The sequence below is a fragment of the Bubalus bubalis genome, chromosome 13 (genome assembly GCF_019923935.1).
Source record: "Bubalus bubalis isolate 160015118507 breed Murrah chromosome 13, NDDB_SH_1, whole genome shotgun sequence".
Lineage (NCBI taxonomy): Eukaryota > Metazoa > Chordata > Mammalia > Artiodactyla > Bovidae > Bubalus > Bubalus bubalis.
In genome coordinates, this window is record NC_059169.1 from 58,190,815 (window position 1) to 58,262,903 (window position 72,089).

Below are 72,089 nucleotides of genomic sequence, written 5' to 3' on the forward strand. Positions count from 1 at the left end.
CAATGCACAGGTTTGAGCCCTGGTTTGGGATACATACTTCGAGGCGTGGCCAAATAAATAACTAAAATAATATTTAAAAAATAAATATTCTTTAAAGTGATCTTATAATAAAAATATCTATCCTTCATGATTTGGCCACCTGATGCCAAAGGCTGACTCATTGGAAAATACCCTAATGCTGAGAAAGATTGAAGGGAAAAGAGAAGAGGGTAACAGAGGATGAGATGATTAGATAGCATCACCCACTCAATAGACACGAGTTTGAGCAAACTCCGGGAGATAGTGATGGACTGGGACACCTGATGTGCTGCAGTCCATGGGGTTGCAAAGAGTCAGACACGACAGAGTGACTGAACAACAACAACAAATTTGATTTAATTTTATCTGGCATTCCCTCTGCATGTGTATTTAAATATTAATTACACTCCATTGAAGGAGGAAAGGTAATAAACTCTTTAACACAAACACACTGAACAAATGAAAACCTACACTGCTCTGGTCTGTTTAGTTCTTGACAGCACCTACAGCATCACAGAAAGCGATGCTTCTTGGCTCAGCTCAAGTGTTGAGGTCACCTAAGGATCTTCAGATAAATACAGAGGTTTAGGTCTTGCCCACAGAGATTCTGAGGCTCTGTGGTATGGCCTAATTTGAGGTTTTTCCAAGCTTCCCAAGGAATTCTAACGTGAAAACCACTGACTTTAAAAAAAGGACACAGGAATGAACCCCACTGAGAATTTATTAAAATAAAGCATCTTGGAGAGTATTTCTGTGAAGTACAGCCAATCTTGCTCAAATCAGGAGAAAAATAGTATTCTGGTAGTTGAAGAAAGAAAAATACCCTAGAAATTTAAAAGTCTATTAGAAATAACCATGATCCTCCTTCCTTAGCATTTGCCTGGCATTTTATGTATATCACCTCTAACCTTCCTTAAGTGTTCTAAAAGTTAAACTGTGTGGTACCCATTTTATTTTTTTGGCTCCACCATGCAGCTTGTGGGAACTTAGTTCCCTGACCAGGGAATCCCTGCTCACCTCCTTCCGGGAAGTCAGGCCCATCACTTTTTGCTTTACATACTTTAAATTTAATTTCTGTTGTTCGGATGTTTTTATGAAGAGCATGGGTTCTATTTGTGATGTATAGTCTACAAAAGTTAATACTGAAGCAACCTTCACCAGCAGCTGGGACTCAAGTCCAGTTGAGGGTTCCCTCTAACTTTGTCCTCTTCACTGTCAGCTAGGAGTCCCAGTCCTGCCTTGGAGGCTTTTGGAGGGGATTCACACAAAATGAATAGTGTGTGTACTATACCTACATTATATTACCTATAATCATCATAAAAATCTATGCATTGCTTTGCCGTACAGCAGAAACTAACACAACATTGTAAGTCAGTTAGACTCCAATTAAAAAAATTAATCGACAAAAATCTATGCAGTTCTTTGCACTGAAAATATCTTTAAATTTCTTCCTTGTTTAAAAACCTGGCAGGCCATACACAGTAACTCCCATTTTTTGTGGATGGGGAATCAAGGTCCGACTCATTCATTATTCAACAGATGTCCACACAGCTTTTTCGAAGATTCTGAATTCTGAATCTCCTGTCCTAGCACCAGCCTTCCTCAGACTCACACCCTGGGGAGGTTGGTGATTTCCCATCAAGTAACGCCGGACAAAGATTAGATCATTTTAAAAGCTTGTTTTCTCCTTTAACCATGAGGGGGGAGGAAAAAAAAAAATCAAAATTCGTTAAAACAAAACAGCAACCATCTGTGTCCAGAGATGTCCGTGGAGAAAGTGAAGATAAACAAGCTGCTCTCCTGGGTCTCCTCGCAGCAGTTTGCCTCAGCTCACTCTTTAAAAGCTGCAGGGTGCCAGGCCCTGGGCTTTATCAGACCCTCACAGCTACCCCTGAGGTTCTACCAGGACTCATAATGGGGGACCAAGAGCCCGTGGTGTGGTTTCCAAATGTCAGGGCGGGCCTGGTCACCAATAGGTCCATGTTCTTGTTTTTAGCATAAGACAGAACAAATAAACTCTGTAGACTGCTTCATCCTCAGTGGTATCAATGAGGGGGAAACAGCAGATCACAGAGACGCACTTTAAACAAACAGGATGTTTGTGAGCCAGACGAAATTATATGAACAGGACCAAGGGAGAAGAACCCACTTTGGAGCACTTGTTGAAACCCTCCATTCAGTTCTCAGATAAGAACTCCAGGATTTAACTGGTGCCTCTGACATGGTGTAAAATACAGAGCACCTACTTCCTGGAGGAAGTTGACTATAAGTTGAAGGGAAAGGAAAGATTGATTTTCTCTCCACAGGAAGCAGGGAGATCCTCGTGGTCTCAGCAGCCTTTTCATTTGGACACGTAGCCATGAGACCAGGGTTCAGGCTGAGTTAATGAGCAGCAGCCACTAGGGAGAAAGTTCCAAGCAGGATGCAGAAGTGGGAGGAGAGGCGGGCTGGAGCGCACGTAAGGGCCGACCCGTCCTGCTGGGCTCTGACGACAAATGGGATGCGGGGCGTGAGCTGGGAAGTGGCACTGGTACAGAAGAGAGAACACACACGTGCTCTCTCTCTCTCTCTCTCTCTCTCTCTCATACACACACACACACACGCAGGGTGGGAACCGAAAACAAAACCCTGGGAAGTGTGATGAAAAAGAACTAAGTCCCAACAGGAGCCTGATTAGAGAATGCTGAGATGCTGGCAAGCCAGACACATCCTTGGAGATCACCGAGGATGGCCCCGAAATGAAGGGCCCAGTCAGCCTTCTGGTAAAGAGAGAAATAACTGGTGAAGGCAAAGGGTGTGTAAAGACAGGAAAACGGCACATCAGAGAAATGGCTCCAGGCCTCAGGGCCAGCGCCCTGGATTAGAGAGAATGAAGCCAGGGTTAGAATCAGGGGAAATGAGAGGGCGGCAGCTCCTATGGACCAGGCAGCACCCCAAAGGCATCCTTCAGCTATACCATCTCAATTTTCTCCATTGACTTGAGGTAGTTTCTAGAAAATTCTACCCTATGGAGAAGGAATTCCGAGGTTGCGAAAAATTAAGTACTGTAATGGGATCAGCCTACACAGTCAGGAAAGGAGGCAGAGATGGGACCTCACCTCACTGTGACCCGACGCCAAAGCCCCTTGTTCCATACCCTCCACCATGCTGTCAGTCAAGGTGGGGACAGACCATGGAACACCTTAAAAAAAAAAAGAAACAGCCTGAGAAAGTTGAGAGCAATAGGAAGACTGACCCTCTTGAGGGCCCTGACGTCTTAAGATGCGTGTCCTACGTGACACAGTGCCTGAGCAGGATCGTTTAATATTTGGGCATATTGTCTTTCTGGGTGTGGTGTGGTGTTGTTACAGGCTGCACACCCAGACAACATTGCTGCTTAACCTGGAAACTCCGGGCACCAGCATTTTAACTGCAAGAGTCAGAAGGGGTCCACCCTGTGCAGGTATCTTGCTGTAATAGTAGCTGGCACAGTCTGTGACCCACGACTTCATGAAGATAACAAAAGTACAGAGAAAGCTTGAAGCCACATTAGGAAATGAGACCGATCCAGGTACTTCCAACTAATTTACAATTTTAGGCAGCAAACTGTATGTGATACAGAAAGGAGTTTTGGCATAAACTCCCAAATTCTTCCCCTTAAAGGGTAAGAAAAACCCTTAGCCAGGGGCAGCTCACAGAAAATTCTGGTCCCGCCTGAAGTCCTCTGCATCTTGGGTTTTTAAATTCTGGTGATTCTCCTAAGCATATTCCACATTGGCCTTAGGTCTCTGAATGGGATTTGCTCAAATTTCAATTATACAGTAAACATTCAGTCATAATATTCCTAAGGAGGTATGTTCTCTGCTGTGGGCACGCCTAAATAACTGCTACTCTTTTACAGCTGCTTTGCAGACAGCTTCTCTACCAGAAAATCTGCAAACTCATTGTTCTGGCCAGTGGCATAGGAATTCTGCCCAGTTGGTGTCAGAAGAGATTATGTCCAGCTTGTTTCAATGTGAAGGGTGACCTTTTTACTCAGGACCCTCCTCTGATCAAGCACAGGGATGCTGGGATACTTTGTGTGTAGTCCATCACAAATCTCTAGGTGCTGCGGTTCAGGAGGTTTCCTAATTAACTGTTTCATCCTCAGTGCTGTGGGGGCTGCACTACAATATGCTGCGAAAGGCAAATTGGTCTTAAAAGAAAACCATCCAGGTTTTGATAATAGGGGAACTAACTTAATTTGATTTCAATGTGGCCACTCAGGTTTGATCCCTGGGCTGGGAAGATTCCCTGGAGGAGGAAATGGCAACCCACTCCAGTATTCTTGGCTGGAAAATCCCATGGACAGAGGAACCTGACAGGCTACAGTCCATGGGGTCACAAAACAGTAGGACATGACTTAGTGACAAAAAAAAACACAGCTTTTCATGTGCTAGGGTCTATGCTAGGAGCTTCACATGCATGCTTTCATTTAATCCTCAGATTATCTTTTCGAGGTGGGTGCTCTATGCCCATCTAACAGATGAGGAAACTGAGACTAAGAAATTTGCTGGTTTGTATGAGGTCAAGGTCACACAGCCATTGGGAGATTTATCTAGGATCTTTCTGTTTTTTTGGTGGTGGTAAAAACACATAACATAAAACTTACCATCCAAACTCTTTGTAAGGTAGTCTAGTAGCATTAACTCTATTCACAGATTGTGCAAAAAAATCTCTGTAATTTTTTCATCTCGCAAAACTGAAACTCTAGATCAGTTCTGGTAACCCACTTCAGTATTCTTGCCCCATTTCCCTTCCTTGCAGCCCCTGGAAACCACAAATCTACTTTCTATGAGTTTGACTGACTCTTTTGCAACCCCGTAGCTGTAAAGAGTAGCCCTCTTTCTGTTTTGTGAAGATACCACAAGAAGTTGGCAGCCTAAAACCTGGAAAAGGGTCCTCAACTATGCTGGCACCCTGATCTCAGACTTGAGAAATATACTTGTTTATAAGTCACTCAGTCTATGGTCATTCGCTCAGTCATGTCCAACTTTTTGTGACCCCACAGACTGTAGTCCACCAGGCTCCACTAGTATCCTCTGTTCATGGGATTCCCCAGGTAAGAATACTGGAGTGGGTTGCCATCTTCCCAACTCAGGGATCAAGCCCACACCTCCTATGTTAGCAGCTGAGTTCTTTACCACTGAGCCACCCAGAAAGCCCTTGACTACTCTGGATACCTCTTATGAGTGGAATCACACCCAGTATTTTTCTTTTTGTGACTGGATACTTTCACTGGAATAATGTCCTCAAGATCCATCCATGTTGTAGCATGTGTCAAAATTTCCTTCCTTCTTAAGGCTTCATGATATGCCATTGTGTGTAGAGACCACATTTTCTTTACAGAGCTAGGATTTTAATCTGAGTTTGGGAGACTCCAAATCCCATGCCTCTTTCTTGTGCATAAGCCACGTTCCTTTGTCAGTGCTTTAAAGAGAATTATAACTTTCACATTATACAAATGTGAGAAAAGTGAGCTAGTGGTGTCCTGGCTCTGTTCTCAGCATTGCAAGCTCAGAGACAGTGGCGGAAGGGCTGACAGACCCCTCGGAAGTGACTTACGTACTTCTTGGGGAAGCACCCCATCCTTCTCATCACACAGGGCCCAGCTCTCTACTCCTCCCATCACCCCACACTGCCCACAACTGCCTCCCACCACCCTCCAAACTCAGCACATGCCCTGGCCTCTGGTCTCCTGTAAGTCACGTACCAAGGTCTCCAGGACATCTTCAACAGAATATAAATAGCCCTGAGGCCTCAGAGTCCCCACCCTTCCTCACGCAGCCTGCCCTGTTGCCCAGCTTCTCCATCCTCGTCCTTGTGGGCTGTGCCAGTGTCCTCCTGCTTCTGCAAGCCTCTGGCTTTGGTCATTTCTGCCGCCTCTCTGGTATTCATCACTCGCCAAGGACAGCAGCTTCCTCCTCTGCAGCCTGAACCTTTCCCTTCCCCAGAAGTCCATCCAGACCCCTCCTCCAGGCCCTGATGGCTCTGCACCTGCACCCTGGGTCTTTATATCCGCCCCCAGAACACTCCCACCCTCCCCTCCTCTCCCCCACCCCACCTTCAAGACTGGTCTTGAACCACCTATCACTGGTCTTCTCCACTATCATCTAATCAAGTCAAACTCAACATGGGCCTGCTCAGATCTTCCCCTCAGCTGCCTGTCCACCATCTTCAACCGACCCTCCCTGGTCAGCTTTGTTCGGTTCATGAGCATTTTCGGGCTCTGCCCCCACCCCTACCCCAATCCATTCACCTCACCTTCACCTCCAGCCTGTGGGCAGGCACTTAAGCCACCGTGGTCCTGGGCCGCCTCTCTCATCCAAGCATCAACCCTGCCTTCTTCTCCCTCCCTCTCCTAGGTTGCAATTTGTGACCCAGATTCACTCCACCCCATTATCTTATCATTTCTGACCTTTCTCAGGTCTTGATATAATTAACCTGTGTCTTTATAAATATTTTAATAAACTATATATGGATTTCTCTTTCTTTCTACCTAAGTTCCCTTGAGCATGAACTAGTCCGGCTCTTCAGACTCCCAAGTGGCTCCGTTGCCCTCACAGCATGTATTATACCATAAATAAATTATGCCATAAATAAATCAGGGCCGAGGACAGGCAAGGTAACATCACACTGCTTTTCCAGCTAGGATGAGTCCAGTGGAGTCAGGGATGGGAAGGACGAGACTCAGAGGCAGTGGAGCCAGGGTCCAGAGGCTGATGAGTGCCTGAGAAGGGGGTGGAATCTTCTAGCAAAACGAGCTCTGATGGTGATCCCTGAGAAGTTTCGGGGGTGTCTCTGTTCAGGTTTGGTGCCGAAGCGCGAGGGAGGGCTCCTCAGGCACTCAGCTAGAGCAGGATGCTGAGGGAGACTACCCTCCCAGCTACACCCACCCCCCAGGCTGGATGCACAGAGACCCCAAGGAAAGGGAAGCCATAGGAAGGACACCACAGTCTGGTGGGAGCCTCACTGCTGTCTAGGACCGAGGGCCACACTCTGGACCAGGGGGCGAGTGCCTGCTCATCGGAGGCCAAAGACACCACGGAACAGATGCAATCTGCTCTCGCTCCCCACCCTGTCACAGACATAAAATTAGCTGGAGCCAGCCTTCACCATCAGGAGGAAACAGGGTTGAATTGCTGAGCAGGTTTGCTGGCAGGCTGTGGAACCCTCTCTGTACAATGATGTGCCCATAAACAGCCTGTAGAAATAGGCGGCTTTTCCATTAGGCCCTCTGGGAGGGCAGGGGCTTTGGAGGTGACATAGTGGGGCCTGTCCCTTCAGTGACATTGACCCAGACCCGGGCAGGAGCAGGAATGTGGCCAGTAGGAGGGGGCCCAGCTCAGGCACCCACTCCCCTGCCCTCTCCCCCGCCAGGCATTCCATCACTGGTCACTGGTGCCCAGCACTGCTCTCCCATGAAAGCAGGAGACACCACACTGAGGGTTAGAAGAACAGGCAAACTGCGCTAATATGACAGCACTGGCTTGAATGATAGGACTTACTAATTCCCCACATCATGCCAACATCAGGATATGCAGAGCCGAAAGAAACTATTTAACACAAAAATCTAGGTGGGGCAGAGGGGCTGAGGGGGTGGGTGGGTCCTTGCCAGACCCCGCGTCGGGGTGACTCAGGGTCAGAGATCGGGCACCAGGAGCTCGCATCCTGCTAGGTGCACAAGTGGGGCACCTAGCCGGGCATCCACGGAGCTAAAGGGTTAAACTTCAGGCAGTCCTCATTCAAACAACATTTGTTTTACCTTTCACAGGACAGGTGTTTCCCTCCCCAAATCATACCCATTCCCATAATCACCTAGCACTTCTTCACAGTTACGGAAAAGTGAATGCAACTTGTTCTTACCTTTTTGTGAATACAGTCCTCTCCCCAGTCCCCCTCAGCTTCTGAGCTAAGAGTTGAAGATGCTGGTGTCAAACGACGGAATCACATATCATCATTCTGCAGTGACTGAAGATTCATTGTCCACATGTGATGCTATGTTTCCCCCACAGAATCAAATGAGAAATGTATTCAAAATCATATTATTAATATGAGTAATCTCATAAGCTCATTATGAGTACATTTATTCCAAGTGATAAGTGGATACCTCTTTATATGGTGTCTAGACAAGCATGCCTGATGTTTCAGAAGCACTTGTTGAATGAAAAGTGTCTCAGTGATTGTAGCTAAATGTCTCCTTCAATGTCATTGGCTGGAATAAGCTGAAAATTATTTTGTTAATCATACCTGTCGTTTATAATCCAAGCTATTGTTGTTTTTACACTATAAGACAAACAATATCAAGTCTGTGAACCTAGTTTAACCCGTCAAATTGTTTCTGGCTAGCTTTTAGCGGTGGGGGTGGGGGTTGCAGAGGAAACAGGCAGGTGATAGAGACGCCTGGGGCTTTGGCTTTGGGGAGACCTTCTGCCTGGGCTTATGTCCAAGTTGTCATTCAGTCGCTCAGTCATATCTCAGTCCATGACTCTTCGACCCCATGGACTGCAGCACACCAGATTTGCCTGTCCTGCACCATCTCCTGAAGTTGGCTCAGACTCATGTCCATCGAGTCAGTGATGCCATCCAACCATCTCATCCTCGGTCTCCCCCTTCTCCTCCTGCCCTCAATCTTTCCCAGCATCAAGGTCTTTTCCACTGAGTCAGCTCTTCGAGTGAGGTGGCCAAAGGATTGGAGCTTCAGCTTCAGCATCAGTCCTTCCAGTGAATATTCAGGGTTAATGTAAGTATGTCCAAGTAAAGAGCCATAAGTAAAATCTTGAGTTGTCCAGCCCAGGGAGCAAGGAAAGGGCCTGAGGTCGGTGGTGCTATAGACTGAGGCAGGCAGCTGAGGACGGGCAGCCAAGTTGGAGGCCTGTAGTCCTTCCTGCTCACAAACCCCCAGGTCATGATACACAGGTGAGGGTAGCCGGCACCACTTCCTCGCGTGGAATGCAAGGACAGCTAAGTTCTCTGGTGATTTTGTTCAAGGGAGAGTCAAAGGTGACAGAGCTAATAATGACCATGTGACTAAGGATCATAGGAGGAAGGCATGATGGACCCTGACAGAGACTGACCACTTGTGACCCAACCCCCACCTCCATATGTTGAAACCTAATCCCCAAGGTGATGGTATAAGGAGCTGGGGCCTTTGGGAGGTGATTAGGTCTTGAGGGTATGGCAACCCACTTCAATTTTTTTGCCTGGAGAATCCCCATGGATAGAGGAGCCTCGTGGGCTATGATCCATAGGATTGCAAAAAGTAGGACACAACTGAAGTGATTTAGCATGCACACATGTGGGTCATGAGGAGCGACCCCTCCTAAACAAGATTCATGCCCTTATAAAAGAGACCCTGGAGAGCCCTCTTGCCTTCCACCATGTGAGGACACAGCAAGAAGGTGCCAGCTATGAACCAGGAAGTGGACTCTCACTAGACACTGAATCAGATGGAGCCTTGATCTTGGACTTCTCGGCCTCTAGCACTGGAAGAAAGAAATGTCTATTGTTTATAAGCCATCCAGCCAATGGTAGTTGTAATAGCAGCCTGAATGGGTAAGACAACCCCTTTCACAGGTAAAAAGGTCTTTGTGTGTGGTGGGTAAAGATGGAAGTGGCAGCTGAACCCTTCAGTACATACCCTTGCTCTGTTTTATTTATAATAAATAAATAAATGAGCACTGGATACTCACTGTGCACCGGGCACTCTTCTAAATGCTTGGCTCAGGCTAACATGTTTATTCGTGATGACCCTGAACCTGGTCACTCGCCCTCGGAGGTGAAGCTGGGCTGTGGATGCTTCACGGCCGGGCCAGCCTGTGCCCAGGCCCTGCGTGGCACTGTGCTGAGGGTCAGCAGTGCCGGGTTGCAGCGTGCTCCTCGCCCTCTGGCTCTAATCACCTCTGGAACCACCTGACTATCTGTTTACTCCTTCAGCACCATGTCCTCCAAGATGGCCAAGACTAGCTGTGTGACACTCCCCACTGACTCCAGGACCAAACACGATACCTGGCACATTGTAGGCCTTAGAAAACGAATGGCTGGCTTCAAGGATCTGTTCTATTCATCCGTCATATACGTGGAACTGAGCTGAAAACGGGAACAGTCTTAGAATTCATCTTGTTTGGTTGAAATGAATACATTCCAAGTATATGAGACATTTTCAAAGTCTAAAAACTCTGGTTTTGCAAAATAGCAATATGAGATATCATCTATTAAAAATGTACTCTTTTCTAGGTAGTTATGTTAAGTATGTGGCATGCACTTTCTCATTTAATTCTTATCACAACTCCATAAAGTAGATACTATGTTTATTTTTCTTTTTGTTGGCATTTCAAATGTACTAGAATTGGGTTCACTGTAACTGGGTTAATCCGTTCAGGACACATTGTCGTTCCAGGCTTGGCGCTCTTCTGCTCATCTTTTATTCATTTATTCATATTTTAAATAACAAAATAAACTTGCCAATGAACTTACCACCCAACCCAAGAACCAAAATATGAACTGTAACTTGTGTCCCTCTCGGTGCTCCTCCCAATCCATTCTCTTGCCCGCCCCACACACAACCCCACTATCCCGATTTTTGCATTTCCTTGTTTTTTTCCATTGTACGCCCAAATGCTTGATTGCTCAGCTTTCGTTAGATTTGGACTTGATGGCAAAGGGTGGCAGGCTTTTGTTCACCAAGCATCACATTCCTTAGGTTCATCCATGCTTTCACAAGTGGCTGAGCTTCATTCATTTTCCTGGCTGTGTGATTTTTTTCCATACGTACTTCCGTTGATTAGCATTTCTGATGCCTTTCCTTTCTTTATTGTTATGAAGGGGTGTTTCTCTCGGGTATGATGTCGATTTTACAGAGGAAGAAATGGAGGCACAGAGAAGTTAAAGAACTCACCAAAGACCTTCCAGCCAGTAAGTGGCTGAACCAGAATCTGAACCTAGATCTTTAGCTCTAAAGCATGTTCTACAGCTTCTATCGGCCTTCCCACGAGAAAGATAACAGGAGGTAAAGGGTACATTTTCCTTCCTCATTTTACCCCACCCTCACTTTGTCTATAGGAGAAGAAAAACTTGTACGTTGACTTAATTAGCCTTTCAAATAAAATCACTTACCCTCTTGAATCCAGCAGTTATCCACTCCTCCCCATTTCAAAAAAAATTGTTGGGTACAGTATTTATCTCAGAGATGACATGTCCAAATAGTTTGGCTTTACACCTTACAATCCCTTTAGCTCTTGGTTTGGGGCCTAAATTCCCTTTACGACAGAATCAATTGCACATGCCTGTATGTATTGTGTGTGTGTGTTTTTTTTTTTTTTCCCATCAGAAGTTTTAAAGAAGAAAATGGTGGGAAAATAAAGTAAAATGTTCACTTCTACAGTCTGCTGTTATGTATCTAGAGGCACCTCTTCAGGTTAAAAATAGGTTTTACATGGCAGACAGCTCAGTAAAATAAAAGTTGATCATATAAACTACAGACCACAATTTTAAAACACAAATGATTTTGCTTACCGGAGAAGAAACTTTCCAAAGAGAATGCTTAGTTATTTGGAATTTAGAAAAAAAAAAAAAAGGAATGAATACAATATGTTTGCATTTATCCAGTTTGCTCTTTGAAAAAAATAGACGCTGCTGTACTTCGGGCACTGAACAAGGCAAACCTTGACTTGGTGGAGATGTTACCTGTGGACCAGACTGAGGTCTGGTTTCTAAAAGGTCATGCTCTGGCTTCAGAAACCTCACTGGCCCCTGTGCCATCACCCTTGCATTCCTTACGACACACTGTGCTGTGGACAACCCATTTCCTTAACAGCTATTTCTCATGTCTGTTTGCAACCTAGGGCATGGGAATTTGAGGCAATTTGAGGGAATAAGAACACAGATGTTCTTACTATTGCTTAAAAATATGAAACAAAAAATGTTTACACTCATATAACAACTGGACATAAAGTTTAGAAAACAGAAGGAAGAAAAACCTAACATACTCTCACCATCCTCAGTCAAACTCCTGCCATTGTTGTTTTTCCCTTTCTTCCTGGCCTGTGTGTGCACACATCGTCTATAGGGAAAAACAGGGATGTGTCTACAATTCCCTGTGCTGCAGATCTTGAGACAAAGTAGTCATGCAAAGGTGGTTTATTTGAGGAGTACAGACAATACCACTGGGAGCATGGGGAATCCATACAGTGAAGGAGAGAAGCCAAGAAAGAGCACCCTTATCAAGCAATAGAAGCTTAATCCCCAAGGAAATTTGGGAACACAATGCTAAACATGCAGCTCAAAGGGGTACTGGAGGTAGGGTACTTGTACATCGACTACCCATGGCCACTGCTTAAGGACTGGTGTGGGGTGGAAAAGAGGAGGTAATCTCAACTGTGTGTATGTCCATAATTGGGGGTGCTTGGGGAAGAGCTCCCCAATTCAGAGATGTTCAGCCTGGTGGCTGGAAATTGGTTAGAATAACTGAAAACCCTTAAGAGACATGGGTGGACCCAGAGTGTCTCCTCTATGGCTTTGTTCATTTGACATTCATTATGACACTTACCTAGACCTCCTTGTTGCTACAGTCTTATACCCTTATGAGATTAGTTTCCACATAACATTTCATAATGGAATCATAGTCTACTCCTCTGATAGAGGATATTTACATTGCTTCAAAATGGAACAGGGGAGGGACTTCCCTGGGGGTCTCTGGCAGTCCAGTAGTTAAGATGCTGAGTTTCCAGTGTAGAGGGCATGAGTTCCATCCTTGGTCAGGGAACTAAGATCCCATGTGCAGTGCAGCAAAAAAAAAAAAAAAAAAAAAAAGGAAGAAAGAAAAGAAAAACGGAACAAGTGAGTTGGCAACAAGTAGCTAACTTATTTCTGTCCAAGCTCTCAAAGCTGAAGCTGTGTACCAGGGGAAATATGTGTTCTTAAAGAAACTGAAATTTCTCTGGTCAAACAAGCCAAGTAGAATACCTCAGATGAAGACAGCTGAGAGAATCACGACCAAGTAGCCCAGTGGCACATGCTCTAAATCGGATGTACTGTTATTTAGTGACTCTTTAATTTTTGGTGTTCTTATGATAGCTGTACTTTGTTCTTTAAGTTGTCTAAGGTCTATAAATTTCGTATATGAACACAATGTACGGGGGCCGTGATAGTTGGGAAACACAAGCTATTAAATCATCTGGTACCAGCAAGCAACACTAAAACGAGAGACCTAAATTTGGCTGTGGTTGGCCCCCAAGTAGATGCACCATCTTGGGGCAGCCACGCGTATCTCAGTGTCTCAGTGGCAAATACTGTCCGAAGCTTCTCCTATAGTCATTACCACCCTCCCCCTTCTTTACCAGCACTACTCTGATTTTCTGTAGATACCAGGTGGAGAGGCCCTGTTCTTGGGGTAAGCAGTCCTGACACAACCCCAGGGGAAAGTCCTGATTGGCTGGAGCCACCTCTAGTAATTCATTTCTCCTCAGCCACATTCTCACTTCCCCAGCTTCCTCTGAAGTTAGAAAAGTGATGGTCATTCAGTCATGTCTGACATTTTGCGACCCCATGGATCCTCTGTTCATGGGACCTCCTAGGCAAGAATACTGGAGAGGGTTGCCATTCCCTTCTCCAGGGGATCTTCCCAACCCAGGGATTGAACCCATGTCTCCTGCATTGTAGGCAGATTCTCTACCATCTGAGTCATGGGGGAAATTAGGAAAAGGCCAAGTTAAAAAAAAAAAATTAAATCACACATGACGTAACATTTTCCATATGCCCCTCTTTAAGTACTTCATGTATATTTCAACATTTAATTCTCACAACCACCCTGGGGCTAAGCATACTATTACCATCCCATTTACCAAGGAGGAAACTGTGCCCCAGAGAAGCCAAGTGAATTTCCCAGGATCACATGACTGGTAAGTCTTGGAGCAAAGACTTACTCTGGCTCATTTCCAAGATCAGTGCCCCTTTGTCATATGAGGAATATCCAGGTTTGTCTTCAGGTAACCAGGAGTCCATCCAGATATCTACCTAATTAGCAAAGGCTGTCCTGTGGAGACACTGGCTTCCTGCACCACCTTCCTCACCACTGAGAAGTCCCACAGGAGTCTCACCTCCCAGCTTTGAAGGATCAAAATTCGTAGTTTCTCGTAGAGGCCTCACAACTGATTATGAAGATCAAAGTCATATTATTGAAAGGGAGGAATGCTTAATCCTCTTTCCCCCACTCTATTAAGGTTAGGTTGTGTGGGTTAGACTGCTGGCAGAACTGCCTTCTCTCTAGTTCTTCCCTCTGTCTCACAGGAAATTACAAGTGTATGTGTGCACTCACATGCACACATACAGAGACACACACACACACACTGGGCACCCTTATCAGTGGTGCTTCAGGACACTCTTCTTCTCCATGCTCTTTCCTCAACTTCGTACTTGGAGAAACTTCCTCAAACCTCATCTCAACCTGCTCTCAGATCTTGAGGTCACCGACTTGTACTTTTTCTTCAGGTTTTCGGTTGACTCTCACTTGTTGGTCCATGACGGACCACAATCCTTCATGTGAGAAGGATGGGGTCTTTTTAAAGAGTCCTTATTTTCTGTCTTAGCAGCTGGCTGACACCACTCCCAAGTCCACAGGGTCTTTAGGTCCCAGTTACCTTGACCCCGACCTCCAGAGGAGCAACTTTGGTTGGAGCATCAAAGACTCAGGCAGTAACTTTAACTATCGGTTGTCAACAACATGAGGCTTTCCAGCAAGCACCGGTCATTCTTCATCCTAGGTCCGGGTCATCAAACCATGGTCCTGGAGGATAAGACTTGAGGTTATATTTAAAGAACCATCCTTGATTCCCTTTGATAAGAGTGGCCAGAACACTGGTTATAGGAAAACATTGTCTTGGAGTTCAAATTGCAGAAGGCTGTATTACAGAAACTGTAACCCTTCAGCTTAATCTGCCCAGGACACAGCCAAGAGCATTCAGAGAATAAGTTCAGGAAGAAGCCCTAAGAGTCATCACGAATTCACGAAGAACAAATCAGGCCAGGCTGACCTTGCGTTCACTCTTGAGAGGACTGGTAAATGAGGAAAGCAAGTCTTTAGCCTCACCCCCAATACTATCAGTGGAAGGAGGGTGGTAGAGGTATAAATTGACCCCCAGGGGTTAGACATATACTCAGTCTATATTAACCTGTTCTCTGCCTCTTGAAATATAAAAGAGAAAACTTTAAACTGGGCAATTGTTACATCTGAATACTTGGAGGGCTGTTTGTGTAGAAAAGGATTAGATTTCCAAGGGCAGAACCAGGAGCAGTGTGTGCAAACTGCAGGGAGGCAGTCCTGTGCACCGCACGGGGGAAAAACCAGCACACGCTTAGAGCAGAGCTTCTTAAACTGAGTCATGCATAGACCCTAATACAGAAAAGAACATTCTTCAAATCCCCAGGGTTTACAAGTATTTTTTTATAATGTCTCTCTTCTTTTTTATTGAAGTGTAGTTGATTTACAATGTTAGTTTCAGATGTACAACATAGTACATCTGTTGTACATCTGAGAAAGGATAGGCTGATATTTGATAAAAAAAATTTGATATTTTTATAGATTATACTCCATTTAGTTATTACAAAAGAAGGGGCTGTGCTTGTGGGTTAGATCACTGGCAGAACTAAAACAATTCTCTGTGCTGTACAATGTATTCTTGTTGTTTATCTACTTTATATGTAGTAGTTTGTATCTCTTAATCTCATACCCTTATCTTGCCCTTTCCTCCCCTCTCTTTCCCCATTAGTAACCACTAGTTCACTCTCTGTATTTGTGAGTCTATTTCTGTTTGGGTATATACATTTACTTTTTAGTTTCCACATATAAGCCATAACATAGAGTACTTGCCTTTCCCTGACTTATTTCACTAAACATTATACTCTCTAGCTCCATTCACATTGTTGCAAATGGCAGAATTTCATTCTCTTTTTAAATGGTTACGTAACATTTCATTGTAGATACAAACATACCATGTCTTCTTCATTCATCTGTTGATGGAAACTTAGGTTGCTTCTGTATCTTGGCTACTATAAACAGTGCTGCTATGAACACTGGGGAGCATATATCTTTTCAAATTAAGTGTTTTCATTTTCTTTAGGTATATACCCAGGAATGAAATCGCTGGATCATACAGTAGTTCTATTTGTTTTTGAGGAACTCCCTTACTATCTTCCCTAGTGGCTGCACCAATTTACATTCCCACCAACAGTATACAAATGTTCCTGTTTCTCCAGATTCTTGCCAATGTTTGTTATTTGCACTCTTTTTGATGATAGATACTCTGACAGGTGTGAGGTGGTATCTTATTGTGGTTTTGATTTGCATTTCCCTGGTGACCGGCGATATTGAGCATTTTTTCATGTGGCTGTTGGCCATTTGTATGTCTTCTTTGGAAAAACATTTATACAGGTCTTCTGCCTGCTTTTTAATTGGGTTGTTTTTTTGATATTGAGTTGGATGAGGTGTTCATATATTTTTGATATTAACCTCTTAACAGTCATAGCACTTGCAGGTATTTTCTCTATGAAAGCTAAAGTCACTCAGTCGTGTCCAACTCTGTGACCCCATGGACTATACGGTCCATGGAATTCTCCAGGCCACAACACTGGAGTGGATAGCCTTTCCCTTCTCCAGGGGATCTTTCCAATCCAGGGATCAAACCCAGGTCTCCCACATTGCAGGCAGATTCTTTATCAGCTGAGCAACAGGGAAGTCCAAGAATATTGGAGTTGGTAGCCTATCCTTTTGGAGAAGGCAATGGCACCCCACTCCAGTACTCTTGCCTGGAAAATCCCATGAACGGAGGAGCCTGGTAGGCTGCAGTCCATGGGGTTGCGAAGAGTTGGGAACGACTGAGCGACTTCACTTGCACTTTTCACTTTAATGCATTGGAGAAGGAAATGGCAACCCACTCCAGTGTTCTTGCCTGGAGAATCCCAGGGACAGAGGAGCCTGGTGGACTGCCATCTATGGGGTCACACAGAGTCGGACATGACTGAAGCGACTTAGCAGCAGCAGCAGCAGCCTATCAGTTCTCCAGCAGATCTTCCCGACCCAGGAATTGAAGCAGCATCTCCTGCATTGCATGCGGATTCTTCACCGGTTGAGCCACCAGAAAAGCTATTTTCTCTATAGCATTTCTTAATTATGGGCATACAACTAGGTTTAAGTTATACTTACAGTTAAACAAATTTACAAATTAAATTAATGAACTACATTTACAAATGTATAAATTAAATGCAAAAAAACTACAATGTCAACAATATTGAAATATCCTTATTTTAATATGAGAGATGATGTTGTTTGCTGAAAAAATCACCCTTCAGGACATGAATATGGTACTAATAATGGTTTTTATCTTGGAGGTGTAGGCCACTGCATAATTTGCAATGACTCAAACAAAACGTATTTCTTTTTCTGAACCACAGACAAACCTCCGTTAGTGAGGCATGCTGTCACTTTTCTTCACTAAAATTAACGACACTTGTTGCCTGTTCAGTCCAGGTCTGTTCTTTACTTATTAGTCCCAAAGAAAGTTGAACTAGTCTCATAAAACATAAACAGAAGTACTACTGAAAATATCTCTGGTGGTCCTCAGGTAAAAAGTGATCCTTGAATTTGTCAAACACCCTAGGCTTCAAGGAGGGATGGATTGGGAGTCTGGGATTAGCAGATGCAAACTATTATATGTAGAACAGATAAACAACAAGGTCCTACTGTATAGCACAGGGAACTACAGTCAATATCCTATGATAAACCCAATGGAAAAGAATATGAAAAAAATGTGTATATACGTATGCTGCTGCTGCTGCTAAGTCGCTTCAATTGTGTCCGACTCTGTGCGACCCCATAGACGGCAGCCCATCAGGCTCCGCCGTCCCTGGGATTCTCCAGGCAAGAACACTGGAGTGGGTTGCCATTTCCTTCTCCAATGCATGAAAATGGAAAGGGAAAGTGAAGTCGCTCAGTCGTGTCCAACTCTTAGTCATCCCACGGACTGCAGCCTACCAGGCTCCTCCGTCCATGGGATTTTCCAGGTAGGAGTACTGGAGTGGGGTGCCATTGCCTTCTCCGTATGTATGTATAACTGAATCATATCACTGTAGAGCAGAAATTAACGCACTGTAAATCAACTATACCTCAATAAAATAAATTTAAAAACAAAACCTCTAGAATGTATAACACAAAGAACAAACCCTAGTACAAAGTATGGACTTTAATTAATAATAATGCACTAATGTTGGCTCAACAAATGTGCTACACTAATGTAAGATATTAGTCATATGCAAACTGAAGGTGGAGGAGTCGGGGGTATAAGGTATGTCTATACTTTTCACTCAATTTCCCTGTAAACCTAAAACTGATCATAAACAGAAAGTTTACTAAGTAGAAAAAAATGGTCACTGTAGCATGTTTACATATTCATTCTCTTTCAGTTGTTGCCTAAATGAAAAGACAAAAATTTGCACATCTCATTTAGAATTCATAGCCCTCCAAAAATGTTTGCATGTTCCAGGCTCCTCACCATGGTTCAAGAAGTGCTAAAATCAGGGGTTCGGGAATGGAGTGGGGTATTCTGAAAAGCCGTTAGAACTCTTTCTTCAAAGTGTCCCAGAAAATGTCTTGAAGGTTGTCTTTCAAAGATGTTCTTCTGGGGATATTAGTTTTTGGAGAGAGGTTAGAACACATGATCTCTAATTCCAAGATTATATAATTTTAGTTTTTATGAAGATGTAACCCTCAATTAATTTGCTTTTAGTTCTATTTTTCACAGACTGCAGTGGCCCAATGCCAGAACAATAATGTGCTTGAACTTCTGGCTTTCTTTCTCCTAATTCCCACAAGCCTGTCCAAATAGCAACAATTTCATCTAGGCCAACCAATTGTCAATTTTTGGTCCTGGGAAAGAATAACTAATAAACCCCACTTCATTCCAGCAAACCCAGATCACATTCCTTTCTGATGGCTTATCGCATTCCACTCTGAGCTGAGTTCCATAGTTCTAGCTGCACTTGACATCTTTGGGCAATGCTCTTCCTAACTTTTCTCTTAGAGAAACCCTAGAAAACCTTTATATTAGTTATTCCCTATGGAAAATATTTCCTTCCAGAAATCTGAGGCTAGATTTATAGAGGACTCCTGTAATTCTAAACATAAACACGTTATTGAATTCACATGTGTACTTCTTTGTTTAGTTTTAGCAAACAGCAATGGCACATTAGAAGCTGGAACATCTTGGGCATTGAGAAAGTAAAAAAAACCTGCAAAGTGTTCACTGGCTCTGAATATTGAATTTTTTCAACTGGGGTAGAATAGTTTTCCATTTGAAAGTAAGTAAGAGGGATCCTAGTCATAAGCATGGGTGTCCAAGGGAGGAGTAGACACCCACGATTTCTGGCTCCCGTCTATCTCTCTCTCCTGTCGCATTACATCAGACTGCTCACACTTCTGATGTGACTTCCACCAAGGATGGCTGGCTGAGGCACGGCTTTTCAATGCCACCTACCGTCTGCCCCAAGAACTGCATTAGCATCTCAGACGTCCTGGTCCGGAATCCATGATGGATTCAACCCTCCCAATTGCAGGAAGAGATGTATTGGAATAAAAAGAAAGAATAAAATGGAAGAGGAAGTGAACAGTCAAAGATTCTGGGGAATAAGCCTGAAAAATGAGGCGGCAAGGAAAACCTGTCTCTATTTTGATATTTCCAAAAGGGAACCCTTATTTATAAAAGGTTACAATCAAACTCAAATAGGGGTGAGTGATGTTTCCAGTGTAGTAAGATCTAGTAATTACTCTCAAGTTGAATTAAAAGCAGTCATTTGATAACCTACCCATTGAAGGATGAAAAACATCCTTCTTTTAATATTGCTATCCCAGTGTGTTCCCTGTCTGAAAGCTATCACAAAGTATTTTTGAACACAGTAACAAGTTAAAAGAAAGACAAAACATGCCTCCCTAAAGTGTTGAGACTCTTCTTTTTTCACTTGAGTGGTAATTATTTTTTCTCATACTTTCACCAGTTTCAGGAAAGGGTGGGTTAGAGTCAGGGGCTTCCTGAAACTTTTCAGAACAAAAATTCTAATTCAGTGTGTTCAGAGGGGCCCCGTGAGAATCGTGTTTTGGAACATACCGACCCCATGTGGTATTATCTTTGCCAACTTTGCAGTTTCGTGTGAGATTTATTTTTAATCTTTAACAAAGCATGCCTGTGTTTATCTTAACTTACGAAAAAAGTGTAATCGTTTAAAACAAAACTTTTAAAAATAATTAAATATACAATGAATGCTGAAACATAAAAGTCAGACAGAATGTTACCTTAACAAGAAAGAGCTTCCTAAAGATCAAAGGATTGTTGTTTGTTTTATTTGCTTAAGTAACCAGTACTTTCACTTTAAGGGATTCAGTGGCTATTTGAAGGAGGCTAGGAGGTCTCCATTGCCCAACCCCCACCAAGATAAAGGCTTCCCACCCCGCACATTGAGAGCTGGGAACTTTACTTATTGACACTAAAAATATATTCTTCGTGTTTAGAATGGAATGCTGAGATTTGATTGAAGACAGTACATGAATCAAGTGAATGGCACTTGGGGGGCATGTCTTTGAATCTTATTTAGTGGTTTTGGGGAAAGACCATCTTTTGAGCTTGCCTTCTGTGTGCGTGTGGCCGTATGTCATCATTATAGCACTGAGCAGGTACTTTATGACCATCATGGAATGAGTGCTTCCGAGTGCAATGCACCTCTTATATTGTTGATTTTAATGCTAGCTTCAATAAAGGAGGGAAGAAATGGGCTTTAGAACATGTCTTTTTTTCCTCTAAGTACCTTCAGATTTGGGCTTTCCGTCAGTGATACTAGCTAAGTCATTTGTGGACTGACATGTGAGAACAGGATGAGATGGAAATACATTCTCAGTTCACTTGGTGGTGGCCTGTAAGAGGTGGGTTTGTGTAATGGTGGTTCCTCCTTCTATGAGGCCTCTGTCATCAGCCAAAGCAACCTTAGATGGTGCAATATCCAGTTGTTCCCAGTCTGCTATCAGGTGAGCACTATAAATGCTGCATAAATACCACTTAAAGAGAAATGATAGTTCATTTGTCTCCTATGTGTCCCCTCCAAACAGTTTCAAAATCTTTGCTACTTTTTATGAAAACTTTCAACCAATACTTATTTTGCATGTGGCTAGATTGTGATTTCTGGGGTTTTTTAAAGGGCACTGTGGCTGAATTTTCTACCCAGGAAGTATAGCAAAATGCTGAGCTTGAGCTCTAGAACCTGACAAACTGATTTTGTCACTGACTTATGACAGTCAGTGCAGTGAAGGTTTCTAAGTCTTAATTTGCTCATTTGCAAAATGGCAATTATTAATAATGTTTAACTTGAAAGGTTTGAACACAGGTAGAGGTCTCAACACAGGGTCTGGCATTATGTGGGAACTGTTTTAAGGAAGGATATGTATCCAAGACCCTAAATCAATTACCAGAAGCCAAGTCAAAGGTTGAGGGAATCTCACACCATCTTTTTTTTATTTTTGCTTTTTGGCCACGCCATTCAGTCAACCAGGGATCAAACCCACACCTGTTGCAGTGGAAGAAGAGTCTTAACCACTGGATCGCCAGGGAAGTTCCCCACACCACCCCTCTTTTCACCTTGGTTCCTTTCTGCTACCATCTCACAGAACGATCTGGAGGTTCTTCTCAGTAGGATGTTCCTCAGCAGGCAGTACACAGGCTCATGCTGTGAGGGTGGAAGGAAGAAGGTCCTGAAGCAAAGACAGTGACCCTGACAAATGCAGACAGGACAGAATATTCATGCTGAAGAGGGTTTTTTGGTTGTTGTTGGTTCAATCATTCTTCAGAACCCTACACAGGGCTGAATTTAATTGCAGTGTGCAACAACTATCCCAGGACTCCAGGAAATCTTACAGAAAACAAATCCTCTCACGGTTGGGAGAGCCATAATGCAAATATTCCAAACATCAGATACTCCCCAAATCATGGTTTAGGAATGCACTGAATCAGCAACTTACTTTGTTTTGCTTAGTTTACTTTAATGGGCAGCAGTATGGCAGAATGGTGAAGTGAGGAAGCGCGGTTGTTACAGTTTTAAAAATTATTTCATGGTATTGTTACCAACAATTGCTTGATTGTTGGTTGACACCTAATAGCTACAAACCCATCAGAACTGGAAAGGTAGATCATATGTATGAGAGATAATAAAAGCAAGTTTTAAAAGTACTGAAGACAGGGCAGGGGGCTAGTACTTTTAAAAGGGAAAAAATAAGACTCATTATTTGGGGTAGGCTAATTGTTATGTCAGGTTTCCAAGAGAGTTGTTTTGGTTTGCAGAAAGACTTGAGCTTGGATCCTATCAAATAAAGGCTTTTATTTAAGTTTCCAAATGACTGAATAAGTGATTTTCTAAATCCTTCATTTCATCCACAGTATGACAAACATGAATACTTGGACTGAGTCCACGGTGCTTTTCCTAATGTTGATCTCACAGCTCTTCAATTCTGGATTCAGAGAAGTTCTAGCCTAAGTGTGGCTGACTCAATGAAGTTAGATGGCTCTGTGGGCCCTGCCGTATCTCTGCTGGAATGTTTTTATAGTCACATCCTCAACTGCAAAATTACTGATGAGTAGACACTTGTAGCCCCAATCCCGTAACTCTACCACAAAAATAGAATTCAGACTCTTTCAATATAAACATTATCTAGAGAAAACTATATCTAGGTCTTCCCTGACAAGTTACATGATTCAGTGCTTTGTTTCTATAAACTAAAGTTAGAAACTCAAGAGTGACTCACTTTTCTTTTTTGCATGCATCTAAGTGAACAAGGAAGTCACACTGCTTCTGGTGTTGCTTTCTTTACAAGGAAAAAAAAAAAAACTTGCTCCTTCTCGAGCATCCTTTTTAGGTCAGCAATTTTGAAGTGCAGGACTTATTGGTGTCCAAGCGGAAAGGGCTGATGCTCTGATTTATCGCGACTCCCTCCGAGTGGAGTTCTTCCATGGCTGGAGAAAGGAAAACATTTGTTGTACTAATACTGAATGTGCTTCCTGTGTAAAATAACCTTTAACTCTGTGGAGATCCCCCATTTTAATAACTGGGATATAGTAGAAATAGAAGGAAATCCAAATGCCCCAGTAGCAGCCACTCTCCTCCCCGGTAGGTCAGGCTGCAACCCTCTGAGGGACAGAAATGGTTGCCTGGGAAGCATTCAAGGCTTCTCTTTCTCCTATTTTAAGGTATGACCATTTTGATTGTTTAAAAATGTGTGTGACATTCTGACCCTTTAAGGAGCCTGGGCTATATCAATCAGGGGGAATGAGGTGGGTAGACTGGGGAAGTCTGGCATTTACACATTTGTTGTGGGGATGGGAGGGACTCTTGTCAACTGGAGAACCAGCTCTCGAACCCACGCCAGACTGCAGCTTCTTGCATCTCCCTATCTTCATGATACAGATATGACTGAGTCTACTCAGTCTACCTCAGTTCTACTGTTCAGGGCGACTGCTCTGAGCACTGAAACGATTCTTCCTACATAGAACCTGAAATGGGATTCCCTACACTGAATGAGGTGAAAATGGGAATAATCAACTAAAGAAACAAGCTTTTCAAGCATATTTGAGTTTTTGCAGTGAAGTTGTTCTTTAGTTGCTAAGTTGTCTGACTCTTTGCAACCCCATGGACTATAGCTCACCAGGCTCCTCTGTCCATGGAAATTCCCAGGCAAGAATACCGGAGTGGATTGCTTCTAGATTTCCTTCTCCAGAGGATCTTCCCAGACCAGGGATCGAACCTGCATCTCCTGCACTTGCAGGCAGATTTTTTAACACTGAGCCACCAGGGAAGCCCTTTGTAGTACAGTAGAGCCCAGCTCTTTGGGAGCTGTGAGAAAATGTCTATGTGATAGGGAAGAGAGGTTAAACACACACTTTCGGAGCTTCCCCAGATTATAGGCTCTGTGTGTCCTGTGCAGCACAAGATCACGTTCTGTCCCAGAAAGCTACACCTGAATAATGCAGTCAGCATTCTTAGAATGCATTTAGCAGTGGATGAATAGGAGCGCTTTCCACGGGTCAATCAATGGTGTCTCTGCTTCTGGCTGGCTTGCAGATTGCTCCTTCTTAAAATATGTCTTTTTAAAAGACAGTTGAGCTGGTTGGAAGACAGAAGAGTAAAGAGAATCAGCTGTTTTGATCTCTCTATCATTCTCTATCTCACTCTCTCCTTCCTCTTCTTTCCTGCTTACACTTGCAATTCCTTCAGGCCAGATCTTCTGATTAACCTTGATTTTCATTTCTTTTGCCTTCTCCTTCCTAAGAATGAATGATATATCTCAAACATAATGACTCAAGAAGCATGTATGTCTCATATGTCTTTGACTGCATTTCTGGTTCCTAAGAATTAACTTAGGAACCAGAGTTCAGTTCAGTTCAGTTGCTCAGTCATGTCTGACCCTTTGCAACCTTACGGTAGGCAGCATGCCAGGCTTCCCTTGTGGTACTTGTCCAGCTAAGTCTGACAAGCTATGGCGTAGTAGAAGAAACACTGTCTGGTACTTTTAGTAGGTATTTGATGTTAGTTTGTCTTTTTAAAAATTGATCTGTAGGTCGGCTACAGGTTTTTGATTAAAAATAAAATTCTTAAATCAAATTTATCAATATTTTCTAAGACAGACAGACTTCTTCACACACGTGATTCAATATGACCAGTAGTTGTTTGAAATGGTACCGAGCACTTACTCTGTTACAGTGCTTGTTGCACTTCACAGAGAAATAAAGGATCATGTTTCTATTAAGATTAATTTTGGATGCAACTGAGTACCTGACTAAAGAATAAACATTAAGCAAAAAGGCAATTATTTTCTTCCTATACATGGAGCCTGGTGGTGGTAGTGATTTAGTGACCAAGTTGTGTCTGACTCCTGCATCCCCATGGACTGTAGCCTGCCAGGCTCTTCTGTCCATGGGATTTCCCAGGCAAGAATACTGTAGTGGGTTGCCATTTCCTTCTCCAGGTATGAAGCCTAGAAGTAGGCAATTCAGTGCTCGGTGAGGTTATTAAGGACTTAGATTCTTTCTCTTCTACTTCTCCATTCTCATGTTTGTAATCTCATGATTTCAAGATGATTCTCACAGGACCACCTCTCTTAACTGTGTTCAAATGAGGTGGTGGCTGAGGAAGGAAGGACAGGTCAGGTAAATATGACTTTTTTTAGGAGTGCCGTCCCTGTTTGAGCAAACTCCAGGAGACCGTGAAGGACAGGGAATCCCAGCATGCTGCAGTCCATGAGGCTGCAAAGAGTTGGACATGACTTAGTGACTGAACAACGACAACAACTCCCGTTTTATCACAGAAATATGCCCAACAAATTCAAGACATGATAAATAAGAAAGCACATTCATACCAAGGTACTTTGTGGTCAAAGATAAAGAAAAAAAATCTTAAAAGCAGTCAGAGGGAGAAACAGATTATTCACAGAGGAAAAACAGACTTTGGGCACATTTAACAAGAGCAACATGGATTTCAGAAAGCACTGGAATAGTACCTTCAAAATGCAGAGAGAAAGTAACTGACATTTTCTATAACCAACAAACTATCTTTCAAGAATGATGGCGGAATAAAAACATTTTTCAACAGACTACAAAATGAGTGTTAACTATCACTCAGAGAAACTTCTACAGGATATACTTTAGGATGAAGAAAACTCATAGCAGAAAGAAGGTGAGAGATCTTCAACAGTGAAGAAAATGATGAATACATGGATAAATCTATAAAATCACTGTGTTAAATAACAATGACACCTTAATTATAGGGTTTGGAAATAATATAGAATCAAAATGCTAGTAGAAAAAAAATGGCATATAAGTAGGAAGCAGGTAATAGGAATAAGGCATTCTAAGGTCTGTACTTTGTTCAAGAGGGTAAAACACTAACTGAAGACATTAAATTACACATTTGATTAGTTACACACCTTAATAAATTACACATACACACTATGTACATTAAAATTCTAGGACATCCCACAAAATATTAAAAAAAGGTAGTAAGTGCTGAACTAATAAAAGGAAAAAACAGAGTTAAGAGAAAAAATTTAAAAATGAAGCTTAATCTAAGAAAAATTCAAGGAGATTTTAAAAAATATAGAAAAAGTAAGAGTTAACAGAATTCATAACATAAGATAGCAGAGATGGAATACAAGCTGAAAGACTTCTACAGTGTTCCTAAAGTAAGACAAAAGCTCCCAAAAGATGGTGAATGAGATTTACAGACGAAAAAGCTGAAAAAGAGAAGGCGAGGCACACGTGCAAACAAGTGCAACAATGTGCTACAGCTGCAGTCAAGCAAGTATGTGAATGTCATGGGGCACAAAGGATCCCTTCTGCCCGAAGCGGGGAGAATGGGGCGGTGGAGCAAGTCAGGCAAGACTTCACAGAGGAGGTGATGCTGACCTGAGATGGTGCAACAGAGCATGCCAGAAAGAGGGGAGAGCAAGAATAAAAGTGCAGGGGCATGAAAGCAATGACATTTTCAGAGAATTCCAAGTAATTTAATATGACTGAAGCAAAGGATTTAAGAATGAGGTTAGCAGTCAGATCACAGAAGGCCTGTTTGCCATTGGACAGAGTCTGGAATTAATCCTGGAGGCCAGGAATGAGAAGCAAGTGAAGTGCTTTGAGGAGGGAAGTCAGAGATTTGAATTTTAGGACACAAAACGTCTTTGACAGCAGCAGAGAAGATGGTCTGGAATAAGGCAAGGAGTTCTTGTGGCTCAGGCAATGGGTAATTATTTTTTAACCACGATACCCTATTTCTCATGAGATTTCACTGTGGTATTTGAGAAATAATACTTTCCTTTCTCACTGACATAAAGACGTCTTAAGTAGAATGATAAACAGGTCTTTTTTTTCCCCTCTAATGTGTAAACTTAGTTGTACACTCTAATAAATGGAGTGAGCCTGAATAGCCTTTGGCATCAATCCCAGAGACTAAAACAGTGAGAAAACAACAAAACATGGGACATAATATCTATCCATAAATCCAATTGTATGGTTAGGTCTATGGCGCATTTTAAGAGTTATGATTTCCCTGGCAAAGTACCAAAAAAACGTACCTTCAAAAATTACTCAGAACAGCCACTTGGCATCCAACCACACTGTCAGAATGAAAAATGTTGAGTAAAGAGCCTACGTGTAATTCCCCATTCTCGAAGAAGTAAAGGAAGGGTGTTTTCTAAGGCTTCAGAATGACATATTTTATTAAATAATAACATGGGTCATGAAAAAAGCCAAGAGGAAACTTCCCAGCTCACGTAGAAAATGGAGTCACTCTTATTTTCTTTAAAACGATAAACATATTCTGTCTTATAAGAGAATGTCTCAGAGCCAATGTGTTCACAGTGGTTAACTCTGTTCTCTATTCCCTTTTTCCCCCTTATATTGTTTTCTAATTTTCTACAATGAGCATGCATTGCTTCTAGAAGGAAAGAGTCAAATAAACCAGTCATACAATCAGAGTGACTTAGGCTGTCTTTTTCAGCTTTTAGATTCTAAATCAGCTTTTAGATTCCAAATAAGATTAATATAAACTGCTTCTGAGATAATCTTCTAGTGTGCTTTGAATATATGCAAATTTTCTCTCAAATTTTTGTCCTTAGGGAGTAAATTTTCCAATTTTCAAAAATATTAAAACATCCCCTCTCAGTTATTCATGACAGTGGAGGGGAACACTGACACTACTATCCAAAAACAGCATCTAAACAGAAAACATTAGGCATATGGGCATAATATATCAGGCTTTGTAAGGCACTGTACAATGTTTGTTGGCAGATATATCTTCTGAATTAAAATTTTTAGTTACTATTAAAATGATTCTATGCTCCTACATGTAGACTGGCAAATGAAAGGTAAAAGAAATGGGTCTAAAATTTAAAATTCTTTGCATATAACCTACCAGCTGTACGCTCCACAGGCAAATGAATAGACTCCCCATGCTGAAAATATAAACCGTTTCCTAAAAATACAGACCCAGGGTTTCGCAGATGGCTCAGAGGTAAAGAATCTGCCTGCAACACAGGAGACACGGGTTCGATTCCTGGCTCAGAAGATCCCCTGGAGGAGGGCATGGCAACCCACTCCAGTATTCTTGCCTGGCAAACCGCATGGACAGAGGAGGCTGCTGGGCTACAGTCCACGGGGTCGCCAAGAGTCAGACACGACTGAGTGACTGAGCACACATACACCCAAGGTAAAAATTCAAAAAGTATAGGGGAACTTCCTTGGTGGTCCAGTGGTTGGGACTTTGTGCCTCCGATGCAGGGGGCACAGGTTTGATCCTTGGTCAGGGAGCTAAGATCCCACGTGCCTCACAACACAGCCAGAACAAACAAACCACACGTACCTGAGACAGGGCTGTGAAAGCAAGGAAAATGGAATGCAAACTTCAGTTGTGGAAGTTTGCATTTCACCTGGACTCCAAAGAGTCCACTCTAGTATTATCAAAACCCAGCTTTTCATAAGCAGAGGACACTCTTTAAAAGTAGCTCTAACTGAAATCATAGCAAAATATTTCAGAAGAAATATGAAACACCCACCTTTGAGGGTTAAAGAGAAGGGTCTGTCAAGTAAACTTGATGTAACATACTCCTTCATCTCTTTAACACTTACAAAGGGACTTGCAAAGAAAGATGTGTAAATAGGATTTATCTTAAATTAAGCACACTGAACCTTTCCCAACACTGTCAGAATTCAGACAGTTTAAAGAGGAGATGGAGGTACTCTTTATAATCTGGAGGTTATTTTATGGTCCTCTGAAACATAGTAACTTTCTTCTTAGTTGAAATTTGTACCACCCTTGCCAATTGCAGGGGAGCAATTTCTGAAATTTATACTTAATACAACAGTTCTAAGTTTACCTTAGATGTTTACCAAGGGAAACATCTAATGTTTACCAAGGGAACATTTCATGCAAAGATGGGCACAATAAAGGACAGAAATGGTATGGACCTAACAGAAGCAGAAGATATTAAGAAGAGGTGGCAAGAATACACAGAACTATACAAAAAAGATCTTCACAACTCAGATAATCACGATGGTGTGATCACTCACCTACAGGCAGACATCCTGGAATGCAAAGTCAAGTGGGCCTTAGGAAGCATCACTATGTACAAAGCTAGTGAAGGTGATGGAATTCCAGTTGAGCTATTTCAAATCCTAAAAGATGATGCTATCAAAGTGCTGCACTCACTATGCCAGCAAATTTGGAAAACTCAGCAGTGGCCACAGGACTGGAAAAGGTCACTTTTCATTTCAATCTCTAAGAAAGGCAATGCCAAAGAATGCTCAAACTACCGCACAATTGCACTCATCTCAGACACTAGTAAAGTAATGCTCAAAATTCTCCAAGCCAGGCTTCAACAGTGTGTGAACCGTGAATTTCCAGATGTTCAAGCTGGATTTAGAAAAGGCAGAGGAAACAGAGATCAAATTGCCAACATCCATTGGATCATCGAAAGAGCAAGAGAGTTCCAGAAATACCTCTACTTCTGCTTTATTGACTATGCCAAAGCCTTTGACGGTATGGACTGCAACGACCTCTGGAAAATTCTTAAAGAGATGGGAATACCAGACCACCTGACCTGCCTCCTGAGAAATGTGTATGCAGGTCAGGAAGCAACAGTTAGAACTGGACATGGAACAACAGACTTGTTCCAAATTGGGAAAGGAGTACATCAAGGCTGTATACTGTCACTCTGCCTATTTAACTTATATGTAGAATACATCATGAGAAACGCTGAGCTGGATGAAGCAAAGCTGGAATCAAGATTGCCAGGAGAAGTATCAATAACCTCAGATATAGAGATGACACCACCCTTATGGCAGAAAGTGAAGAACTAAAGAGCCTCTTGATGAAAGTGAAAGAGAGTGAAAAAGCTGGCTTAAAACTCAACATTCAGAAAACTAAGATCATGGCATCTGGTCCCATCACTTCATGGCAAATAGGTGGGGAAACAATGGAAACAGTGACAGACTTTATTTTTGGGGGCTCCAAAATCTGCAGATGGTAACTGCAGCCATGAAATTAAAAGATGCTTGCTCCTTGGAAGGAAAGTTATGACCAACCTAGACAGCATATTAAAAAGTAGACACATTACTTTGCCAATAAAGGTCCATGTAGTCAAAGGTATGGTTTTGCCAGTAGTCATGTATGGATGTGAGAATTGGACAATAAAGAAAGCTGAGTGCTGAAGAATTGATGCTTTTGAACCGTGGTATTGGAGAAGACTTTTAAGAGTCCCTTGGATTGCAAGGAGATAAAACCAGTCCATCCTATTCATCGGAAGGACTGATGCTGAAGCTGAAACTCCAATCCTTTGGCCACGTGATGCAAAGAGCTGACTCATTTGAAAAGACCCTGATGCTGGGAAAGATTGAGGGCAGGAGAAGGGGACGACAGAGGATGAGATGGTTGGATGGCATCACCGACTCAATGGACATGAGTTTAAGTAAACTTCGGGAGTTGGTGATGGACAGGAAGGCCTGGCGTGCTGTGGTCCATGGGGTCCCAAAGAGTCGGACACGACTGAGCGACTGAACTGAAGTTTTACCTACCTTGAAGAGAATATGTTTTAGCTTTTTCCATGAATTGCTTTCCCTCCTTTCTCTCTCAGACAACGAAGAGCTCACTCTTCTACCTTAAATGCTGAGGGAAAACATCGCTACGCCAAGCCTTGCACCAGCCTCTCTCCAAATCCCCCCATTCTGATTTTAAAGCTCAAAAGAATCCACCTGGCTGAGAAGTGTCTAGAGAGGCTGGGAAGGAAAAAGGCTAAGCAGGTCCAGCCAGAATTTGCAGCTGGAGGCGATGAGAAGGCTGGGGACAACACACACATACACACACACACTCACACACACTGTGGCTCCTGATGTCAGCTGATGTCAGAATTGTAGAGACTGTGGTAGGATGGCAGTTTTTGTTGAGGACAGTCCTGAGGGAAGGGGCGTAATTGGAACCAGACAAGGATTTAGGGTCTTGGCTTATAGTGCTGAGCTTTCAGGTTGGGCTCCGGGCGCGGAAGGGTGCTTCTGGAAACTTCTCCAAACCTACTTCCGGCCTACTTCCCAACCCTATTAGTCAGTCTTATCTCTTAGGCACAAGTATCCATTTATGCATTCCTCCCCTCCACTTTTCATTTAATAAACATTAGTGGGTGCGTTCTACAATGCAGATACGATAATTTGTAAGACATGGCCGCTGATTGTAGGAGTCTGTGGGAAACAGTCTGGGTGCTAGAGATTATGGTCAAGTGTGTTTAGGCTGCGTAATGGCAGAAAGGAGAGAAACTGACATTTCTATACAGGTACTCCTCTGCTATTGTGGCCCTGAAAACATGCAACCAAACTTTCCTGGTCCGCTGCAACCAAGACTTCCTGGTACCTTTTACTCTGCTCCAAGTTATCTGCACATCTTAGCGCTGGCTGAAACCTAGCTTTCTCACAAATGATGCCACTGTCCTCAAAAGCTGATCCAGTGGTGTCTGCTCTTTCTTCCACTTGCCACAAGAGAACCCAAGAATACTGGAGTGGGTAGCCTCTCTCTTCTCCGGCGGATCTTCCCGACCCAGAAATTGAACCGGGGTCTCCTGCATTGCAGGCGAATTTTTTAAAGCTGAGCTACCAGGGAAGCCCCAATAAAAGCCCTCAATTATACTTAACTTAGCTGTCACCCTGGCCACCGCCAAGAGCTCCTCTACTGCTGTAGCGCAGGACCCACATCAGCCGGTTCATTTCTCTATTTCTAGCCTCGGCCCAGGGTTCTAAACAGGACGCCGTCGATACGTGATTTAAATTAGAAAAGAAGCAAAAGAAACTGGGAAAACCTTTGGGTTCAAGGCTTGCTGTAAGCTAATCACTCATCCCACCTGGGCCTTGCTTATCCTTATGGAAAAAAATGTCATATTTACCTCAGAGATTTTGTACTGACGGGGCGACGCACCTGGCAAAGCACACTGCCCCTCCCCCGGCGGTCGGGGTTGCTGACGAGGAGAGCAGAGGCCCGAGCCCCCCCTCCCCAACCTCCGCCAGCCCACATCCCTCACAGCGCCCTTGGCCCCAGGTCCCTCGGGACCTCAAGCGTGGGAGCCCCGGCCCTGCGCGGCTCCCTCCCGGCGCCCCGCGCCCCCCTTCCTTCCTTCGCCCGGACGGACGCACTTCCGGCGGATGTTGGGCGGGGGGGCAAGCCCGGAAACGGAAGTGAGCGGCGGGGCCAGTTGACCGTCAAGGGGAGAGCGTCTGTACGCCGAGCAAGTCGAAGATGGTGAGTGAGACCCCCCCACCCCGGGCGACCCGAGTGGCCGGCGGGCTCGGGTCGGTGGCCGCAGGAGCAGTCCGTCGCCTTCCTGCCGTCCCCCCGGCAGCGGCGGGAGAAGGAGGAAGCCCGCCTCTCCCGCCATGATCTGTTGAGTCACGGGATTCAGGGGTACTCGTGGCCGTTCGGGCTGGGCTCCGGCGCTGGTACCGGGAGCCGCGCCTCGGCTTCTTCCTCTCTCACCTCCTCTTCTCTCTACCCACCCACCAGGTCCCCCAGCCGACCCCGACCTCGGTCCCTTCCTGGAGTCGGCGCCGAGCTGGCAGGGGCAAACCCGAAAGTTGCGGCGGTCTTGGGGTGGGGGCACCGCCCGTTAGCCCTCCTCCGAGGGGCGAACCCTTGGGAGTCGCGTCCCCCAAACTCCTCACCCGCCCCCGACCCTCGGAACCGCCTGGATAACAAACCCACAACTATGGGTCGGCTTTCCTTCACTCTGCTTTTACTTTGCCAACATTTTGGGGAGTTTGTAGCATGTCAGGCGTTGGAGGGGGTAAAATTATATACTTGTTACTCCCCCTGTGTTAGCGTTGTTAGTGGAGTCCTCCTCCTCCCCCGCCCCTTCTCTTTTTTCCTCTTCTTAAAAAAGTTTGATATTTGGGAGAGATTTCCTTAATCGTCCGTCATTGCCCGTGACTCTTAATACCAGTCCAAATCTAGAAAGCTTCTGTTGGTGAATGGGCTTGCCTTGTAGCTCAGTCGGTGAAGAATCTGCCTGCAGTGCAGGAGACCCGGGTTCGATCCCTGGAGAAGGGAATGGCAACCCACTCCAGTATCCTTGCCTAGAAAATCTCATGGACACAGGGTCCTGGTGGGCTGCAGTCCATGGGATCTCAAAGAGTTGGGCATGACTGAGCGACTAACACTTCTGTTGGCAAATACTGCTGAACATAGAAAAGAGGTTTTATAAACACTCAGAGGGACTTCCCTGGTGGTCCAGTGGCTAAGACTCTTGGTGTTACCCATGTAGGGGGCGGGGGTTTTTCCATCCCTGGTCAGGGAACTAGATCCCATATGCTGCAACTAAGAGTTTGCATGGTGCAACTAAAGATCCCACATGCTGCAACTAAGAGCTGGCACAGCTAAATAAAAATTTTAAAGACACTCTGAAATAACTAGTGTTAACTTTTCATAGATTTGCTCCCCTCCGCTACTTTGTTAGAAACATTATGTAGTGATCCCGATATTTTACAGAAGGGAATTGGCAAAGTGATAATGGGTAGAACCCAGAGATCACAATCCCCCTTTCTTTGTGCCTGGAAGAGACTTTTCTTGTGTCACTTTACAGTAAAGCAGTCTGGGAGGAGGAGAACTGTGCATGTAGGAAATAACGTTTGGGAAGATACAGTCATGCAACTCTGGTCCTGTAGGAGTTCAGATACCTTGAAGGATGAGTAGGCAGGGCCAGAAAGGTTCTGTGCCTTCGTCACAGGCACCTGTTAGGTTAGTGACAGACACTAGATTCCAGCTTCTTTTCCTAATTGACCGTGACTTCTGTTCTGGGGAGTTGAAACCTGTTGTGCAGGTTCTTGAGTTCCAGGCTTTGGGCCTTGGACATTGTTTTTCAGACAAGGCATTGACCAACCAGTGAAAGATTTTTTTTTTTTGGTTTGTTTTTTGGTTTTCTCCCAGCTTTGTTGGAGGAGATTGCATGTCAAGCAGACTTTGCTGTGTAGAACTGGAAAATGGAAGCGTCTACGGGCAGCAAGACCCAGTAGAGTGCTCTTCAAGTTATCCAGGTGTGAGAGCCTGGACGCAATTAGTAGATTGGAGAAACCCTGGACAAACTACAGTACCTGACCCTAGTGAAATGCACGAATTGAAGTAAAACAGCAATTTGAAAAGTTAAATTTCCCAGAGTAGTTTCTCCTAGAAGCTGTTGCTGCTGCTGCCAAGTCGCTTCAGTCATGTCCAACTCTGTGCGACCCCATAGACGGCAGCCCACCAGGCTCCCCCATCCCAACAGGCTCCCCCATCCCTGGGATTCTCCAGGCAAGAACACTGGAGTGGGTTGCCATTTCCTTCTCCAATGCATGAAAGGGAAAAGTGAAAGTGAAGTCGCTCTGTCGTGCCCGACTCTTAGCGACCCCATGGACTGCAGCCCACCAGGCTCCTCCATCCATGGGATTTTCCAGGCAAGAGTACTAGAGTGGGGTGCCATTGCCTTCTCCTTCTCCTAGAAGAGTATAGACTAAATACCAAACTGCTTGTAGCTTTTTGACATTTTTCTTCAGGATTGCAAGGATGTTGTATTCAGCACTAGGTGGTTTAAACTCAGCATCTTGTGTTTGTTACATTTTTATTATGCATGTTTATTCTCTCTTCATTAGACTAAGCCCTAGACGCCAGATATGTATCTTCAGAATCTAGTAGAGTGAGTACCTACCACATAGTAGATATAAATATTTGGTGATTAAATTACAGTGTAAATGAGTAGGGTGACAATACACAAATACCACATATACTGTGAATCTTAGCGTTTTGTTTCTTTTTATTTAGGCCAGTCTGATTAAGTGCACTTATTTTTCACAGGTAGCACCCTCTTAAGGGAACCAAACGCTTTCTGAGATTCAGTTTTTTCTTTAGCTTCTGTGCCCACTCTCTTCTAGCTCTTCTGTCCATTCTTAATTCCATTTTCCTTGTTCTTTGTCCTTAAGGAATGGTACTCTTCAGGATTCTGTCCTCAACTTTTTTCATTCTGTGCTTATCATTCCAACGTAAAGAAAGGATCTTCCCAATGAAAGTAAATCTGATCATGATCTGGTGCTCAATTTCAGAACAAAATCTTAATTTCTTTGCATATTTAAGCCTTTTCATTTTTCTTTTCACCAGCCTTTCTTTCTGCCCTATATAGTTATATAGACATATAGTTAGCTGATCATCTCAAACTACTTGTGGCTTGTTCATTTATATTTTTATACCTTTACCCATGTTCTTGTTTTCCTGGAATGCCTTTCAGTCTGAGTGCACTCAGCTCAGGAATCCTTCCTGCCCCAAATTCCAGATTATTCACTGAACCTTGTGCATCCCTCTGCGTGATACTGAGGCTCATAGTAATGGCCTAGACTGTAGTCTCTTGGAGGACAGAGACCTTATCTTTTCTCTGATGCTTAAACAGTATTTTTACATAGAGGTTCAGTGTGAGTTGTTAACATTTTTTTTATACATAATAGTGTTTTTTATTTGTGTTGTAGAATGCCAGAGGACTTGGATCTCAGCTAAAGGACAGTATTCCAGTTACTGAGCTGTCAGCAAGTGGACCTTTTGAAAGTCATGATCTTCTTCGAAAAGGGTATGTAGGGGAGTTGTGACTTTGTTATAATATGTGAATTATTTTTCACAATATTTCTTTAAATCTTTTGACAAGCCATAAATATGTATTTAATTTATAAGATAGCAAGTAGTATACTTTAGACTAGAGGGAGGGAGGAGAGGAAGCATGAATGTTTCTATAGTGGAAGAAGCATTTTACCAGAGTACCAGGTTCCCAAGAAAGTGTGTCCTCCTAGGAGAGATTAGCTGGCAGTACGATTTGGTGGGATTCCTCTTTTTGCTCCTGATAACTTGGAGAGCCCTTTGTTCTTCGTCTTATTAACTAAGGTAAATTGGGAGTAGTTCACTTTTCTTTGGGAGATACTAGAACATAGCAGTAAAGAACATGGGCTCTGGGTTTTGGTCATGACTCTGCTATTTACTAGATGTGTGTCCATGGGCAGATTACTTAACTGTTCTGTCTCATTGCCCTCACCTGTGAAATAAGGCTAGTAATAGCATCTGTCTTTATTTTGAAGAATAAATGAGCTAATCCCTGGAAAATACTTAGACCAATATGTGACATTAGTAAGCAGTAAGTATTAGCTGCTCTTGTTTTTCATTTCTAGTTATAGCACAGTTGTACCCCTTCCCTTTATGTTTTCCTTTATGTTTTTATATGTTTAGGCCTCATTTTCTGGTACTGGTCTTTTTTCTTGGCAGATGGTTTTTTCTGTTTAGTCAAATATCCTCCCTACTGGGTACATAACTGTGTTTTGAATTTTATATTTACTTAGAAGGTATTTAGTCATAGATTGTCATTCTAATATTGGTCCCTGGAAGCAGACATAATGCCTCGTTGTCTTTCCATTTTGTAGTGAAAGATGCAGTATATTGCCTTTGGAATTGGAGATATAATTTGGTTTATAGTATAATCAAATTCATAAGCTAGCCAGTAACCGAGTCCTGGTGATTTGGTTTTGGGTTTTGGTCCGTTCCCCCCACTCCCACTGCACATACACGAAATGCTCCTTTTTCTTCTCAGATTGTAAGATTACCATGAGCAGGACCATTTTCAAATTCCACTTAAGGGTAATGCTTTGTACAAAGACAATATTCGATAAATACTGATGTTGCAGGATTTCTAAGGTTTCTTTCAGCTCTTAAATCCTGGTTGGAGAATAAGATGGTGATGTTTATATAAAGAGAGTGATAGGGACCCGTGGCCCAGTTCTAGCTATGTATCACCTAATATAGTACTTCGCATATAGTAGGTAGTTGGTAAATCTCAAACATGTTTTTCAGTGTGTGTTTATCAAAAATATATTAACTATTGAATATACATTAGATATGAACAGGAGAAATGTAGGTACTTTATGTAATAAAAGAATCACATCATCAGAGTAATAGTAGTACACACACTATGAAGTTTCTTCCAGATACAGAGCATCACTTAGCGCCACTTTTTGGAGGGTTCTCCCCAGTTTATTGAGTTCTTGACCTCCAGGATCTATAATAGGTATATTTACAACAATATATAGAATACTTGATTTTTTTCCCTCTTAGTGTAGTTCTGTGAATTATATATGTATTAATGCCCACAGTCACCACCACAGTCAGCATACAGAATAGTTTGTTCATCGGCCTCAAGCTCCCTGTGCCATCTCATTGTATGACAGCACTGATAGGTAAGTGTGAGCCCTAGGCATTGCATGGTCTATAATCTCCCCTTTAAATGTTCATTTGCAGTTTCTCTTGTGTGAAAAATGAACTTCTGCCCAGTCATCCTCTTGAATTATCAGAAAAAAATGTAAGTATGTTACCTGTGTTTTTATTTTTACCCTCTGGTAGAAAAATGATGTTAGTAATACATGATTAAGACAATTCTGGTGTTGAGCATTTGACTATAAAGAACATGAAGCCTTGTTTTCAATATCCTATGGAATAGGCTTTGGTTCACTAAAGCTCCTTTTCTACACCTTTTTCTTTGTCTTTTTTATGGACATTTTTAGAGGTTGGTCCACCTCTCCATTCCTCTCATAATATTTCCTCACTTGGTGATCTTTTTTTTTTCTTTTATATTTTTCCCCTACCATTTTTGCTATTGATATCCAAGCCCGACCCTCCAGCCTTGGATCTTTTTTTCAGGCCCTTCATATCCAAGTTACTGCTAGGCACAGGACGTACACAGATGGGTATGACATCATCCCCATCCTTTAGGGGCTGAAAATTTAATGGGAAGATAAGCAGTGGATTGGGACTACCTGAAGCATTGTAGAGGACCACAGATGAAGCAGCCAACCTATGGGAGGCTTTCTAGAAGAGGGGACATTTGAAATGTTTTAGACTTATATTAGTCAGTTAAATAGGTGGAGAAAGGCCACTCCCAAAGATAGGATATGTATAGATGTCCTGAAGACCACCTAAAGGGTTCTGTGTATGTGTGTGTCACACGGATGTCAGTGCTCGTTGTTTTGAAAGCAGAATGTCACATTTAAAATTACGTGTTGTCTTTGTAGTTCCAGCTCAACCAAGATAAGATGAACTTCTCCACACTGAGAAACATCCAGGGTCTTTTTGCACCACTAAAACTGCAGATGGAATTCAGGGCAGTGCAGCAGGTGGGTTTCCAGGTGTCAGTTTGCATGCATCCCATCTGTGTGCTGAATTGATTGGGAGGAGTCTTCTATCTGGTAAAAACTGTACAAACCTCACCTTCTCTTCTTCCCTGCAGCCTCTCCTACTTTCCCCCTGTTAGGATATGATCTCCATTCCTACTTCATAGAGAAAAGCAGCTTTGAAATGGGAAACCCCTTCGATTAGAGGCTCAGTGTCTGGATAGTTACAGGCATCCACTTTTATATTTCTCTCCTTCTGGGGAGTTACTTTGAATTTGTGCTGCCTCTAGGAATATCCAAGTGGAGGTGTCTAGTGGGCAGGTTGTATATCACTGAATACACATGTTGCTCAGGAAGAAAATGTCCTTCCAGGTGTTTAAGAACTGTCCCCCATCTGTGCTCTAGATTCTGTCATATCACACTGCATTGATTCCAGTGACTGCTGGATAGCTAACAAAGAACAGAAAAATGAAAAATTTGGTTTGGCTGCATTAAGGTTTGTTGAGTATGTGCCAGTGACTGCCATGCTTTATAGCACACTGTGCTGCAGGTGTGAGGGAAAGGTGCTGCTGTCCCGTGCCACAGGTGTTGAACCAGGGTGAGACAGATCAGGTAACTAGGCAAGGCCGTAGGGTTGGTCAGTACTGAAAGCAGAGCTTGAACCTCTGATTCTATAGCCCATGCTTTCTGCACTGTACTTAGGTACTGGTCTGCAGTATAAGTGAAGGTCATCCAGTCATGTCCAACACTTTGTGACCCCCATGGACTATACAGACCATGGAGTTCTCCAGGCCAGAGTATTGGAGTGGGTAGCCTTTCCCTTCTCCAGGGGATCTTCCCAACCCAGGGATCGAACCCAGGTCTCCTGCATTGCAGGCGGATTCTTTACCAGCTGAGCCACAAGGGAACCCCAGGCTGCAATATATGTATTTAGTAATTGGAAAATGCAGATAGCACTAGTTCAGAATGGCATTGTAGTTTTTAAAAGCCCACAGATGACTTTGATCTTCATCTCTAGTTATCACTACTGTTTTAAAGGGTCATGACTTGTATTTGTCCTGTGAGCATTACAGAACAACATACAAAATGAATAATCAGTTTATTAAGTGAAGTAATGCTCTCAGTGCATTTCTTCAGAATTTCTTCAGGAATTTGATTGTCCCATGTGTTTTAGAAACAAAGCATGATGTTAGACTTGAGAATTTTGTGTTTCATCACATTGTATGCTTTGGTTTTCCTGGACAGATGCAAAGGTCCCAAATAATGTGTGGACCTGATGGGATTATTAAGTATTAGTAAAAGCTTTCAATTTCAGTATCTATATTTTGAATAAGGTTATGAAGAATTAAAAATTTTCCTCTCCCCCCCCCCCCAGTTAAATTGGTATTTTATTTAGTTTGTGAATTTTACAAATAATGAAGACACTGAAATGTGATCATGTATGTTTTTTCCTCTCTACTATTTCTAAGTTTGCTCTTTTATACTTTTCCTAAAGGTTCAGCGTCTTCCATTTCTTCCAAGCTCAAACCTTTCACTGGATATTTTGAGGGGTAACGATGAGACTATTGGATTTGAAGATATTCTTAATGGTAAGTGTCATTCCACACCTTTTTCTGGAGCCCCAGTAATGTACAAGGCAACAGCAGCAAACGAAACCTACTATGTCTTTGTCATCATATAGCTTATAGTTGATTAAATTCACTTGTGTTTATTTACTGAAATAAGATAAAATTTAATGGTAATAACTGTTCTTTAACTGGTTTTAAAAGTGAAAGATGTCTGTGGAGTTCTGAGATTATAGTCATTTCAGTCAACCATTGACAGTCATTGATTTCATGTCTGGAGGATAAAGTCTGATGTGTGAATCCAGTATGATATTCTTAGGGCAGCTTAAACAAGGATTGTTGTTGCAGTATTCAGAACATTTGTGGGATATAACTAGCTTTAAAAACATCTAGAAAAAAATGAAAGGTTTCTTCAAAAATACCCTCCTTGTCCTCCTAGATGTGTTTCTGTAGATGGCGAATACTAAAGAAAAAAACTTTTATAAGTTTCTCTGGATGATTGTATTATGTTTGAGGTCAATGACTTTTAATTAAGAACATGTAGCATCCTGTTTTTTTCTGGTTCTGAGGAAAGAGAGCAAGTACAGTTCTGTCCAGTATCACCTGTGCTCAATGTGCCCCAGCAGTTCAGGAGAAACAGAAAAATGAAGCAGGATTAAATTATACTAGTTTTGCTTGGCTGCCGATGTTTGGTAAGGAAGTGCTGTGGACACAGCAGAAGTCTCATGTGCCTCTTCTGTGAGGGCACTTTTTGAGTGCAGGAAACCTTGGATTCCTAAGCTTTTACATTTAGTCCTCATTTAAAACAAGTAAGGTGAACAGCTAGGCCTTGCCTTAGCTGTTCCTTCTGCTTAGAATACTTTCCCCCCACTTCTCAAGTCCCAGCTTAAATGCCACCCCTTCACAGAGGCCTTCCTTGACTGCGCAGTCTAACATGATCCCAGTCACCCTGTCACCTCACTTTAATTCTTTGCATATCACTCTACTGGTATTTTCTTGCTTCTTATTTGTTTTCCCAACTTAAATACAGGCCCCAGGAGAGCTGGGGACTTTGTCTTGTTCACTCCAGGGCCTCCTAAGGTGCCTGGTTCATGCTGAGAAAAGCTCTGGCTCACCACTGTCTCCTCATCACCTTTGATACAGAAGGAATTTTAAAGTCTACAGTGAGGGAGTACTGTGTTAATCTAAGTGCAATATGAAGACTATTAAACTGGGATGAAAATCCGTACATTTTTTTAAAGTGTTGGAGGTGATGAAGGTTTTGCTTGCTTGCTCATCAGAGAAGTACTTGGCCAACAAAAATCTGCACGCTATATTATAAGGAAGGGAAGAGATGTGAGACTTTTTCCTAATGCTGAATGTGGCCTTCTGTTTACTCCCTTCCTGTCACTTGAAGATGAGGAAACTGAAACTGACCAAGGTGACTATTCCTGCCTGGGAGGACCCTCCACGGGCTGGGGCCTTGCTCACCAGCACAAGGTGTGCTGTCTTCTAGGGCAAGTGTTTTAGCAAATCAAAGGCTTAGACAAGCAGAGTTTCAAGGAAAGTTGGCATTATATAAATGAGGATATTCTTTGTTTAAAAACTGAGAACATTACAGCTGAGACTCAGGTCCTCCATGATTTATTACCCCCAACCCATCTTCCTCCTTCCTTCCCTGTTTGGCTGCTGCTTTTAGTTAGTGGATGTCCTTCCAGATTTTGCATATAAAATCAGAAGACATTTGTCATTGCTTAGTATTTATCTTTTAACACAGTTGGTTTCGTACTGTGTGTATCTTATAGGAGGTATGCTGCATCAGCACCTGTGTTGAGGGGTGCATATTTCTCTCTCTCTCATTAACATGAAGCACTGCTGCAGCAGACACCTTTGTTCTTTGTACTCCATTGTAAACATACTTTTGGGTTTTGGATGCCCTTTGTATACATAGTCCTCTACTCTGTTAATAATTGTAGCAAACTCTTGTACAACTAAAATTTATTAATAATTATAACAGTATCAGCTGTGGCTGAGGCTACTAGGTTGTGTGACAAGTGGCCAGAGTCAGGACTCCTGAACTGATAATGACACAGTCATCTCCAGTCTCAGGAGGTCCAGTGAGGAAATATCCAAATCGATTTGTTATTCTTGATAATCATTATTTTAATGATTATTTATTTTAACAAACTGTTTTATAGTTTAATTCATTGGGTATCTATTCTGTTTCTTGTTCTGTGTGGAGGAGTAGAGGGCAAAAAAGAAAACGCTTTATTTGTTTGTAGGAAGCTTACTGTTGGTATTCATTTTTTCTTAGGTGCATTATCACAGTTAAAGTAAGACTTTTTGTCTGACTCATCAATACAGACAAGAGAGAAGATTCCTAAGGTTTTTTTACTCTAGGATTCTGGTTTGTGTATATATGTGTTTGCAACAGAGCACAGAATGATAGAGATGAAATTGTAAATTACATTAAGGATTGCTTAATCTCTTAGCGATTGTTCCTAGACTCAACTTGGAAGCCACTGGAAAATTTAAGAACTTTGGAACATGAGAACTTTTTCAATCTATATTTTCTTTTAAAATCAACTGAATTGAGGTATAGTCGACATACAATGGAATGCATCCATTTTACAGTGTCCAGTGTGTTAATTTTAGTAAATGTGTGCAGCTGTGGAACTGTCGCCTCAATCAAGATGTAAAATGTTTTCATCATCCCCCAAAAGTTTCCTTGGTCCTTTTGCTCCTCCACCCTTGGCCCCAGGCAGCCAGCAGTATATTTTCTGTCACTTTATATTTGTTTCGCCTAATTTAAATTTTCATCTGAGTAGAATCAGAGAATTTATCTCTTTTTGAGACCCTTTAACATGTTTATTTTTGTTTCTTTTCAGACCCATCACAAAGTGAACTAATGGGAGAACCACATTTGATGGTTGAATATAAACTTGGCTTACTGTAATGCCGTGTGCTGTTCATGGAAGTAGAGGGGCTGCGTCTTGTTTATAGTTGTCTGTTTCCTATGATTTGATGTGCACAACATTAAAAGTACTAACACATGAGAATTGTTGCCTAAATATCTGTGATCATTTGAAATTATTTGGGTCATTGCTTTACATGATAATTGAAAGCACTCAAGGGAGTTGGTTTTAAAACTTCTTATTTATATGAAAGCAACAGCTTTCTAGGTCTTTAAAAAAATGTTACTAATATAAAATTGTGCATAGGTTCCAAATCAGCCTATTTTCTAGTTATTCCATAAATTTAATTTTGAGTAGTTCTGAACCTGCAACCTTTATAGTAGCATCTTTCAGAATAAACATCTATAATTGATTTCAGTGGCAATATTTCAAAGTAAGGACAGAACAAGACTATTAGATTTTACCTTGTTTCAGTATAGTCCATTAATACTCAAAAGAGTAATACTTGCTTTGTTGATGCTACATTAGAATTATAGGTATATTCTTTGATTCTTTCAGGTTTTTGATTTTGGTCTTATCTTTAAACTGAAAACTTAAATAACCAGGAGATGTCAGTTTTAAACTATAGTACTGCATAGATTTATGTATCACAAGATGCTTAAATTTAAAACCATAACATTCATGTACATACACATGCTATCTATCCATGAACAAATTCCATGATAGTTTGTTTAAATCTTCCCTATGGTGGTTTGTTCTTAATAAGGTATTTTTTATGAACCTAGTTTGCAGAAATTAAAGATTATCTGTTTCTCAGGAACATTTTTATTGTGTGAGTCACTGATTTATGACTGAAGGCAGTGTTTCCCTCTGCTCTGGGAGGTGGGGGCAGGTCATTGAACAACATCTATGGAAGGTTTGGGTTGTTATCACTTTGGGGATGGGTTTCCAGCTGGCATCTGGTGCTTGGAGGCCAGGGATACTACTGAATATTGTAGAGTAAAAACTGCTCCTGACTGTCGAGATCAAGTGTAAAACTGTTTGCCAGCACAGTCTTTGCCACCCCACTTTACACTTAAATTATGAGAAAATATAGAAATAATGAAGGTTCACTTGTTTCTAAATGTGTTGTCTTTCAGCTAATTGTTAACAAAAGTTGGAGATTTCTGTGCCTTAGTTGAAGAATCTTAGATACCTTTCCTGACCAGTAGAGGGTACTATGAAATTAATGAACACAGTCTAAATGGTAAAGCTGATGCTTTAAACACAGAAATGGACATGATTAGTGCCTATTTTCTGAAGGTCTTTTGCTTCCTCCCCTCTGCCCCCCACCGCTTCCTCTTTAACCTTCTTTGTGTTTATGCCAATGATCCTTATCCCTGGGTGTGTGTAAAATCACCCAGAAATTTTAGGGGAAAAATGTTCGTATCAGTCTGAATCTCAATCCCAGTAGGACAAGTCTGGAGTGGATCCCAGGAAGTCTGCTTATTTTTGAAAAGCTCTCTGATTTATATGCTTGCTTTCCTTTTTTGCTTGTTTTTGCCTTTATATTAATGACATTTGTCAGCACTAGTTAATTCTTCGGGTGTACCCCAGTGCTGAAATAATTGCTACTATTTCTTAGTCTCTGCAGTCCATAGTATTTACCTGGAGTTGGGATAATTTGGGTTCCTTCATAAAGTAAACTGCAGGTTCCTCCGAGTTAACTTTGCTTAGGTGTCAGGCTCTTCAGTTAGGCATTTTTTTTTTTTTTTCAGATGCTGTGATTTTTCTTAAGGAATCAGTTTAGTATTTGAGGAGTCTAATAATAGAGTTACTTCACAGGCTGCTGCCTGATTAAAATTAATTTTATTAACACAAATGATAAAATTCACAATAAAAGATAGACTAGAATGTAGTTCTGTGTTACATTTTTTTAAATATCTGTGAATAAAGGAACTTGTGGGTTTTACTGTCTCAAAGTATTGGGTGGGTTGGCAAACAGTTGAGCACTGGCACATTGCAGGGTGGCTCTTCAGTGAACTCGCCTCTTCACACCTATCTTTGTACAAAATACATATGACAGGCTAATCACTATAATCAGTGTTTCTTTCTACACTGGGTATAATACCTTTTTCACAAGTAGACGTAAATGTAACCAGTGCTTTCATGCATTTTGTTACTCCTTGGAATATAGACATTGCAAGAATAGAAAATAGCCTGAACAAGTAGATTACTTTCAAAACAGACAGTATAGTGTATAATCTAACACTGGAATCTGCAATTGGGTGAATCTAAGTTTAACAAAGCTTTGGGCATCAGAGGACAGACACTGAAACCATACTCACAGAAAACTAGTCAATCTAATCACACTAGGACCACAGCCTTGTCTAACTAAATGAAACTAAGCCATGCCCGCGGGGCAACCCAAGATGGGCGGGTCATGGTGGAGAGATCTGACAGAATATGTCCACTGGAGAAGGGAATGACAAACCACTTCAGTATTCTTGCCTTGAGAACCCCATGAACAGTATAAAAAGGCAAAATGATAGGATACTGAAAGAGGAACTCCCCAGGTCAGTTGGTGCCCGATATGCTACTGAAGATCAGTGGAGAAATAACTCCAGAAAGAATGAAGGGATGGAGCCAAAGCAAAAACAATACCCAGCTGTGGATGTAACTGGTGATAGAAGCAAGGTCTGATGCTGTAAAGAGCAATACTGCATAGAACCTGGAATGTCAGGTCCATGAGTCAAGGCAGATTGGAAGTGGTTAAACAGGAGATGGCAAGAGTGAATGTCGACATTCTAGGAATCAGCGAACTAAAATGGACTGGGATGGGTGAATTTAACTCAGATGACCATTATATCTACTACTGCGGGCAGGAATCCCTCAGAAGAAATGGAGTGGCCATCATGGTCAACAAAAGAGTCTGAAATGCAGTACTTGGATGCAATCTCAAAAATGACAGAATGATCTCTGTTTGTTTCCAAGGCAAACCATTCAATATCACAGTAATCCAAAGTCTATGCCCCAACCAGTAATGCTGAAGAAGCTGAAGTTGAATGGTTCTATGAAGACCTACAAGACCTTTTAGAACTAACACCCCAAAAAGATGTCCTTTTCATTATAGGGGACTGGAATGCAAAAGTAGGAAGTCAAGAAACACCTGGAGTAACAGGCAAATTTGGCCTTGGAGTACGGAATGAAGCAGGGCAAAGACTAAGAAGAGTTTTGCCAAGAAAATGCACTGGTCATAGCAAACACCCTCTTCCAACAACACAAGAGAAGACTCTACACATGGACATCACCAGATGGTCAACACCGACGTCAGATTGATTATATTCTTTGCAGCCAAAGATGGAGAAGCTCTATACAGTCAGCAAAAACAAGACCAGGAGCTGACTGTGGCTTAGATCATGAATTCCTTATTACCAAATTTAGACTGAAATTGAAGAAAGTAGGGAAAACCACTAGACGATTCAGGTATGACCTAAATCAAATCCCTTATGATTATACAGTGGAAGTGAGAAATAGATTTAAGGGCCTAGATCTGATAGAGTGCCTGATGAACTATGGAATGAGGTTCGTGACATTGTACAGGAGACAGGGATCAAGACCATCCCCATGGAAAAGAAATGCAAAAAAGCAAAATGGCTGTCTGGGGAGGCCTTACATATAGCTGTGAAAAGAAGAGAAGCGAAAAGCAAAGGAGAAAAGGAAAGATAAGCATCTGAATGCAGAGTTCCAAAGAATAGCAAGAAGAGATAAGAAAGCCTTCCTCAGCGATCAATGCAAAGAAATAGAGGAAAACAACAGAATGGGAAAGACTAGAGATCTCTTCAAGAAAATTAGAGATACCAAGGGAACATTTCATGCAAAGATGGGCTCAATAAAGGACAGAAATGGTATGGACCTAACAGAAGCAGAAGATATTAAGAAGAGATGGCAAGAATACCCAGAAGAACTGTACAAAAAAGAGCTTCACGGCCCAGATAATCACGATGGTGTGATCACTGACCTAGAGCCAGACATCCTGGAATGTGAAGTCAAGTGGGCCTTAGAAAGCATCACTACGAACAAAGCTAGTGGAGGTGATGGAATTCCAGTGGAGCTATTTCAAATCCTGAAAGATGATGCTGTGAAAGTGCTGCACTCAATATGCCAGCAAATTTGGAAAACTCAGCAGTGGCCACAGGACTGGAAAAGGTCAGTTTTCATTCCAGTCCCAAAGAAAGGCAATGCCAAAGAATGCTCAAACTACCGCACAATTGCACTCATCTCACATGCTAGTAAAGTAATGCTCAAGATTCTCCAAGCCAGGCTTCAGCAATATGTGAACCGTGAACTTCCTAATGTTCAAGCTGGTTTTAGAAAAGGCAGAGGAACCAGAGATCAAATTGCAAACATCCGCTAGATCATGGAAAAAGCACGAGAGTTCCAGAAATACCTCTACTTCTGCTTTATTGACTATGCCAAAGCCTTTGACTGTGTGGATCACAATAAACTGTGGAAAATTCTGAAAGAGATGGGAATACCAGACCACCTGACCTGCCTCTTGAGAAATCTGTATGCAGGTCAGGAAGCAACAGTTAGAACTGGACATGAAACAACAGACTGGTTCCAAATAGGAAAAGGAGTACGTCAAGGCTGTATATTGTCACCCTGCTTATTTAACTTCTATGCAGAGTACATCATGAGAAACGCTGGACTGGAAGAAACACAAGCTGGAATCAAGATTGCCAGGAGAAATATCAGTAACCTCAGATATGCAGATGACACCACCCTTATGGCAGAAAGTGAAGAGGAACTAAAAAGCCTCTTTATGAAAGTGAAAGAGGAGAGTGAAAAAGTTGGCTTAAAGCTCAACATTCAGAAAAGGAAGATCATGGCATCTGGTCTCATCACTTCATGGGAAATAGATGGGGAAACAGTGGAAACAGTGTCAGACTTTATTTTTTTGGGCTCCAAAATCACTGCAGATGGTGATTGCAGCCATGAAATTAAAAGACGCTTACTCCTTGGAAGGAAAGTTATGACCAACCTAGATAGCATATTCAAAAGCAGAGACATTACTTTGCCAACAAAGGTCCATCTAGTCAAGGCTATGGTTTTTCCAGTGGTCATGTGATGGATGTGAGAGTTGGACTGTGAAGAAGGCTGAGCGCCAAAGAATTGATGCTTTTGACCTGTGGTGTTGGAGAAGACTCTTGAGAGTCCCTTGGACTGCAAGGAGATCCAACCAGTCCATCTGAAGGAGATCAGCCCTGGGATTTCTTTGGAAGGAATGATGCTGAAGTTGAAACCCCAGTACTTCGGCCACGTCATGCGAAGAATTGACTCATTAGAAAAGACTCTGATGCTGGGAGGGATTGGGAGCAGGAGGAGAAGGGGATGACAGAGGATGAGATGGCTGGATGGCATCAACGACTCGATGGACATGAGTCTGAGTGAACTCCGGGAGTTGGTGATGGACAGGGAGGCCTGGTGTGCTGCGGTTCATGGGGTCGCAAAGAGTCAGACATGACTGAGGGACTGAACTAAACTGAACTGAATAAAGCAAAACCAAAACTGTGATACTTCATTGAACTTATTTAGCTCATGATTTCAAAATGAAATTCAGGTTCCTTCATGTACCATAAATCCTTAATTAAGAACCTGTACTTTGGTTTGGGAGGTGACCAAGATGGCAGAGTACAGAGACCCTGAATGTACCCATGGACATGCCAGAATTACAGCTCTTTACAGAGCAAGTATCTGTGAAAACAACCTGAAGAATAACAGAAAAGATTTCCCACAAGTAAAAACATGAGGCATGAGTCAGGTAGGAGGGACAGAGATACAGTACAGTCAGGACCCACACCCAGAGGTTGGTGAGGAAACGAGGAACATCACAATTACAGAGATCCTCCCCAAGGAGTGAGGAGTTTGCACCCATTGGACTTTCCAGCATGGGGCACCTATACCAGGAAAACAAGCCCATAGAACATCTGGCATTGAAAACCAGTGGGGCTTAGGTTCAGAAGAGCCAGAGAGCTATAGGAAACAGACTTTTCTCTTAAAAGGGTATATATAACCCAGTGTAGATGTCAATTTGAAAGGACTTGGTCAGGCCGGCTTGCTGATCTTGGATCCAGGGAGGCAGGAGGCAGCTAGGACTCCCCCTGGGCAGGAGATGCTGGCACTTTGGAGAACTTGCTCCATAATGATAACAGCAGCATTGGCAGGCACTTTGGAATTCTCACAGCCTGTTAGTACCAGGGGCCTGGCCTACCTACCAGTGGGCCAGCAGAAACCCTGCACCCACCTGGGTCAAACATTCAACCACGTGGGAGGCCTACCCTGCCTTTCAGCAGGTACAAGGCACGGCCTCAAAACCAAGTGGTCCAGGGGCCAGCCCCACCTGCCAGCACACCTACAGGAGTCAGTCTTGCCACAAGAGAAGGGCACACACAGCCCACATAGGGACAACCTGGAGCACAGAGCTCTGTGGCCAGGGAGCATGCTGGGCCCAGAGGACATCGGCAACATAGGGTCACCTCCAAGATTAGGAAAGGAGCTGACTTATGCAACAGAAATGAACACAAAATTGGGCAAAATGAGACAGAGGAATGTGTTCCAAGTGAAGGAATGAGACATAACTTTAGAAAAAGAACTAAATGAAGTGGACATACACAATCTCCCTGATACAGAGTTCAAGGTAATGACCATAAAGATACAGACTAGGGAAAAGAACTGATAAGCATAGTGAGATTTTCAGCGAAGCGTTAGAAAATATAAAGAACCAAATAGAGCTGAAGAAAACAGTAACAAAAAATACTCTAGAGGAAATCAACAGTAGATTAGATGATACAAAGGAATAGATCAGAGATCTGGAAGGCAGAGCAGTGGAAATAACCAAAAACTGAACAGAAACGAGTTTTTAAAAATTGATGACAGTTTAACGAGACCTCTGAGGCAATATCAAACATGCTAACATTTGCATTACAGTGGCACCAGGAGAAAAGAGAGAGAACTTATTTGAAGAAAAAAAAGATAAAAACTTTCCTTACCTGGGAAAGAAACAGACATCCAGGTCTAAGAAGCACAGAGTCAGTTGTAATAAACAAGATGAACCCCAAGAGGTTCACAGCATGACACATTATAACTGAAGTGGCCCCCCCCCCCCAAAAAAAAAAAAGAAACAAGAGAAAAGAAACTAATTACATGCAAGGAAACTTCCATAAGACTTTCAGCTGACTTTGTAGCAGAAACTTTGCAAGCCAGAAAGGAGAATATATTCAAAGTGAAGAAAAGAAAAAACTTATAACCAAGAATATTCTACCTGACAAGGTTATCATTCTACTATACAATCCAGTGAGCTTCCCAGGTGGCTCAGCAGTAAAGAATCTGCCTGCCAATGCAGGAGATGTGTATTCGATCCTTGGGTCAGGATATCCCCTGGATAAGGAAATGGCAACCCACTCCAGTATTCTTGCCTGGAAAATCCCATGGACAGAGGAGCCTGGTGAACAGGTGAACATGGGGTCACAAAGAGTCAGATATGACTTAGCAACTAAACAACAACAACAAATACAATCCAGCAACCTACTTCTGGGTATTTTTCTGAAGAAAACAAAAATTTGAAAAGATATGTGAACTCCTATGTTCATTGCAGCATTATTTAGAGTAGCCAAGAGGTGGGAACAACTGAAATGTCCATCAATAGAGGAATGCACAAAGATAATGGAATGCTATGCTACTCAGCCACATAAAGAAGGGAATCTTGCCATTTGTGACAATGTGGGTTGACCCAGAAGGTATTATGGTAAGTGAAGCCAGAGAAAGACATAAGGTTTCAGTTATTGTGGAATATAAAAAATGAACAAACACAACAAAGCAGAAACAGGCTCATAGGTACAGAGAGCAAACTGGTGGTCACCAAAGGGGAGGAGTTTGGAGGGTTGGGTAAGAGAGGTGAAGGGGATTAAGAGGTAGAAACCTCTAGTTATAAAATAAATAAACCACAGTGATGTAATATACAGCATAAGGAATATGTCAATAACACTGTAAAAATTTGTATAGATGGACAGATTGGTACTAAGACTTACCATGATAATCATTTCGTAACATATGGAAATAAATTATTATGTAGTACACCTGAAAATCGGAGAAGGCAATGGCACCCCACTCCAGTACTCTTGCCTGCCAAATCCCATGGACGGAGGAGCCTGGTGGGCTGCAGTCCATGGGGTCGCACAGAGTCGGACACGACTGAGCGACTTCACTTTCACTTTTCACTTTCATGCATTGGAGAAGGAAATGGCAACCCACTCCAGTGTTCTTGCCTGGAGAATCCCAGGGACGGGGGAGCCTGGTGGGCTGCCGTCTCTGGGGTCGAACAGAGTTGGACACGACTGAAGTGACTTAGCAGCAGCAGTAGCAGCAGCAGCACACCTGAAAATAACATAATGTAGTAGTCAACAATATTTCAATTTTTAAAAAACCTATACTTTTAGTTTGTTGTAGTATATGCCCTTAAATATTATTAAAATATTAGAACTTACTGTTAGGTTTGTTAACAGAATTTCAGGAGGGTTTTTTTTTTTTTCATAATGAAAAATCAAATTTTGAAAAGTTAGTTTGCTTCCAGATCTTGAATTTATTTCTGGAGCCAGTGGACGTGCTTCGTCTGCTGTACTTTGTCCTTTGGTTCTTTTTGGTTTCTTGACCTGGTGGAGACAAGAAAAAGCTATATTGTTCATCTCTGTGACAAAACAAAAGTCATATAGAGGGTATGGCTTCGGATCAGTGGGGGACCAGAAGGAATTCTGTTTTCACTTTGGCTGGGCTTATTTACTTTTGGAGAGATGGATTGATTTTAAGTCAAGACTTCGACCACTGTTTTTTTGTGTGTTTTCTGTGTTGTATATAAATCTTGCAAAACAGAAACCATATTATTTTTTTCTCCAACTTTTAATTTTGAAACTTAAAGAGAAATAGAATGAATAGAGGGGAATTCCCTAGTGGTCAAGTGATTAGGACTCGGGGTTTTCTCTGCTGCAGTCCCAGATTGAATCCCTCGTGGAGGAACTAAGAACTCAAAAGCCTCATGTTGTGGCCAAAAGAACAAAAGAAAAAAATAGCACACCCAGCATAACCTTCATGAAATTCACCAGTTGTCAGCATACTGCCTTTATTTCTTCATAAATAGATTCAGGATAAATGTTTTTGGCAAGAAGGCTGCAATGGTGATGTATGTACTTATGTGTCATACCAGGAGCCATATGAGGTCAGGTTGTCCCACTTATTGGTGTTACTAACTGCGATTGATTGGTTGACAAGTGGTGGCCGCCAGAGATCTCCATTGTAATAGTATAGTTTTCCGTTTGTAATTAATAATAGGTGAAGTAATAATTTGAGACCCCATGTTTGTCCTGTTCCTCAAGAATCTTTCACCCAGAGGTTTTAGCATCCATGAAAAATCTTTGTCTCAATCATTTATAACATGGTCACTGGGAACAGGAAAGGACAGAAAAATTGTGATCTTATTATTCCTTCTGCATTTATTGGTTGACAAATTTTGGAAGGCCAGGTTTCCTACCCCACCCCCATCCCAATTTCTCCTCTTCTTTAAGGTATCCTTATGTACTAATGGATTCTTAATGTTTTATAATCCATTTCTGTCATTCTTTTTCTTACAGCCCTAAATCAAATCATTTTAATTAATACATAGACTTTCCATTTGAACAGAAAATTACATTGGTGTTAAAAGTGCTCTATTTAATTTTTAACATTACTAATGAATGTTACTTCACAAAATATTGAATATACTTGAGACACATTAGTGATCATAATCATAGTTATTATAGAAGTTATGACCAAAAGATCCCTGTTAGCCACAGGGAAACATGCTACCCTTAATCCCACCTGTGTCTCGCCTGATCCCGATCACACGAGGAAGTCACAAGATCAGAACAAGAAGCAGAGCCAGAGCCTTCCTCCCCTTGGCACTGCGGCTTAAAAGAGTCACTACAGGGACTTCCCTGATGGTCCAGTGTAAGAATCTGCCTTGCAATGCAGGGGATGCAGGTTCAATCCCTGGCTGGGGAACTAAGGTCCCATATGCTGCTGGTTAACTGAGCTCATGCGCCACAACCAGAAATCCCACAGGAGCCAGTGAAGATCCCAAGAGCCACAACTAAGTGAGACCTGGTGCAGCCAAACAAACACTTTTTTTTCTTTTTAAAGTAGGCATTATATTAAAAAGCAGAGACATTGCTTTGCTGACAAAGATCTGTCTAGTCAAAGCTATGGTTTTTCCAGTGGTCACGTATGGATGTGAGAGTTGGACTATAAAGAAAGCTGAGCACCGAAGAATTGGTGCTTTTGAACTGTGGTGTTGGAGAAGACTCTTGAGAGTCCCTTGGACTGCAAGAAGATCAAACCAGTCCATCCTAAAGGAAATCAGTCCTGAATATTCATTGGAAGGACTGATGCTGAAGCTGAAGCTCCAATACTTTGGCCACCTGAGGCAAAGAACTGACTCCTTGTAAAAGCCCCTGATGCAGGGCAATATTGAAGGCGGGAGGAGAAGGGGACGACAGAAGATGAGATGGTTGGATGGCATCACCGATTCACTGGACATGAATTTGAGCAAGCTCTGGGAGTTGGTGATGGACAGGGAAGTCTGGCATGCTCCAGTCCATGGAGTTGCAAAGAGTTGGATACGACTGAGCGACTGAACTGAAGCATTATGAAAATTTAATAGAAGACACAGGAAACTAATAAAAACCAAGAAGCTTTGCACCATTCTTATTTTTACATTTTTTATTATGGAAAATTTCAAACACCTGAAAGTAGATGGAAAAATACAACATAATCTCATGTTTCCCTCATCTAACTTCCAGAATTTATCCTTGGCCAATTTTATTTCATCTGTATTTTTTACCCACTTTCCCCTCAAGATTATTTTGAAAGAAATTCCAGATATAATTTATAGGTATAAATATTTCAGTTTATAAAGCTAAACATAACCACAATACTATCATTATCATTCTTACATTAATAATAATTCCTTACAGTTAAATATCAGTCAGTATTCAGATTTTTGAAGGTCCAAAAAGTTGTCATAATTTTCTTTAAGCTGTTTTGTTTGAATCAGATCCAAGTAACTTACACACATGTGATTGGCTCTTGTGTCAACTGTTGCATGATTTATGGTTCTATCTCCTGTTTTTCTTGCTGTTTCTTGAAGAAGCCAAGTTGTTTGTTCTCTGGTTTCCCACAGTCTAGTTTTCACTGTTTGCATCTTTGTGGTGTAGATGAACACATCCTTCTCAACCCTGTATTTCCTGTAAATTGCTAGTTGAGTCTGTGAACTTGGTCAGATTCAGATTCTGCTTCCTTATTTTGGGGAAGATCCCCTTATCAGTGCTATGTTCTTCCATAAAAAGACATTAATGCCTGGACTTCCCTAGTGGTCCATTGTTGAAGACTCCACCCTCCCATAGCAAGGGGCCTGGGTTTGAACCCTGGTCAGGGAACTAAATCTTGCATGCTGCAACTAAGAGCCCACATGCCACAGCTAATACCTGGCACAGCCAAAAACTGATGTTCATACCTAACAGGCTCTCATTCTGTGATGTTTGTGGCCATTGATACAATGCATAGATCCACTTATTTGTGAGTATCTGCAAAATGGTAATTCTAAATCTGTCATTCATTTTTTTTTTTTTCAATCAGGATACTTCCTTTGAAGGAAACTTACTGTGACCTTCCATTTGGTTACTTAAGGACAGAGTTGATACAGGAAAGACGGGGAAAATGTGCTTTCTTCTTAATTTTATTTTTGTCCATTTTCAAAATAACAAGTTTTTGTTTCTGTAATACCCTGTCCAGAAACCAATTCATTTTTGTTGTTGCTGCCGGTATCACAATGAAGGTGCATATTCTTTAATCAGTGTTTGATTTGCTTTGATTTGCTGGTTTGAACACAGAGCATATTACCATTTTAGGGACTAAGCCTGGCTTTCAAAGCCTCTCTCTTCCGTCAATAAAATGAAAACTGAACACCTCCAGGGTTTGGGTTCAAGGGAAAGGTAGGCAAAGTCAGCACCCAAATGCCATTTCTCTCAATTTCCCCGCACTGTGTAGGACTTGTCTGTCTTATTCTGTGTGTCTGGCATCCACTGTCACTTCCTGAGAGACTTTGAACTCTCTGTGTTGTGTTGTCTGGGGGAGGTGGTGCCTGTTGTCTCTCTAAAATGCTAGGAGGGTCCACCTTTCTGCTCCTGGTGCCTCCTGGAGGCAGGCATGTGATCCCGGTCAGCTGATCAAACCTCAGTCCTGGACTTGGACTCCAGAGCGGGCCAGGAGGGGGACAGTGAGGCCACTCGTCACTGGTGGAGGCCGTGCCCTTCGCGCTTCGTGCTGCATAATGGTAGCTGTGTTGCTGTGACTTTATCTCTGGAGCCCCCTGGTTCTTGGTTGTTTTCTGAACCTGAGCCTCGTTTAGGCTTTTTATTGGAGCTGTGAGCTCCTACTATCATTTCAGCAGATCCCTGTGTGCTTAAATAAACAATGCAAGTTGGCAAGTTGTTGCCTGCAGTTGAGATCTCTGGATGATTCAGTAATTGACGATAGACAGTTGGTTTTATAGGAGACACGTCTCCAGAGAACTGTGGGATTGGGGATGAATTATCTGACCGAGTGGGATTAGGCAGAGAGTCCAAGTAGGAAACCCAGCTGTCTCTGGCAGGCAGTTGTGAAATAGCTACCCAACCCGGTCACGTGAATTCACGTTGCACAATTTACAGCAAGGTTCTGGGCAACCAGAATATGAACTAGTCAGGATGGTGGGGTGGCTGCTCCTGCCTGCAGTGGAAAGTTTAAAGCAAGTAAACAACACCTTCAAGTCTCCAAACTAACCTACTGAACCTAAAGTACATCATTTCTTATAGGTAGTGTGTGTGTGTGTGTGTGTGTGTGTGTGTGTGTACCTGCGTGCTCACGCAGTCAGTCATGTCTGACTCGTCCAACTCTTTGTGACCTCCCCGACCATGGACTGTAGCCCACCAAGCTCCTCTGTCCATGGGATTCTCCAGGCAAGAATGCTGGAGTGGGTTGCCATTTCCTTTTCTAGGGGATCTTCCCGACCCAGGGATTGAACAGGGTCTCCTGCATTGCAGGCTGATTCTTTACTGTCTGAGCCACCATGAACATTATTGAGGTATAATTTACTTTGCAGGGTTATTAAGAGGATAAAATAAGTTGATATAGAAAGCACTTTGTAAACTGTAAAGTACTGCTTGTTTTTTTGATTTGGGAAGAGCACTGAACAGGAAGTAAAACAAAAGTCAATCAATCAATCTGAGAATAGCCCAGAAGACCTTAGCTAAACCTAAAAGGAATAGTCTTGGAAATAAGAATTTCTAGTATTTTAAAATATGAGTGTTATTCGCTGGTCAAGCAATCACTGATTATCCTACAGGGAAAAACTGTAAGCAGTGCTATAAACAAGACTCTATCTGCTTTGAAGAGCTTACAAAGGAGTTAATCATCTAGGTGTACTTCAGGACATTTGTGTTATTACAGATGGAAACTTAGAAAATGGGAGATATTGAAGGACCCATAAAAGTACCATAAACCAATTTAAAATGCATATGGGTTAGCGCATTTTTCAATTTCTTTGCAAGGCTGGCTTCATGACTATGGCATATCATTGGTTAATCTCATACTGCATTAAATATATAGCTTAAAATGATTTTTTACAAGTGAAAACAAAATTCTGTGGTCACTGAACTCAACTTTTATTGAGGATATAATGAGGAATCAAACTGTCCCTGTCCTCAAGCGGCTCATTTGCAAGTACGGGAACAAATTTTATAAGACAAGGGAAGACGCTGGGAGGGCAGTGGCCACAGAGAACTTGGGGAGCCCTGCAGGGACTAGGGGGACGGTGGTGGTGGGGGGGGGAGTAGAAATGTTTGGAAGCCACATGGAGAAAGCGGAAGCTTTGCCTTGGCTGAGGCTTGAAAGTTTCAATGCAGGGAGGGAGGGAGGAAGGCCCAGTGGAACATTTCGTGCAGACAGGAGGCAGGAAAGGATGTGGTGTTTTCAGTGACCACGGAGGTCCCGGGATAGGAATGTAAGGCAGTAGGAAATGGATTACTTTTCACAGAAATAAGGAATGAATATTGGCTCTATAAGCACTAATTTACATCACGATTGGCTGTCTACTCGGTGTTTACATTTCTTTAGAAACTATTTGTATTCTTTTTTTTCCAGTGTTATGGAAATATTATAATTGATGAAACATATAAGGAAAAATGTAAACATATTCATTAAAGTGCTTCTCTCTTAAGGATTTTGCAGCTACTGAAAGGTTTGACTACCACTAACACCTTAACACCACTAACACCACTAACACCTTGATGAAACAAAGCATTACCCGAGTAGAGGAGAATTATAAAGGCTTGAAACGTCTATAGTTTTCCGATCAGTGACTGACTCATAATTTTCAACAGTTATGCCTTCAAAATCTTTGAAAGAGATCAGAAATTCATTGTGCAGATGAAGAAACTGAAGCAAACAGGATTCTTCTTGGTCTCAATGTGAGAGACCAGAGTACATCAGGGAGATTATTGCTTTTGATCGTATCAAGTTTCTCAGACCGGTAAGTTTCAGTTTGTTTTGTAAATCCCAAAGTGGAAGGTGTTTTGAGATTTCTTCTTCTGTCTACTGGAAATATGTCACTTGATCTTCATAAAGTGCTCAGAGTGCTTGGTACTGTAAGAAGTTAGAGGAGGGACTCTTTCTCTGAGAGTTTAGAAGAAAGGACCGGCAGCATTGATTATTCATGAAGTCCTGATCACGGAGCTAGTTTAGATCCTTCAAAAGTCAGAGCGTATGATATGTGCATTCGGATTTTTTTTTAATCACAATTAATCATCTGTCCGAAGTGTCTTCGCTGGATTCTTCTTGTATAAGGAGGACATAGCTTCCTGCATTCCTGCTGACGTACTTGGTAACACTGCCAAAGCAAATGAGACATTTAAAAACCTGTGATTAAGGCACTACATAAATAATCCGTGTTCTATCTTTTCTCTTGTTACATGATTTTTTAATAAATTATGCAAAGAAGGAGGGTACTGGTTATTTTGAATCTAGCAGACTTTTATGCATAGATTTCTGAAAATATTAATTAAAAAAACTACATGAGTTCTACCTCTTCCAGATTCCTAAGATGTCCCTCTCCCACTGTCTACTCTGCGTAGTCCCCACAAAATATTATAAGCTATTAGTGAAGTTCATGTTTCATGCCTATAACTGAAACTTGGACAGAAGACATCTAGACATAATTAAAAGAGCAGGTAATTTTAATTTTAAAAATATTGAACAGATTTAAAAAATAAAACTCAGACGACCATCTGCATTTTCATTAGAAGCATTATTAAAAGGATAACAACCTTTTATCTCTCTGTACTAATTTTTCCAGTTATAAAAGTAATATGTGTCCACAACAGAATATTTCTAAATATAATGAAGAATAAAATTTAAATGAGCCATTATTCTGCTTCCCATGTAAAACAGTTCTTATGAAAGTAATTTTTCACCATATGGATGCCCCATCATTTATTTAACCAATTCCTATCACCAGCCATTTTGGTCATTAAAATATTTTGCCATAATGAACTTTTTATATATAAATTTTTGACATTGCCGATCATTTCCTTAGGGTAAGATTCTAAGTGGAATCACTGGTTCAAATGCCATGAACTTTTTTGGGGAAACTTTTGATACGTGTTCATGAATTGCTTTCCAAAAATGATAATGCGGGATAACACTACTTCCAGCAAAGAACAAGGCTGCTGGTCTCATCAAGTGCTCACTGGCTCAGCATGGAGTTTTAGTATTGCCAATTCAACAGGTGAATAACCTCCTTCTAAAAAAGTATCTGGTAAGAATAGCTTTTCATCACAGTTACAGAGGACTGGTAAATTCTACTGTTGTCCAGCCTCTACAGGTCTAAGTATCAGCGTTCCACTGAGACAGACGTGCTGAGGTCCTACTCGGAACAAGGCGCCTGCCCGCCCTTGAAGGAGTTAAGAGCCTGTGCGGACAGGCTCTGCTCTCCCTCCCTCACGGCCACAGCCCACGGCGCTCGGGGGCGGGGGGCCAAGATCCCAGGCCCTGTGCCCCAGCTTACACCCCCCTTTCCTGTTCTCAGCTGCATGAGACGGGCAGGCCCAGCAGAGGCTGGTTGAAGGGCTCTTGGCTCAAGTCTTGGGCCCCACAGAACATGTCAAGTATACTTGCTCGTGCTTTTTCACAACCACTTACCTAGATGGCTTACACTTTTTGTTCATTGAAAGGCAGAGGAGGAAACATTATTTCTCACGAGTCTGTGCCTCTGGTCATTTTATTCTATGTACTGTTCATAAATAGAATTCTGTACTTGGCATTTATTTGGATATTTACACTTAAAAAGGAAATCATTTAATAAGCCAACTCTCAGGAAAGGAAAGAGAATTCCTAATATCCAGTGCATTCTATCTGCTCTTATCATTTACCCAAGAATCTGTATTAAAGTATATTTTCTCAGAGCAATCTTTGACCTTCAGGGGATAATATACTATAGGAAATCATAGTTTGAATACATATATGTATATGTGAATATATATATTCTTAGAATATATATATGAATATATATATTGAATATACATATTGATATATATTCTTAAACAATAAATTCCTCAGTTGTTCATTTAAAGATAAGGGGTAGCTTCTCAGAGTCTCCGTCTAATCCAGTCTTTCTTCCTCCTAGTCCTGGAAGGCCATGCCACTATCTCTTTCTTCCTAAGTCTCCAACATTATTGACAGATGTCATAATGTCTAAAAGTTCTTGAGAAAAATACATGCTGAGGCAAAACTTCAACAGATCTGTGTTATTGTATCGGTGGAGTCAGGGAATTCGTTCAATCCATCTAGCCTCTGATAAAAGGATAAAAAAAAGTAATGACCTACCAGAGACTGATGGCTGGAATTAGTAATAAAACAGCGGAGAGCAGAAAGACAAAGCCTTTGCACCAAGCAACGGTGGCTGAATAAATTCCGTTGAAAGTAGAAACCGCAGTGATCCCGCCAAGTGTTTCTAAGAAGGCAAGACAAGCAAACATGGTCCCTGTTTGGGGTTGGGGTGTGGAGGGAAAGAGAAACGGCTGTTACAAAACAACAAGCAAAACTAACACAGAAAACTGCAAACACAGGGGCACTGCCTGGTGACGGAGGCAGTCACCCATTTTGTGGGTGAAGAAACTGAGGTCAAGAGTTCTCCTTGGACCTGACGAGAGAGAAGCTGGAATCAGTACTTCAGGATCCACGGGGCAAAGCTAAGAAGCACCTGCCACTTAGGCGTGTGCAATCAGCTGTGTGTCTGCCCCGACCACAGCCTCAGACACAGAACCACCTGCCCCTGAGGTTCCAATCTCCCCCCCTGCCACTCTTGGTCCCTGGGCTAATCTGTGACACAGCTGCGGGGCAGGATGGCTCCCTGTGGGCAACATCCAGGTCAGGTCAGATCTGGCAAGAGTGACAGGCAAGGCAGAGAGATATAATCTTATCATATGTGCCTGCATGCTAAGTCGCTTCAGTCGTGTCCGACTCTTTGTGACCCCATGGACCGTAGCCCTCCAGCCTCCTCTGTCCATGGGATTCTCCACACAAGAATACTGGAGTGGGTTGCCATGCCCTCCTCCAGGGGATCTTCCCAACCCAGGGATCTTACGTCTCCTGCATTGGCAACCTGGTTCTTTACCACTAGCGTCACCTGGGAAGCCCTTGGGAATCTTATCACATGTTCTGGAATTTGAATTTGATCCCTTCCTCTAGAGTAACAAAAATATCAGTTACATCAGTTTCCTGTTTGACTCTTCCAGTAACTACATCACTGCCCTGTGCTCTAGTGAAGGTTATGCCATAGGCTGTTATTAAGTGATTCTCTAAAACATACTTTTCTGTCTTAACCTGCTTACAACTGTCTCCCCTCGGAGGGGACTCTGCTGTCCTTCCTGCTTGCTACACCCCAGGCATGGGAAAGGGCAGGTCTCGGAGCATGCTCAAGAAGCCTGAAAATGGCTTCGGGGTCAGCTCAAGCTCAGAGAAATGGTCCTTATTCCACAAGTTTTGAGTCCTGTCTGGAATCCAAGACCATGTTGACTGAAGAGTTAAACTGAAGAGTCAAACCTCCAAAAGACAGTTGAGCATCTTGACGCACTTTTCTTCCTCTTGGTCAAATTTCACATCACTAAGAACTGTTCTCAGCCCTTGGCTTCAGTGGTGTAAGTTCCTACAGTTTCTGCAGATTCTTCTTTCTTTTTTAAGCTGCTGTGTTTGTTCCCTACTTTGCCGAGTTTCCTTTTCCATGATAAGCTGTAATGCATTTTCCTTATAGACAGTGCTATTTATGTAAATAATTGTGCTTAATTGGGCTGATAAGGAAGGAAAAAACAAGCTTGAGGACCACCTTTCACAGCTGGATTATAGTTTATGTGTCTAGCCTCTTATTTTCCCCATGGTCTTGCTTTTTTAAACTGTGTATTGATTTTTGTCTATTTATATCTTCACTCTATTATACACATTCTGGTGTGTGTGTGTGAAGTTGCTTCAGTAATGTCCCACTCTTTACAGCCCTGTGGACTGTAGCCCGTCGGGCCCCTCTCCATGGGATTTTCCAGGCAAGAGTACTAGAGTGGGTTGCCATTTCTTTCCTTCTCCAACATATTCTCATATATTGCTTCAGAGTCTTCATTGAACAACAGGACATATGTTCATAAAACAAAGCTCTCTCTGCAGAATGCCAAGTTATCAGAGATGTGTCTTCTTTGACCCCAGTGAAAGTTCTGCCCATGTCAAGTGCAATTTGCTTTGCTCAGTGCTGTGTCCCCAGGGTCTAGCCGTGCTGGCACATGGTAGACATCTAATACGTACTTGTCAAGTGATTGGATAAAAGCTTCATTCAAGGGCACAGTTATCCATCATCATGTAGCATATGGACCTGGTGCCTCCATGATAATACAGGATTATACAGAATATTATGATATTTATGATAATACAGGAAGTCTCCTAGTTATCTAACTATGGCATTGTTTTATTTTATTTCTGATTCCTTGCTAAAGCCAGGGATGGTGCCATGGTGCTAATCCTATTACACAGTGGCTTGAGTCTTTTCTTGTTGGAAACTTGGTCAGGCTGTGCAAACAACAGCTACCCTCTCAAGAAATAGCTCTAGTTTCTTGTTGCAACTCCCTGAGTAGTGCAACTTGTTTAATAGTTACCAAAGATAAATTGATTAAATAAAAGCGCAATGGAGTTTATTTTCTAAACTTAAAAAAAGTCCAATAGATGTGAAAAGTCAAGTCTGTCTGTTTTTACTGGGTCCCATATATTAAAGTGGCTCAGCTGGTAGAGAATCCGCCTGCAACGTGGGAGACCTGCATTCGATCCCTGGGTTGGGAAGATCCCCTGGAGAAGGGTAAGGCCACTCACTCCAGTATTCTGGCCTGGAGAGTTCCGTGGACTGTATAGTCCATGGGGTCACAAAAAGTTGGACATGACTGAGCAACTTTCACTTTCACTTTCATGTATTAATAGAATTTCAAGGAGTACCCAGATGACAAAGAGGGAGTCCAGGGTGCTCTAGTGATGAACTTCATAGCTGTATGGAGCACAGAGATTTCAAAATAATTAGCAAAAGTCAGTTTCCTCCTCTTTTTTACACAAGGTATTATAATAGAAATAGGGTGAAGCACCTGAAAACCTCTGTAGCACTTCCCTTCTCAGATTATTTTAAGGTGCCTAATGTTTTAACAAAAATATCCATTTTTAGAAGTAATGAAGGATGGAAGTACATTCACTTTCATACATTTCAATACCACCAGAAGGATTTCTTCATTTGCAGTTAAGAACAAAATGACTCTACTATCCTGGAGCAATGGAATCACAATGGAATTGATAAAATTATTTTAACTCATAATAAGACATGCCAAAATGCAAACTACACCTTTTGAAATGTCACTGTATTTAATAATATGAAACCACGTCTTAAAAGAGTTGATACATAAACCAAGCTAAACTAAACCAAAGTAGATAATACATTCTAACAAGTCTATTGTAGTTCTAAGTCAAAGAAGGTTGATATTTCTTTTGTTTCCTGAACAGCTTTATTGAGATATAATTCACATAATATAAAACTCACCCTTTTAAATTGTACAGTTCAATGGTTCTTCTATGTTCATAGAAACTGAGCAACCATCACCACCATCTAATTTTAGGACATTTTCATCTCCCCCAAAGAGTCTTTGTGCCCATTATCGGCCACTCCCTTTTCTCTAGTTCGTGGGGAAGCACTGGTGGAATTTCTGTCTCCGTGAATTTGCCTATTCTGGAAATTTTGTGTAAAATGGAATCATATTTATATAATAATGTGTGGCCTTTTGTGACCAGCTTCTTTCATTTAGCATAATGATTTCAAGGTTCATTCCTGTTGTAATGTGTATCATGACTTCATTTCTTTCTATTGTGAAGTCACATTCCGTGAGACAGACACACCTCATTCTGCTTACGTATTCACCAATTCATGGACATTCGCATTGTTTGTGCTTCTTGGCTATTATAAATAATCCTGCTATGAACATTTGTGTGCAAGATTTTGTGTGGACATATGTTTTCATTTCTCTTCAGGGAATACCTGGGAATGGAATTGCTGAGTCATACAGTAACTCTATTTAACTTTATCAGGAGCTATCAAACTGTTTTGTTAAATGGCCGCATCATTTTAGATGATTTTCTCACCAGCAGAGCATGAGGGTTCCAGCTTCTCCACATCCTCATCAACACTTCTTACGGTCTGTCTTTTTCATTTCACCCATCCCAGTGGGTCTCAGTGTGGTTCCAATTTGCATTTCCCGGATGGCTAAGGATGTTGATCATTTTTCATGTGTTTGTTTGGCCATTTGTACGTCTTCTCTGTAGATGTCAGTTCAAATCCTTCACCCGTTTCTTAATTGGATCATCTTTTTATTGCTGAGTTTTAGTATATATTTGGTGGCTCAGAGGTTAAAGTGTCTGCCTGGAATGCGGGAGACCCAGGTTTGATCCCTGGGTCGGGAAGATCCCCTGGAGAAGGAAATGGCAACCCACTCCAGTACTCTTGCCTGGAGAATCCCATGGAGGGAGGAGCCTGGTAGGCTTCAGTCCATGGGGTCGCAAAGAGTCAGACATGACTGAGCGACTTCACTTCACTTCACTTAGTATATTTTGGACACAAGTTCCTTATCAGACATATGATTTGCAAGTATCAATACATTTTCCCATTCAGTGGGCTGTCCTTTCACTTCCCCTTTTTTTTGTTCCTCTCTCTTTCTTTTTTATTTTTTAAAGTATGGAAGTATGGTAAAATATTTACAGGAGACTTAGAAAATACAGACCAAAGTTACATATTCTTTTCACTTTCCTGATCGTGTCCTTTGAAGTATAAAAATTTTTAATCTGGAAAAAGTCTAATTTATCTGTTTTGTTGTTGTGCTTTTGGTGTTGTATCTAAGAAACCATTACATAATTCAAGGGAGCAGCTAGGTTTTTACATACCGTAGTTTTTATATTCCTAAGTGATTTTCCAATTACTCTGCATCACACTATCAACAAACATCTGTGTGAATATACAGCTACATCTTATGCGTGGAAAAGAATCCAGAAATATATTTTTAAATGTATTGATTTATGCAATCTTCTGCAGTGGGGCGGGGCATGTCCAGAGCAAGCCCTCCGCAGCACCAGGCCCTGGGCAGGGGCTCCCTTGCCTGAATATCAGCTCTTCCTAACACAGACCTTACCGCTTGATTCAAAAGGAGTTCTGTGCAGGAAAAGGGCTGAGAATATTCTGAAGAAGCAAACACCGATCGTACACAGCTATGAGGTGGTACAGATTATAGAGTCATTCTGTTTCTTGAGCAAATTAGACTCACCTTGCTCAGTAGAATGAACCACTTTTGATATCATGGACCGTAGAACAGAGAGCGGCATGACAGTGAAGAGAAACGGCAGCCTGACTGTGAGAGGAAGAGATAACAATTAACTGGGTCGATCGGAAAACTCAGGGTCAGTTTTAAGCCTGAAACAGTTTCCCTCTAAATAGTTCATTTTCTCTAAGCATCCTGCTTCATTGCTTCTAATGACTAAATTAATTAATGGAAGAATTCTGCTTAATAAAGGAAGATAGACAATGGTCAGGTCAGTTTAAGATGAGTTTACTTTCTGCAGATGTAGAAAACAAACAGGGTTCCTGGGGGTAAGGGGAGAGAAGAAGGAGGAACTGGGAGATTGGGACTGACACATACACACTACTAGATATAAAATAGATAACTAATAAGGACCTACTGTAGAGCACAGGGAACTCTACTCAACACTCTGTAATGGCCTATATGGGAAAACAATCTAAAAAAGAGTGGGTATATGTATGTATTTGTATCACAGATTCACAATTAGTTTTTGGTTTGGTAATAAGTTTTTTGTTTGTTTTCTGGTTTTGCTCTCAGACTCGGCATTTTTGGTGCTAGAATTCTTTTATTGATCTGCTCATTGGCAAACTGATTCCTTATCTTCTTGGTTGTTCATCTTTGTGGCTGAAAAATTTCAGGAACGCAAATTGCCTCTGTTCTTAAATTCTGACCCTTAAGAGTCAGTAGCATTTTTCATTATAAGATAACACAGTAAGATATGACATTTGCAGATCACTGTAAAGTTCTCACATAGATTAACTGACTTTGGCCTTGGCAGTTCCAAGGGAGACGGGGAGAGGGACCTGTCCTTTTCTGAACTCTTGGCATTGTGCTAAGTGATTTATAGTTATCTCTTCTAATATTCGTGACAATCCTCTGAATCAAGCACCATGATGCCCATTTTAGAGATTAAAAAATAAGGGCTCAGAGCAGTTCAGTAACTAGCCTAAGATCACCTGGCTCTGCAGATGGCAATTAAGCACAATTCTGCTTGGTCATCCTGCCTCCCTGCAGGGTAGCAAGAGGTTAATCCTGCCTTTGTAGAAAAAGACTAAATGGACCTCTCCTGAGGTGTTACTTTACAGATCCTTTAACCTTTGCAAGTGCAGTGTTTTCACTCAAGCCTTACAAAAACCACTGATGGGGTGCAGGTAGTTAAGGAAACAGTCCAGCTTGCCAGAATGTGATTCATCAAAAGTCAATTCATGAAATGACCGATTTGCTGAAATTTCAATTTGCAAAGTCTTTTTGAATACATCCAGACGAGATCGGGCACGTTCAGGGTGGTATGGTCATAGGCTTGAATATATTCAATGAATATTTTTCTTATAAATCTTTTGAGCATCCTTTACATAATGGTCTTATTTTTTTTTAATTTAAAGTAGCCTTCTTAGTAGTGCTTTAAGAAATATTTTAAGTTGGTGAATGTTATATCGAAGAACTGATTCACAAGAAGAAGTTTCCTCAAGACAATTTTTGGGCAAATATGCAAATTTAGAAAATTGTGGTTATTAAAAAAAATTTAAGTCAGTTGTTTTTCAGCCTCTGGCAAATTTGCTTTTAACAAATTACCTTTAATTAAACTAGAATACATTAAATAGAGAATTTTGTATTAAAGTTTCTCAACCATCAGACTGCATTCATTTTATATAAACATCAAATACGAAATTCTAGGATACACTTGTAACTCATAACTTACCTAAAAACATCATCAATGTTGTTCTGGCAAAAGCAGTCATAGCCATGCCCACCATGGTGGTAAAAGTTCCTATGAAGGCCATGTGAATATCTTCCATACAGTAAGAAAAAAGCCATATTCCTAGGAAACTGCTGAAAAAAGTGACACTACCCAAAGCTGATCCGTAACCTATTAAAACTTCATCCCAGCAGAGTGGCGAATCCAGTTCATAAAGGACAAAAATGGGGGAAACACCAATGGTCACAAAAAAGTAAGTGATCATCGTGAAAAGCAACAAACAGCACAAAGACCGTTGCTCACGAGAAGCATTTTTAAAAAGCATGTACGTTCGGTGAAATAGGTTTTTAAAGGTTTCGGTCCACGATACAGAAATATTCTGAGATGAAGACTCTTTCATCGAATCCTCAAGAAAAAATAAAATATAAATCAAGTTCACAGAAAGAGCCACGGTAACAATTAAAAAGGACCACACAAAACCTAACCCTCTAATAAAATAGCCAGAAGACAATCCTGTTAATCCACTAACAACTCCAAACAGGAAGTCAATTATGGCAATTCGAATCGTTCTTTGTTTCTTTTCTTTACATTGATCAACTATGTAGGCAAAAGAAGCTCCCACAAATGTGGTGTAATTGCCAAAAAGTGCACCAATGAAGGTGGATGCGATCAGAAGCTGGATTGGAAGGGCAAAATAGGAGAGCAGGCAGAGCCAAGCGCTGTTGGCAAGAGCGCCGACAGAAGACAAAATCAGAGGGAACTTCCTTCCTCCATGGTCACTGTGCGACAGAAACACGAACGTAGACACGAGACCAGGAATTAACCCACTTAGGTCCATCTCCAGGTTAAAAAGAGACACCTTTTTCTGGACTTCCTGCAAAGAAAAAGAAGACAAAGTGTTTACAGAGGTTTTTACAATGTGCCTGGAAATATTTTGGTATAGACTTTTGACAAATCAAGCAAGAGCTGGTAAGTCAGGGATGGGGAATTTATAGTGCATGAATTTTTTGTTTTTTAAAAATATTTATTTGTTTGGTTGCCCTGGGTCTTAGTTGTGGCAAGCTGAATCTTTGATCTTTGTTGCACCACGTGAACTCTTAGGTGCAGGTCCCCCAGCATTGGGCAAGAAGTCTCAGCCACTGGACCACCAGGGAAGCTCTCAACTTGAAACTTTATCCAGTTCACAATGCAAAGATCAAGAGCTGATATAATCATCAATGCTCAGTCATAATGTTCAAGCTCCACAGTGGAGACATTGACCCATAAAAATAAAATGTGTGTATTAGTGTATGTCTGACTCACATCAAGGATCCACAGAGCTCAAGGCCTCAGGCCTGGCCATGTAATGGCTTCTCTTTCTTCTGTGGACTTCCCTGATAGCTCATCTGGTAAAGAATCTGCCTGCAACGCAGGAGGCCCAGGTTTAATTCCTGGCTTGGGAATATCCCCTGCAGAAGGGATAGGCTACCCATTCCAGTATTCTTGGGCTTCCCTTGTGGCTCAGCTGGTAAAAAAATCCACCTGCAATATGGGAGGCCTGGGTTCAATCCCTGGGTTGGGAAGATCCTCTAGAGAAGGGAAAGGTTGCCTACTCCAATATTTTGGCCTGAAGAATTCCACGGAATGGGGTCTCAAAGAGTCAGACATGACTGAGCAAATTTCATTTTCTTTCACTTTCTTCTGCGGACAGTTCACCCTAAGAGATTGCGTTCTAAAGGAAGAAGGATACCTTTTCCCATGATACATCTTTCTGTCTACACTAAGGGAATGAATATCACATGTAAGTGTCATATTTGACAGACTTTTATTTAGGCAGAGCTCAGTTGTCCTTTTTACATGTGTCTCCACAAGTATTCCTTTATTTACTAAAAATTAAGATAAAACCCAAAGAAGAGTTCTGTATTGACAAAAGACGGTAGTGTGCCATGAACTAAGGAGATGAACTCCGCTTTCCTGAGGCCTGACACAACTATTTGATGTTTATATAAAATGAATGCAGTCTGATGGTTGAGAAACTTTAATACAAAATTCTCTATTTAATGTATTCTAGTTTAATTAAAGGTAATTTGTTAAAAGCAAATTTGCCAGAGGCTGAAAAACTGACTTAAATTTTTTTTAATAACCACAATTTTCTAAATTTGCATATTTGCCCAAAAATTGTCTTGAGGAAACTTCTTCTTGTGAATCAGTTCTTCGATATAACATTCACCAACTTAAAATATTTCTTAAAGCACTACTAAGAAGGCTACTTTAAATTAAAAAAAAATAAGACCATTATGTAAAGGATGCTCAAAAGATTTATAAGAAAAATATTCATTGAATATATTCAAGCCTATGACCATACCACCCTGAACGTGCCCGATCTCCTCTGGATGTATTCAAAAAGACTTTGCAAATTGAAATTTCAGCAAATTGGTCATTTCATGAATTGACTTTTGATGAATCACATTCTGGCAAGCTGGACTGTTTCCTTAACTACCTGCACCCCATCAGTGGTTTTTGTAAGGCTTGAGTGAAAATACTGCACTTGCAAAGGTTAAAGGATCTGTAAAGTAACACCTCAGGAGAGGTCCATTTAGTCTTTTTCTACAAAGGCAGTATTAACCTCTTGCTACCCTGCAGGGAGGCAGGATGACCAAGCAGAATTGTGCTTAATTGCCATCTGCAGAGCCAGGTGATCTTAGGCTAGTTACTGAACTGCTCTGAGCCCTTATTTTTTAATCTCTAAAATGGGCATCATGGTGCTTGATTCAGAGGATTGTCACGAATATTAGAAGAGATAACTATAAATCACTTAGCACAATGCCAAGAGTTCAGAAAAGGACAGGTCCCTCTCCCCGTCTCCCTTGGAATTGCCAAGGCCAAAGTCAGTTAATCTATGTGAGAACTTTACAGTGATCTGCAAATGTCATATCTTACTGTGTTATCTTATAATGAAAAATGCTACTGACTCTTAAGGGTCAGAATTTAAGAACAGAGGCAATTTGCGTTCCTGAAATTTTTCAGCCACAAAGATGAACAACCAAGAAGATAAGGAATCAGTTTGCCAATGAGCAGATCAATAAAAGAATTCTAGCACCAAAAATGCCGAGTCTGAGAGCAAAACCAGAAAACAAACAAAAAACTTATTACCAAACCAAAAACTAATTGTGAATCTGTGATACAAATACATACATATACCCACTCTTTTTTAGATTGTTTTCCCATATAGGCCATTACAGAGTGTTGAGTAGAGTTCCCTGTGCTCTACAGTAGGTCCTTATTAGTTATCTATTTTATATCTAGTAGTGTGTATGTGTCAGTCCCAATCTCCCAGTTCCTCCTTCTTCTCTCCCCTTACCCCCAGGAACCCTGTTTGTTTTCTACATCTGCAGAAAGTAAACTCATCTTAAACTGACCTGACCATTGTCTATCTTCCTTTATTAAGCAGAATTCTTCCATTAATTAATTCAGTCATTAGAAGCAATGCCAACTAGTTATTTAATGTAAAGAACTTGGGGTGATTTAAAAGCATTGTCTTCTTGCCTCTTCTCTGTATTTTCCAAACTTTATATTAAGGCTGGGAGCCATTTTTATAATGGTGATGACTAAACTCAGTTTAAAGGCTTTCCACATGGCACTAGTGGTAAAGAACCCACTTGCCATATGTCTCATTGGCAGGGCAAGATCAGAAACAGGTTCAGTCCCAGGGTCAGGAAGATCCCCTGGAGGAGGGCATGGCAACCCACTCCAGTATTCTTATGTGGAGAATTCCATGGACAGAGGAGCCTGGCGGGCTACAGTCCATGGGGTTGCAAAGAGTTGGACACAACTGAAGTGTTTTAGCACACATGCAAACTCATTTAAAAAAATGTATTCATGTCATATTGAGAAGGCACCCTAAAACCCTGATGAACCACAAAAATATCAGATACTGAATTAATTTTTAAATAGTGAGCCTATTTTTATTTTTATGTATTTATACAATTCAAGCCATTCTGTATTGCCAAAACTTGAGTCATCTTTGCTTCTAACCTTTCCCTTCGTCCATGTCCACCAGCACAATCTATCCTGCCCTCCCCTCCTCCCCCCACCAGTCTTTCTCATGCCTTTATCTTCTTGATGGTCCCATAGTTGCCATGTGAACAACTCCCATTGGTTTTCCTCTCCACTACTCTGGCATCTCACTGGTCTCTTTACTCAGTTCACGTGTAACTTATCATTTATCAGATCACTTGCAGATCACAGACCCGGATGCTGGGCACATCTCCCAGAGCACGCTGTCAGTGTCTCTCTCACCTCTCAAAGCTGCACTGTCTCCCCAGCCTGCCTGAGAAAAGTCCACGCTCCTTGGCCTGGTACCTGGGGTCCCCGAGATGTGACCTGGCCTCACTCCTCTGCGTTATGCCCACTGACTCCCAGTACAGTCTATGTTCCAGGCACCATCCACAGTCAGTCCTGCTTGGATTTCCCTGAAATTCCCAAACCCATGTCATTACTCCTCCTTCCGAAGCTTCTCACACAACAGTTATCCTCCCCTAGCTGTACTTTCTGTGTAACGATTAAGAGCTTGAGCTCTGGAATCAGAGGAACCCGGACTCCATCCAGTCAGCTATGTACATAGCAGTTTTGGGTGATCTTTATGGCTGATTTGGGTTGTAGTATACAACAGTGTAAAAAACAAAAAATAAAAAAAAAATTTTTTAATTAAACAGAAGGACAGAAGACAGTCCTGTTAATCCACTGACAATTCCAAACAGGAAGTCAATTATGGCAAGTTGAATCATTCTTTCCTACTTTTCTTAACATTGATCAACTATGTAGGCAAAAGGGACTCCCGGAAGTGTGGTGTAACTGCTAAAAAGTGCACCAAGGAAGGTAGACGCACATCAGCTCACGTTACTCCTCTCATCATGAGCACGTCGGGTCATGTCACAGTCCCTCAACGACTTTCCTTCCACTGGAGTAAATGCAAACTCCTTGCAGGTGGTGGTGGGGGGTGGGGGGGCAGCCCCCCAGCACAGACTCTGCAAACCTCCAGGCTACTTGCTGTTCTCTCTGCTTGATTGATCTGCACACAGCTTACTTCCTTAATTCAGAACCACCTCCTCAGAGAGACCTTCCCTGACCATCACTCCAACTAAAGCAATCCCAATGACCCCCACCCAATGCTCCAGCCCCTCATTCTGCTGTTTTTCTCCCTAGAGACTCACCACCCCTTGACAGGACATGATATGTTACTCTAGGTGTGCATTGCATGACCTCCCTACTCCAACCTAAGCTCCCAGGGCAGGTGTGGAACCTTATTCTTTCACCACAGGATCACTGGCTCCAAGAACAGTGCTTCCAGGTACTCAATAGTCAGATGGATGACATGAATGAACCATCAAGTAAAGCAGGAGTCTGTAACTGGCTGTGTGTGAACCTGACCAAATTACTTAACTCCAGAGCTTCTTCATCTGACGAGAGAGGGAATGTCAACAGTCCCAATCTCGAAGGCTGCCAGGAGACTTAAAATTAAATATAAGGTGCTCCACACAGGGCCCTCGTACAGTCAGTGCTAAATCACTCTTGCCTGTTTTATGTCTATACTAGAATAAATTTCTTGAGCACATCTTGGTACCTCCTACAGACATAGGAGC

General features: G+C 42.0%; 2 protein-coding genes and 2 long non-coding RNA genes across 6 annotated transcripts in view; 1 reads left to right on the plus strand and 3 right to left on the minus strand.

Annotated features, from left to right (window-relative positions):
* Positions 1-11,181: 11,181 nt before the first annotated feature.
* On the minus strand, positions 11,182-14,981 carry LOC123328998. The gene is made up of 2 exons (XR_006544080.2): positions 13,959-14,981; positions 11,182-12,799 (listed from the first exon to the last, which is right to left on the minus strand). It is a non-coding gene; the product is annotated as an uncharacterized LOC123328998 (long non-coding RNA).
* A 6,557-nt stretch (positions 14,982-21,538) lies between these two features.
* Positions 21,539-32,242, minus strand: LOC102410728. Its single transcript, XR_003102726.3, has 3 exons — positions 32,027-32,242; positions 22,865-23,072; positions 21,539-21,837 (listed from the first exon to the last, which is right to left on the minus strand). It is a non-coding gene; the product is annotated as an uncharacterized LOC102410728 (long non-coding RNA).
* Positions 32,243-32,246: 4 nt separating this feature from the next.
* Positions 32,247-42,900, plus strand: LOC102410394 (proteasome maturation protein). The gene is made up of 6 exons (XM_006078572.4): positions 32,247-32,379; positions 35,622-35,719; positions 37,429-37,489; positions 38,199-38,300; positions 39,793-39,886; positions 42,730-42,900. The coding sequence occupies exons 1-6, from the start codon at positions 32,377-32,379 to the stop codon at positions 42,795-42,797; spliced, it is 426 nt and encodes a 141-aa protein (XP_006078634.1). The 5' UTR covers positions 32,247-32,376; the 3' UTR covers positions 42,798-42,900.
* Positions 42,901-56,508: 13,608 nt separating this feature from the next.
* The window catches only part of SLC46A3 (solute carrier family 46 member 3), a 19,175-nt gene continuing 3,594 nt past the window's right edge, over positions 56,509-72,089 (minus strand). For all 3 annotated transcript variants that reach the window (XM_006078573.4, XM_006078574.4, XM_006078575.4), the window contains exons 3-6: positions 66,472-67,342; positions 64,740-64,823; positions 59,743-59,899; positions 56,509-57,748 (exon numbers count right to left, since the gene is read on the minus strand). In XM_006078573.4, the coding sequence (XP_006078635.1) occupies positions 57,664-57,748; positions 59,743-59,899; positions 64,740-64,823; positions 66,472-67,342 (1,197 nt within the window). In that variant the 3' untranslated portion in view covers positions 56,509-57,663. The remainder of the gene's footprint in view (positions 57,749-59,742; positions 59,900-64,739; positions 64,824-66,471; positions 67,343-72,089) is intronic.

Coding starts and splice junctions, on each gene's coding strand:
- LOC102410394 (XM_006078572.4), top strand. Junction 35,720..37,428: donor CATGATCTTCTTCGAAAAGG/GTATGTAGGGGA, acceptor GTTCATTTGCAG/TTTCTCTTGTGTGAAAAATG. Junction 37,490..38,198: donor TTGAATTATCAGAAAAAAAT/GTAAGTATGTTA, acceptor TTGTCTTTGTAG/TTCCAGCTCAACCAAGATAA.